This window comes from Phyllobates terribilis, unplaced genomic scaffold (assembly GCF_046119375.1).
Source record: "Phyllobates terribilis strain yellow unplaced genomic scaffold, ASM4611937v1 Scaffold_1__5_contigs__length_1240528914, whole genome shotgun sequence".
Taxonomy (NCBI): Eukaryota; Metazoa; Chordata; class Amphibia; order Anura; family Dendrobatidae; genus Phyllobates; species Phyllobates terribilis.
The window spans coordinates 314,845,344-314,917,432 of record NW_027362761.1 but is presented as its reverse complement, the minus strand read 5'-3'; the positions used below and the strand labels follow the sequence as shown (position 1 = coordinate 314,917,432).

The 72,089-nt window shown below is 40.7% G+C and overlaps 1 protein-coding gene across 3 annotated transcripts; it reads left to right on the top strand.

Moving 5' to 3' along the window:
• Window positions 1-24,254: 24,254 nt before the first annotated feature.
• HIC2 (HIC ZBTB transcriptional repressor 2) lies at window positions 24,255-65,101 on the top strand. Of its 3 annotated transcripts, none has more exons than XM_073675027.1 (2): window positions 24,255-24,466; window positions 56,237-65,101. In XM_073675027.1, the coding sequence occupies exons 1-2, from the start codon at window positions 24,462-24,464 to the stop codon at window positions 57,888-57,890; spliced, it is 1,659 nt and encodes a 552-aa protein (XP_073531128.1). In that variant the 5' UTR covers window positions 24,255-24,461; the 3' UTR covers window positions 57,891-65,101. The 3 variants fall into 3 exon arrangements, with proteins under 3 accessions (XP_073531128.1, XP_073531139.1, XP_073531148.1); XM_073675038.1 differs by having other exon boundaries at window positions 24,256-24,471; XM_073675047.1 differs by lacking the exon at window positions 24,255-24,466 and adding an exon at window positions 24,907-25,017.
• The last annotated feature ends 6,988 nt before the right edge of the window (window positions 65,102-72,089 follow it).

Genomic DNA, 72,089 nt, shown 5'->3' with positions numbered 1-72,089 from the left:
TGGTCTTTGCCCTCCCGCTGGTCAGCACACATCGCTGTGTGTGACCAGCGGGACCAGCGATCAGGCTGGTAACCATGATAAACAGCGGGTTACTAGGGGCGCACACGCACTTAGTAACCCGCTGTTTATCATGGTTACCACTCTGCTACGTGAGCGGTAACCTCCCGCTCACCGTAGCAGAGTGGTAACCATGATAAACAGCGGGTTACTAGGTGCGCGTGTGCCCCTAGTAACCCGATGTTTATCATGGTTACCAGCCTGCTCCTGCTTCAGCAGGCTGGTAACCAGGAGCAGGACATCGTGGAAAGATTCTTTCCACGATGTCGCTACTCCCCTGATCGCTGGTGAGCCTGCCTGTTTGACAGCTCACCAGCGATCACATAGCGACGCAGCAACGATCCCTGACAGGTCGTATCGTTGTCGGGATCGCTGTAGCGTCGCTAAGTGTGACGGGGCCTTTAGTGGTTTCCAAACTTCTGCTACACTGATATCAAAATGTACTCATTTGGAGTACAGATGATGGCAGTGAATGGATCAGCTTAGCACCTGTGTTTCATTATCTCTGGGGATAAGTTGCTGCAGGAAATTGATCTGATACAGTGGCTTGCGAAAGTATTCACTGCCCCTCAGCTTTTTACCTATTTTGTTACATAACACCCTGTGTTCAAAGGGAACCTGTCACCAGTTTTGTCATACAACAACTAAAACTATGACCTTATTCAGCTCAAGTGCTGCCTTCCTTAAATGCTTATATAACCCCCTGACTCCCCCCGTATATTCCCAAAAAAACTTTTTAAGTTCTCCCACACTGTATGGAAATTGGATCAGACCTCTCCAACCATCCCCCGACTGCAGCTCGCCATCCTCCTTCTTAATTGACATCTCGCATCATCCACATTGCCAGCCGAAATATTACGCATGCGCACATCAATCATGGCTCGCACCTGCGCATTATGTTTTGCCCTACTGGGAGCAGAGACAAAAGCATAAATCATGCGCTTGCAGTTATGTATACTCCTTAATGGTGGCCTTTAGGGAAAAGGGAATAGAAAAAAGGCTTTACTTACGCAAAAATTGTAAGGCTCGTTCTGAGTTTGCCAAAATACATGTGGGAGACTCCTCAAATGTATGGAGGAAAGTGCTGTGGTCAGATGAGACCAAAATATAACCTTTTGGCCACCAAGGTAAATGCTATGTGTGGCGCAAAACTAATAGAGCTCACCACCCCAAGAACACAATCCCCACAGTGATACGTGGTGGCAGCATCATGCTGTGAGGATGTTTTTCAGCAGTAGGAACAGGGAAAATGGTCAAAGTTGAGGGGACCATGGATGATACAGGGACACTCTTGAGCAAAACCCGTCAGTGATTTCAGACTGGGACGGAGATTCACCTTCCAACAAGACAATAACGCAAAGTATACTGCTAAAGCAACACTCGAGTAGTTTAATGGGAAACATGTAAATGTTTTGGAGTGGCCTAGTCAAAGCCCAGACCTTAATGCAATTGAGAATCTCTGGTCAGACTTGAAGATTGCTGTTCACCAGAGGAAACCATCTAGCTTGAAGGAGCTAGTGAAGTTTCGCCTTAAGGAATGGGCAAAAATCCCAGTGGCAAGATGTGGAAAGCTCATAAAGACTTATCCAAAGTGACTTGCAGCTGTAATTGCCTCTGCATTAGCCCCCTATCTATATAAATTGTCCTACATTAGCTCCCAAACTGTATAATTGCCTTGCATTAGCCCCCAAACTGTATAATGGCCCCCACATTGACTCGCACACTATATAATGTTATGAAATAAACAAAACTAATTATGCATTTTACAAATGTTTAAAAACAGTGAAGGAGCCTGAAAATGGGTCGTCTTGGGACACCGATCACAAACCTTGTGCCCTATAGCAGACCATTCTATAAATGCAGCTCCTGTTCAGGCAATTCAGAGCATCCTTGTATTAGATGACTGCACATTCATTTAATTAACATTGCTACATACCGTTGCGAATTAAAGAATATTTGTGATCTGGAGGCTACTGTCCATGATAAATGAGTTAAAGGTCCGTTTACATGGACTGGCTGCTGAATAGTAAAGCATTACCAATTGGCAGTCATTTAATAGCATGTTTATACAGGCAGACCGAAGTAAAAGATGCACCTTGAGCAATCCGTAAGGCTGCCATGGTTCAATGCAATGCACTGTCGAGAATGATGAACTTTTGAGCTGCACAAAATTTAATTTTACCCAGTGAACGATCGTTTTGCTTGTTTATTGGGTGATCGTCAGCCTAGGAAGCCTGTTCCTAGGAACACTTGCTTAGGATAATCTTGTAGTGTAAATGCAGTAGTGTAAGATTTAGATTTCTCAGGAATGCTACTAAAAGTTGGTGTCTTGCTATGCAGCACACTTGCAACACGTCATAATAGTCAAAGGTGCTCTACTAAGTACTAAACACACTTGTCATGAAGGGGTTGAATAATTCTGAGACTGCAGTAGTCAGTAACAGTGACATATTGTGTTGGATTAGTTGTGCTGAGCTGTTTACATTGTTTGATAGGTTTATTGCAAACAGTAGAAAGTTTGTACCTTTCGTAAATAAATCTCATTTTTAATGAGGGATGAACAATTTTGATTATAACTGCATAAGACTACACCCAGCATTTCTCTTACCATAATTGTGATTGTTAGGGTTCCAGTCAAGATTTTTTGCAAAACTTTGGTTGGAAAAATAATATGGTTTTATGAGAATCAAAGCAAAAAAATAAAAACATTTTAACTGTCACATATGAACTCAAGTTGGCCCATCACTTTTACATCATCTTCATAAAACAGTTAAATATGAGTATGTTAGCAGCTTCCTTTAGGCTACATTCCCACAATGAGTTTTTGGTGAGTTGGTGACGCTGCATATTCTTGCTGTGTCAAGTACGCATCATCTTACAGTTCCAGAAAAGTAGATGTAATTTCTAGAAATCTCATGTCCTCTGTGCTTCTTTTTCACTCAGTGTAAACTGACCTGCGGTGCATGTTTCAATTCCGCAGCGTGTCAATTTCTCTTGTGAGTACGCTGAGTTTTATGTGCGGATTTTCCCTATAGACTTACGTTAGATGTGGAAAATCTGCAGGTAAAAAACGCACATTTTGTTTAATGCGTTTCCGTAGCAGAAATGCATAAAAACCGCATGTAATCCACACGACTGTATCAATAAAGTTTTGTCCAAGCCAAAAACAAGGAAGTATCAAAAACAAAGCAGCTTTATTTAAAACATGCAAACCAACAAGAGACAAAAAAAAACCAGAGCGTCAAAAACGCAATAAACACGCGTGTAAAAAATGCATTAAAAAACCCACTGGAAAAAGCAAATGATCTAATTTACTTAATAGGTGCAGAAAATCTGCAACATTAAAAACTCACCAAACGCTCATCGTTGGAACATAGCCTGTAGGCTGCGTACCCACGATGCGTTTTTCATGCGTTTCCGCTGCGGAGTTTCCGCAGCGGAAATGCATCAAAACCGCTTGGTAATCCGCACCCCATGGTCCCCAATGGCATTAAGCAATGTCAATGCACATGCTGCGGATTTTTCCGCAGCGTTTCTGCAGCGCTCATAAATCCGCAGCATGTTCATTAATTTTGCGGAAGCGCCGCCATTGACTTGCATTGAGACGCATAGAATCCGTGTCTGTACATTTGTACAAGCGGATTCTATGCGTCTCTATGTGCGGATGGTACCCAGTTCTGGAGGAGAGAAGACTCTCATCCAGACCTGGGTACCATTGTACCTGTAAAAAAAGAATAAAATAATAAATAAAGTTATATTCACCTGTCTGGCGGCTTCTCTCTGCATGCCGGCAGCGCTGAAGGACCTTCGGTGACGTCACAGTCATGTGACCGCAGGCCCTTCACCGCTGTGTCTCGCGATATGCCGGCAGCCGGGAATCAGACAGGAACGAGCGCTGCAGCACACGCCGGGGCATCGGGGGTGAGTATAGCTTTATTTTAAACATTGTTTTACGGTCACACTATATAAATCCATGCTGTTTGCATGGATTTAAATAGTGTGACCTAGTTGTCAAGCACTTTCCAAGTGATGCTATCGCCTGGAAAGCGCTTGTCAATCTGCATGCGGAAACGCATGTGAATCCGCATGTGAATCCACATGTATTCCGCATGTATTCTACAGGAAAAACGCATGCACAATCTGCATGCATTTTTTCTGCCAGGGAGATGCAGAAATGCTGCAGAAATTTTCTGCTTCATTTCTGCATCGTGGGCACACAGCCTTAGGCTACGTTCACACGTTGCATTTTTGCAGTGTTTTTTTTGCTGCTTTTTTATGCAAATGAAAAGTTGCTTTTAACAGTACCAACAAAAGCTATGAGATTTCATCCACACGCTGGGTTTTATTTTTTCCTGACTGAATTGGAAAACAACAGCATTTTTTCAAACTGCAGCATGTCAATTCATTCAGTGTTTTTGTAGCATTTTTTCACCGATAGAAAGAAATGAGTAAATGCAAAAATGCAGCAAAAATTCAACTATCAGGTTTTTTTAGCGTTTTTTTGGTGAAAAAAAACCCCCACAGAAACAGCAGGATGTGAAAACTATTTATTTCTGTGACTTGCCCAAGTACAGTAGAAACCATAATGTCCTGGAGGTCCTCACCATGAGCACGGCTGTTAGTATTTATTGTAATGTAATTTGCACTTAATGTGTATTTATTTAAGAACTCGTATAACCTTAGCTCACAGCTGCTCTTCATACATGAATCCAGCTTTTTTGTTCAGAATAGTCACTATTTTTTCCGAGACATAAACAACTTATTCCCCGAAATAATTTGATTAAATTACCCTTTTTGCCAAAAATGGTTTCACATACGTCTTGTGTTGATGGGATAACACCTCGTATTGTGTATGCTTGCAAGGTGGAAGCAAGGCTGAACTTTGGAATCCTGAAAAACGCAGTAAGAGAAGCAGCAAAAATCGCAGCAAAATTACATTTTGGCTGAAGCTTTTTAACTGCCAAGAGAACAGGTTTTTGCTGCAGAAAAAAAACAACATTGAACATAGTCTAAGGTTGTGCGCCCAAAATCAGTTTTGGTGAGTTTTTGATGCTGCGTATTTTTGCTGTCTCAAAAACGCAGCATCTTACAGTTACAGCAAAGTGGATGGGATTTATAGAGATCTCATGCCCTCTGTGCTGTGTTTTTAGACTGAGTAAACTGGCCTGCGGTGCGTGTTTCAAATCTGCAACTTGTGGGTAAGCTGAGCTTAAGGGCTCGCTCACACGTGCGTATAAATCGGACGAGTGCAATGCGAGAAAACATCGCATTCCACTCTGACTAATATTATCGGACTGAGGAAAAAAACGCAGCATGCTACGAGTGGATGCGAGAAAAAAATGGCAATCAATGGGTGCGAGAAAAAAATCGGACAGCACACGGACCATGTGTGTGCCATTCGACTTTTACGCACACATCTCAAAGGAAACTTGAAATGTCATCATCCAAGTCCAGAAAATTTAAAACCCGAACCCTCAGAATAGAAAGATACATAGATAAACTAGGACTCTTTAGTGCCTTTCATGTGGCACTAAAGGGTTTTTAGCCTTATTTGTCCTATTAAATAAATAAATAATTTAAAAAAATTGATATGGGGTCCCCTCTATATTTGATAACCAGCCAAGGTAAAGCAGACAGCTGTGGGCTTATATTACTTATATTACCAAGATGGGAAGGTCCCTGGTTATTAGGCCCAGCCTAAAAATACAAGCCCGCAGCCGCCCAAGAATTGGCACATCACAGATGCGCCAATTCTGGGACTTTGGCCCAGCTCTTCTCGACTTCCCTGTTGCGATGGCAATCGGGGTACTAGTTTATGGGGTTGATGTCAGCTTTATAATGTCAGCTGGCATCAAGCCCTGGTGTTAGTAATAGAGAGCTGTCTATCAGACACCCTCATTATTAACCCAGTAATCAAAAATAAAAAGTAATGTCATCGCTAGTGAGACATGACCGGGAGTGACCTATGGTTGCAGTACAGAATCCAAGTTGCCGACTCCCGCGAGACACGGCAGCTCTGAACAGCGGTGACATCAGTAACTACACAGCTCATCAGAGTCGCCAAGTCTCATTGAGGCCGGGGCAAAGTTACTGATGTCATCAGTTGTGAGACATGACCGGGAGTGACCTATGGTTGCAGTACAGAATCCAAGTTGTCGACTCCCGCGAGACACGGCAACTCTGAACAGTGGTGACATCAGTAACTACACAGCTCATCAGAGTCGCCGAGTCTCATAGAAACCGGGGCAAAGTTACTGATGGTATCGCTTGTGAGACATGACCGGGAGTGACCTATGAAGCGCCGTTCTCAGAATTATTATTATTATAGCGCCATTTATTCCATGGCGCTTTACATGTGATAGGGATATACATAGCAAAAACATTTACATAATCTTAACAAAACAAGTCAGCGACTGGTACAGGAGGAGCGAGGACCCTGCCCGCGAGGGCTCACAGTCTACAAGGGATGGGTGAGGATACAGTAGGTGAGGGTAGAGGAGGTCATGTAGTAATGTGGTGGAGCGGTGGTTACTGCAGGTTGTAGGCTTGACAGAAGAGGTAGGTCTTCAGGTTTCTTTTGAAGGCTGCCATGGTAGGCGAGAGTCTGATGTGTTGGGGTACAGAGTTCCAGAGTAGGGGCGATGCACGGGAGAAATTTTGTATGCGATTGTGGGAAGAGGAGATAAGAGGGGAGTAGAGAAGGAGTTCTTGTGAGGATCGGAGGTTGCGTGCAGGTAAGTACCGGGAGACTAGGTCACAGATGTATGGAGGAGACAGGTTGTGGATGGCTTTGTATGCCGTGGTTAGGGTTTTGAACTGGATTCTCTGGCCAATGGGGAGCCAGTGAAGGGATTGACAGAGGGGGGAGGCTGGGGAATAGCGGGGGGACAGGTGGATTAGTCGAGCAGCAGAGTTTAGGATAGATTGGAGGGGTGCAAGAGTGTTGGAAGGGAGGCCACAGAGCAGGAGGTTGCAGTAGTCGAGGCGGGAGATGATGAGGGCATGCACTAGTGTTTTTGCAGAGTCTTTGCTGAGGAATGCACGGATCCGGGAGATATTTTTTAGTTGGAGTCGGCAGGAAGTGGAAAGGGCTTGGATATGTGGTTTGAAGGAGAGATCAGAGTCCAGGGTTACCCCAAGGCAGCGAGCTTGTGGGACTGGGGAGAGTGAACAGCCATTGACGTTGATGGATAGGTCAGATGGGGGATATGAATGAGATGGTGGAAAGATGATGAACTCTGTTTTATCCATGTTGAGTTTTAGAAATCTGTCAGAGAAGAAGGATGAGATGGCGGCCATACATTGTGGGATTTTGGTTAGTAGGGAGGAGATATCGGGTCCAGAGAGGTAGATCTGTGTGTCATCAGCATAGAGGTGATACTGAAAGCCGTGAGACTCTATGAGCTGTCCCAGGCCAAAGGTGTAGATAGAGAAGAGCAGAGGTCCTAGAACTGAACCTTGGGGGACACCGACAGATAGGGGGCAAGATGAGGAGGTGGTGCGTGAGTGGGAGACGCTGAATGTCCTGTCTGTTAAGTCTGAGGAGATCCAAGATAGGGCCAAGTCCGTGATGCCAAGAGATGAGAGAATCTGTAGTAAGAGGGAATGGTCCACTGTGTCGAAGGCAGATGACAGGTCCAGAAGGAGGAGGATGGAGTAGTGTCGCTTGGATTTGGCAGTTAGTAGGTCGTTGGTGACTTTGGTCAGGGGAGTTTCAGTCGAGTGATGCGGTCGGAAGCCAGATTGCAGGCGATCGAAGAGGGAACAGGAGGAGAGGTGGGAGGACAGTTCAAGGTGGACATGTTGTTCCAGTAGTTTTGAGGCAAAGGGGAGAAGTGATATGGGGTGGTAGCTAGTCGGAGAGGATGGGTCAAGGGAGGGCTTTTTGAGGATGGGTGTGATTGAGGCTTGTTTGAAACATGAGGGGAAGACACCGGTTGTTAGTGACAGGTTGAAGAGGGTTGGGATGAAGACTGTGATAAGGTTAGGGATGAGGTGGGATGGGATTGGATCAAGTTCGCAGGTGGTGAGGTGTGATTTGGAGAGTAAAGAGGAGACTTGACCTTCTGTAATGGTGGAAAAGTGGGGTTTGGAGGAGGAAGGTTGAGTAGATATGAGGAGGGGTTGTGCAGGCTTTAGGCAAAAGCTTTGTCTGATGGTGTCAATCTTCTGCTTGAAGAATGAGGCAAAGTCTTCGGCTGAGATGAGAGAAGAGGGAGGAGGTGCTGGGGGACGAAGGAGAGAATTGAAAGTGTTAAATAGCTGTTTAGGGTTGTGAGACAGGGAGGATATGAGAGATGAGAAGTAGGTTTGTTTTGCTGTAGTGAGCGTGGACTTGAAGATAGTGAGGGATTGTTTGAATGCGATGAAGTGCTTGATGGAGTGAGACCTTTTCCATCTCCTCTCCGCAACCCTGGAGGTCCGTCGCAGTTCTTTAGTAAGTTTGGTGTGCCAGGGTTGCCTGTTGATTGTGCGAGATTTGGTATGTGTGAGAGGGGCGATTGAGTCGAGAGCTGCAGCTATTGTGGTGTTATATGAAGCGGCAGCAACATCTGCATTGTGTAAGGAATTTATGTCTGTAAGAGGGAGAAGGGATTCAAAGAGTGAGTGTAGGTCAAGGTGTTTGAGGTTTCTGCGAGCGTGTGTAAGTTTGTGGAGTGGGGATTGTGCACTTGAAGAGGAGAGGGTAGAGAATGTGAGGAGGTTATGGTCAGAGAGAGGAAGGGGTGAGTTAGAGAGGTTAGATAGGGAACAGAGGCGGGTGAAGATGAGGTCCAGTATGTGGCCATCTTTATGAGTAGCTGCTGAAGACCATTGAGCAAGGGCGAAGGAGGAAGTGAGGGATAGGAGCTTAGAGACAGACGAGTGGGAAGTGTCAATGGGGATGTTGAAGTCACCCATTATGATAGTGGGGATGTCAGTGGAAAGGAAGTGAAGCAGCCAGGTGGTGAAGTGATCTAAGAAAGTGGTGGCTAGCCCTGGGGGTCGGTAAATGACGGCCAGTTGGAGGTCAGAGGGGGAAAAGATGCGCACACAGTGCACCTCAAAAGAGGGGAGTGTAAGAGAGGGTGGCAGTGATATTTGGGTGAAAGCGCAGGTATCTGACAGGAGAAAACCTACGCCTCCGCCATGTTTGCCGTTGGGGCGGGGGGGGTGGGAAAGGAGGAATCCGCCATATGAAAGTGCAGCTGGGGAGGCTATGTCAGAGGGGGTGAGCCAGGTTTCGGTAATGGCGAGGAAGGAAAGTTTGTTAGTATTGAAAAGGTCGTGGATGTAGGAAAGTTTGTTGCAGACGGAGCGAGCGTTCCATAGAGCTCCTGTTGGAGCAACTAAGGAAGTGGGGATTAGTTGGATGGGTATGAGGTTAGAAGGGTTGCGACAGTTTGTGGAAGGTCGTGGATAGGAGGTAGAAGTAACTGTGGGGATATGGCGAGGAGGACCAGGATTTGGAGAGATATCTCCAGCAGTGAGGAGGAGTAGAGAAAGTGTTAGCCGGTGGGAACAAGAGAGAGGTGGCTGTCTGTGTTTGGAGATCCAGGATTGAATGTTGAGGAATAATTCGGAGGAGGTGTGATGAATGGGGAGGATTGAGGGAGAGATGAAGAGTTTCTTACTAGGTGTAGGGATTTGAGGGGTTATTAGAAAGTGGAGGACTATAGAGGAAAAAGTGAGAGCTAACAGAAACATAGTTAAAAGAGAATAAGTGGTCAAAGTGTTGGATACCTGACTCCTGCCCTGACTAACTGCCTCTGAAATAACTGCCACTTATCTCCGAAGGCAGTTTGCACAAGAAGACGCGTGCACAACCCAGCACGAGTGCACCCCTTAAGGAGCTTCTAAATATATAGGGCACACTAAACCATCAGGTGAGGGGCATTGTGGGAGCTGCTTGTGGCTAAATTAGCAGTTGATCATCTCACCAGGAGATGGCTGGGTGATCAAAGACAGGGCTAGGACTCTGCAGGCTCTGCAGTTTAGCACCTCTAAACATCAGATAAAGTCTACTGTGGGGAAAGGACAGACATATGTGAGTATTGAGTGGAAAGGGACAGATAAAGCAGAAATATCAAGCAGAGAATTCTACCAGTGAGTTGAATCAGGAGAGCAGAGCATTAGATGGCGGCATATACAGCAATACAGCATATACTTAATAACCATGAGTTGCAGTACAGATTCAGTGGATGCACTCTGTGTGACTGCAGACTTATGAATCCCCCCAGCGCACACATTGTCTACTGCGGGAATTTGCCGGTTTCTGAACCGGGACCGGAAGGTATGTATGAGTTATACATACCCCTTGCTGGTGGGCGTGGCCTCGCTCTACAAGGCCACACCCTCTAGTCGACCACGCCCATTAGACAACCGCGTCGCTAGACAGGACACAGCCTAGCTGCATACAAGTGTATTGAGCAAAGCCATGCCCACTGGCCGGCAGTATGTATGACTTAGAAACCGGCGAATCCCTGCAGCGCACAGTGTGAATGCAGACTTATCGGTTTGGAGTGGACAACCCCTTTAAGGAGCCAAATCATATTCCCATTGGCAATTGCTAGCATGCAGTATAGGAACAAATGCCAATTTTTTCATCCATCATATGTTTGATGCATTTCAGTAGTTGACTCGGTGCATCCACATGTGTGCATCATATGGGTCTGGATCTACGCAGCAGATCTGGTAACCCTTGGTTGGGTAGGTTTAACTATTGCAGTTTATATTTCTAAACGTATGGTAATCAGGATTATTGTAATCCTACTAATGAAGGATCCATGTAGAGATAAAGAGAAGGGATTGTTTTGCTGCAGATAATTGGACAAAAGCGTGTGTGGTGTTTTAGGAGGGGGGCTTGCCTTTTAGAGAGCATTCTGGCAGAAAATGCGCCACTGTGTTTTTAAGAAAAGACTAAGGTCATTTACAAGGCAAATGTTCTTTTTATAAAGGATCGAGAACATGAAATCCACGACATTTACTAAAGGTGCACTTTGACAGATTCCCTTTTGCACGTTCTTCATCATTTTCATGTCTCACTGTATTTTTTGAAAACAGAAAAAAAACAAAACAAAAGGTAGATGAAAAAAAGATGAATACAATTCAGTGGCGCTTTCTCTTCATGTCTTAATACTCCCGCAGGGCATTTTTATGTTGAGTCAGCCTGGGTTGGCACCTTTAATTCTTCTGCCAAAGGCCTTTCTAAGAATCACAGCCACAACACATAAGGAAGCTATTAATTTTACCATCATTTTATTTCCCCTTTGAAAGTTACCACGTTGGTTTGCATAATTATAATGATTATCTCTCTGTGTTTCCTCTGTGGCTGAACATTGCTGAAATCACTAATGATACTGATCACGAGCGACTAATAGGAATTAACCCTGTCTGTGCCAGCTGAGCTGATTAGCTCTTTGGTCAAGCAGTACCCTCCTCAAGAACCCCCTCCACGCAGTCATTTGTAGAACAGATGGCATTTCAGTTTGTTTCAGTATTAACATCTGGGACTGAGGAGCTACGGTTTTAGGGAATGCAGAGTGCCACTACTATTCTCTGGGGGTAAGAGGGGTAGACAATAGTGCGCTCTCAATGCTGATTTTTACTTTTACCTCTAATCAATGTTGTGTCAGCCCTTGTGACCCTGAAAGGGTTAATGCGATAGGCAGAGAGCTTTCCTACTTGGCAGGCATATTTACTGGTAAAGAATGAATTGCTTGGTAATGTCTTGGCAGGATCTGCAGAGCTAGTGTGTACATGTTACTGATAGATTTGCAGGCCGCCTAGCTTTCGCTATCATTTTCAGGGTGGATTCGTTTCTAGAAACCTACGTGTGTGCCAACAGAGTAACGTGGCTCAGCAAATAAAATGTTAGCTATGTTTACATGTGGCATTTCAGATGCTTTGGACTTGCACATGCTCTTTTAACCTATTCCAGATTTTTTCTTTAAAAAACAGAAAAAAATCACAACGAAAAAAACAAGAGTTATTTCACTCTCAGACAACATTTAGCATCAACGATTTGGCCTCATTCAGATGCTGTCCATGTGCAAAACAGATCACACGCGGATAAAAGTAAATAAATGGGCTAGTTTACAGGCTGCACTTTCATCCAGAAAGTTTTCACTTGTCATCTGTGTTTTTTTTTTTACAGCAGCAGCTATTAATCATTTACAGTTTCCTATGTTACAGAATTGCATCGTGTCCGTAAAAATCTGATGCTATACTATGGAATCCTATTATTATTTATATTTTCTGGCGATCATAGACTTCAATGGACGAGTCTCCTCTGTTTTCTGGAGGAAAATCGTGCATGCTGCAATTTTTATTTTTTTATGCACAGATCTGGGCAGAAAAAAAAAAATCGCTCATCTGTACTGCCCCATTGAGTAACATTGGTCTAAGTGAGATCTGTGTTTTTAAAGGATAGCACTCGGACTGAATATATGGTCGTGGATGTGCACGATCCCTTTAGATGAGACTCAGACGTAGAACTCAATGCATGCCATACTGGCACCATCTACATGGCATCCGTTTTACCAGATCCTTTCAAAGATTACACAGGCATTTTACTATTTTTTTTTTCTTTTAATTCTAGATGTTTAAAAAAAAAAAAGAGAATCCCATACAGGTGTTAAAATGTTGTAAAGAGACATACATGTATGAAAAATGGATGTACAGAGCAACGTATAGATGTAAAAGCATTTTATTTCTGGATGGCCTAACCTACATGGAAAAAATGCATAAGGCCATGTTCCCACGCAGCGTAAATGCTGTATTTTTTTGTGTGTGTGTGTTGGGGGGGGGGGATTGTGCAGAAAATCTGCTGCATGTAACAGTTCAAGCAAAGTGGATGTAGCTTTATGAAAACTCAAGCCTACTGTGCTTTTAAGGGCGCAGTCAGACGGCCATATAAATCAGACTGAGATCGGAGCGCAATGCTCGGACTGGCCGGTGGCTTTCCCGACTTGACAGCCGCATAGAAATATATGAAGCTGTCATGCTCGGGTTGGGAGAGCCGCCGGCCAGTCAGTGCATTGTGGTACGACCTCAGTCCAATTTATATGGCCGTCTGTCTGAGCCCTAAGGCTACATTTCCACAAAGAGTATTTGACACGTTTTTGATATTGCAAGCAGCATTTCTTAGGTAAATTGTTACATGCAACTCACCCCCCATTTATTGTCTTTGACGCTGCAGTTTTTGCCTCTTGTTGGTATGTCATACAGTAAAAGCTGCTTTATTTTTGATACTTCCTGGGATTTGGCTATGACAAAACTTTATTGATACAGTCATGTGTGGATTACGTGTGTTTTTAGTGTTTCCACAGCAGAAACGCACAAAAAAACGCATTTGCGTTTTTTACCTGTGGATTTTCTGTAAATAATGCAAATCTATGAGGAAAATCTGCACATAAAACTAAGTGAACTCACAAGAGAAACTGGCATGTTTCAGATTTCAAAAATGCACCGCAGATCAGTTTACGCAGTGCAAAAAAAAAAGCACAGTGGACATGAGATTTCTATATGTCACATTCATTTTGCTGGAACAGTAAGCCGCAACAGCAAAAATATGCAGCATCAAAAACTCATTATGGAAACTTAACCTAAACCTAATGCATTTTTGGTGCATTTTTTTCCCCTTAGACTTCAATGGGAAGCCTCAAAAATGCATGTAAAAAAACTCAATTCCTTTAACTGCAGAATCTCAACATTTCTGGACTGTTTCATTAAAAAAAGAAACACCAAAAATTAATAAAAATGTGGAAAATATATCAAATGCAGCAAAAGAAATAACCAGAGCATATTGCTATTGCATATTTTGGTGCAGACATCTGCAGAAAAAAATGCAACGTTTTCACATATGGGAACATGGCCTTAGTGAGCATTTACATGATCGTTTTTTGACCACGCCGCAAAGGAAATTATTATAAAACTTTATATACAGGTGCATCTCACTAAATTAGAATATCATCAAAAAGTTAATTTATTTCAGTTCTTCAATCCAAAAAGTGAAACTCATATATTATATAGAGTCACTACAGAGTGATCTGTTTCAAGTGTTTATTTCTGTTAATGTTGATGATTATGGCTTACAGCCAATGAAAACACAAAAGTCATTATCTCAGTAAATTAAAATAAATAACAAAAAACACCTGCAAAGGCTTCTTAAGAGTTTAAAAATGCCCCTTAGTCTGTTCCAGTAGGCTCCACAATCATGGGGAAGATTGCTGACTTGACAGATGTCCAGAAGGCAATCATTGACACCAAATAAATGCAAAGAAAATTTTGCATTTCATTTGGAAATCAAGGTCCCAGATTCTGGAGGAAGAGTGGAGAGGCACACAATCCAAACCGCTTGAGGTCTAGTGTGAAGTTTCCATAATCAGTGATGGTTTGGGGAGCCATGTCATCTGCTGGTGTAGGTCCACTGTGTTTTATGAAGACCAAAGTCAGCGCAGCCGTCTACCAGGAAATTTTAGAGCACTTCATGCTTCCCTCTGCCGACAAGGTTTTTGGAGATGGAAATTTCATTCTCCAGCAGGACTTAGCACCTGTCCATACTGCCAAAAGTACCAATACCTGGTTTAAAAACAACAGTATCACTGTGCTTGATTGGCAAGCAAACTCGCCTGACCTTAACCCCATAGAGAATCTATGGGGTATTGTCAAGAGGAAGATGAGAGACACCAGACCCATCAATGCAGACGAGCTGAAGGCTGCTATCAAAGCAACCTGGGCTTCCATAACACCTCAGCAGTGCCACAGGCTGATCGCCTCCATGCCACGCCGCATTGATGCAGTAATTGATGCAAAAGGAGCCCCGACCAAGTACTGAGTGCATTTACTGAACATACATTTCAGCAGGCCAACATCTCGAATTTTAAAAACATTTTTCAAGCTGGTGTTATAAAGTATTCTAATTTACTGAGATAATGACTTTTGTGTTTTCATTGGCTGTAAGCCATAATCATCATCATTCAGGCTTAGGCTGTGTGCCCACTATGCATTTTTAAGTGTTTCCGCAGCGGCAATTCCGCAGCAGAAACGCTTAAAAAACGCTTGGTAGAAGGTCTGCCATGTTCCCCAATGATAATCCGCATGTGCTTTGCACATGCTGCGGAAATTTCCACTGCGGAAAAATCCGCAGCACTACCAATTATTTTGCGGAATCGCGGCGTTTTCGCCGCCATTGACTTGCATTGAATCGCATAATATCCGCATCACTACATGTGCACATGTGGATATCATGCGGTTCAATGTGCGGATGGTACCCGGGTTTGGAGAAGAGGAGACTCTCTTCCAGACCCGGGTACCATGATACCTGTAAAAAAAAAAAAAAGAATAAAATAAAAAATATACATTATACTCACCTTCTGATGGCCTGCGGTCTTCATAGCGATCCGTCCTGGCTTCCCGGCAGCTCGCGGTGGTCTAAAAGGACCAGCCACGACGTCATTTAGTCATGTGACGGGTCATGCGACCGCTGACGTCGGCGGTCGCGTCACATGACTAAATGATGTCATGGACATAGACCACCGCGAGACACCGGGTACACACGCAAAAAAAAAGACAGCAAACTGAGGCATAACCAAAATGACAAGCAGCATGCTGTTTTACCAAGGTTTTGTGTTGCAGTTTTTAGCCATGCAGTTTACACAAGTAAGGCTATGTGCCCACGATGCAGAAATGCTCAGGATTTTTCCTAAGCGTTTCTGCATCTCCCTGGCAGAAAAAAACGCATGCGGATTGTACATGCGGATTGTACATGCGTTTTTCCTGCCAGGGACAAGCGGATGTGAAGCGTTCTTCACATGCATTTCCGCATGCGGGTTGACAAGCGCTTTACAAGTGATTTTAGCATCACTTTGAAAGTGCTTGACAACTTGGTCACACTATATAAATCCATGTAAATGGCATGGATTTATATAATGTGACCGAAAGAATGGTAAAAAATAAAAAATAAATCCTATACTTACCTTCTGATGGCCCCCAGAGTCTCGCTTCGCTCCGTCCTGGCTGCCGGCAGCTTGCGGTGCACTACACTGAAGGACATGCCGTCACATGACTATGACGTCAGCGCAGGTCCTTCCGTCCACCGCGATCTGCCGGCATGGGAGGACGAGCACACCGGGGGCCATCAGAAGGTAAATATAACATTTATTTTTTATTTTATTCTTTTTTTCACATGGTAGCCGGGTCTGGAGGAGAGTCTCCTGTCCTCCACACCCGGGTACCATCCGCACATTGGAACGCTTGGATTCCGCATCTACATATGCAGTGACGCGTAATCCATGCGTTTCAATGCAAGTCAATGGCGGCGAAAACGCAGCGCTTCCACAAAATAATTGGTAGCGCTGCGTTTTTTCCCGCAATGATAATCAGCAGCGGAAATTTCCACAGCATGTTCACAGCACATGCGGATTATCATTGGGGAACATGGCAGGCCTTCTACCATGCGTTTTTTGAGCGTTTCTGCAGCGTTTTTGCCGCTGCGGAAACGCTTAAAAAACGCATCGTGGGCACACAGCCTAAAGCATGTAAAAAAAATGTGTCTCCACTGTAAAAACCGCGCAGCTCTAAATCACGTAGCAAAAATGTAGCAATTCACAGAAAAACCTAATTATCTTTTTAGGCCATGCTCCCATATGCAAAACTGGTGCGTTTTTTCTGCTGCGTTTTTTTCTCCAGGTGTCTGCACCAAATTACACATAAGCAATCTACTTTGATTATTGTCCCCGAAGATACATTTTCTCTTTTTTTATGCGTCTTTATGCATTTTTACTACTATTGAAAATAGGCCAATGTATTTTTATGATGAAAATAAGTATCTTTGTAAATACCTTGCGCTGGTGTTACTGCCTGTGAGCGGCCAGCGATAGCGGCACTATCGCTGGCCGCTCACAGGCATCACGGGATGTCACGTCAAGTGAGGCGTGACATCAGTGACGCACTCCCCGCGTTGGATGCTGGGTTGTGTGTGTGTGGGGGGGGTGTTACCCTGCGCGTCACATCCATCATCCGCCCACAGCCCAGCATCCACCGTGGAACGTGTCACTGAGTCACACCCTGCTGCATCCGGAACATGTGACATCAGCAGATGTCAGAGCCGGCTGCAGCCAGGGGTCACCTGATGCCTGTGAGCGGCCAGTGATAGCGCCACTCACAGGCAGTAACACCAGCGCAAGGTATTTACAAATAAACTTATTTTCATCATAATGCATTGGACTATTTTCAAAGTAGTAGTGGACAACCCCTTTAAAGGGGTATTACCATCTCCAAGATCCTATCCCAATATGTAGTAGGTGTAATAATAATAATATTAGCCAATACCTCAAATTAGAAATGTAGTATAGTTTTTCTGATTCACTATGTCTCTTTCCTCATGTGCAGGCATTGCAGGACCTTAGGTATCCATGGTTACGACCACTGATATAGTGACAGTTATCTAGTTGCTAGTGGTCGTAACCATGGATACCTAAGGTCCTGCGATGCCTGCACATGAGGAAAGAGACATAGTGAATCAGAAAAACTATACTACATTTCTAATTGGAGGTACTTGCTAATATTATTATTATTACACCTACTACATATTTTGATAGGATCTTGGAGATGGGAATATCCCTTTAATGCAGAAATGCTGGGATTCTGCAAATACAAAAATAATTGTGTGTTTTACATGCATTTCTTCTGGCTCGCCATAGAAGCCTATAGGGAAAAGAAGCAACAAAAAATGCACAGTTCAAAAGTGTCTTTAACCCCTTAGTGACCAAGCCAGTTTTTTCAAATTTCATGTGTCACTTTATTGTAGCAATAACTCTGAAATGTTTCAACATATTCCAGCGATTTTGATACTGTTTTTTCGTGACACATTATATTTTATGGTAAAGGTAAATTTAGGTCGATATGCTTTGCATTTATTTATAAAAATATCAGAAATGTGCAAAAATTTCTAAAACATAGCAATTTTCCAACTTTGATTATCCCTTTAATCCAGATCGTCATACCACACAAAGCAATCAATAAATAACATTTACCACATGTCTGCCATCAGCACCATCTGTAAAATATTCTTTTATTTTGTTAGGATGTTAGAAGCTTTAAATTTGTAGTAGCAATGTTTCTTTTTTTTTTTTCCAAGGACATTTACAAAACTTTTTTTTTTAGGGACCTATTCAGTTTTGAAGTGGCTTTGGTGGACCTAACAGCTATAGCGTACACCTGATAGCGGCTGCATTTTGTACGGTGGGGGATGCTATTCACTTATATCTATATTATAGCGGAATAAGTTTTCATGAAGTTGCATTAGATCACTTCACTTGGGTTCTGATTCCAATACCGCACAGCTCAGACATGATCGTGATCTAATATCTACCTGGATTCCCTGGGATATCATCTCTGCCTTGTTGCAGTGGGTGGACGTGTGACCCTGGTGTTCAGAGAGCGGATGTCGCTTCCATTAGATTTGCGTTGGGCTAATAACGAGATGACTAAATTTATTGTGGACTGACAGAATCATCCAATGCATCTTAGACTGCCAGGATTACCCAAAGGGCTCATTCAGGCGTCCGATTTTTCCACATACGAGAAAAACAGACTGTTTTTTATTTAATTTTTTGGATCAATCAGAGTGTGATCTGAGTGTCATCAGTTTCTCTCATACGTGGGGAAAAAAAATGTTTTTCACCTTCTCCAGTCTGACGGTCCTTGAAAAATTGTACCACATTCGGATGTAACCGGGGAAAGGTCCGATTGTTCCACGCTCTCAAAGACTTGTGTTGCTGATTTTGATCCAACTCTTGAATCAAAATTGGACATATCTCCGATTTTCCTCAAGCCTCTTGATCCATGAAAAATCACGGACATGTGAATGGGCCCATAGACTATCTGTGGAAACCACGGAGATATGTCCTTTTTTTGTCCGGTAGGACAGATGACAAGGGGCGATACAAATCTATGGTGCTATACGTGTGCTGTATGTGTTCAACATTGCAAAATATAGGAGAAGTTTGGAATTTAATTTTCTTTAACCATACCGAAAGAAGACTAATGACACGCTAATGGTAAATACAGACAAACTGATAGAAAATACTGCCGGCACCAGTAATGATTTTTCATCTACATGGTGAAGCATGGACGTGTGATGAATGCCTATGGCACGGTGAGAGACGCCCAAATTTACACCATTGTGGTGCCGCTGCTATTCCATATTTCTTCCACTTTACGCTACCTTCAGCTGAATTTGGCTTCGCCAAATAGACAGCACAAAGACTTGTAGTGGAGTGTGGTTATTATATCCAATGCTGTATATTCTCCTAAGTCCTGGATCACACGGCCGTATTAGCAAAATATTCTATTTGTGCAATCAGTGGTTTTATTCCTATGCTAATTAGCTGTTATCCAGATATTTTGTTTTGCACATTTTGTTATGTTTCTAGTATAATTTATTAGTTGTGTCTATTTTATTTACTGCCATTAGCATTTTTTCTTCTAGTTTATTTTATATTTACATCTGTTTACCATTTTTCCTCCACGAGGGCCCCGTGGTAATATTTTATACAAATATTCATTTGTGATTATATTTGCGATTATTGTATTTCTTGGAAAATACTAAATTTATTAGATGGATTTATATGTGCCAGTTATTATTTTATACTGTCTAAATGCCTCGTGAATATAATCCTATTATTCTCATTTAATAATTTTACCCCTCTATTTGTCAAATAAAAGAATTACAACAAACACAGCAAAATAAATAAACACATATCAACTAGTTTTGGGGATAGTAGAGAACATGAAACAAAAATTCATCAGTCGGGATTGTTGCCAAATACATAATAATAGTTCATGTGTTGCGCAATGTTAGATAAAATGTTTTCTTTAGTAATTAGATAATGATAGCTTTAACAAAAGTAGTGAAAGGTAAAAATTAGAAAACTAGTATACACTTGCATATGTTTCCAGCTTCGTCCACAGTTGTACATCTTGTTAATCTAGTCTGAGTTCTGCCAACACTTGTGTATGGCACACGTATGAATGTGTCGAATTCCACAGGACGGAGCATATTGGTATAAACATGCTGGATTTATGCAAGAACATAAAATTCACTACAATATGGTGCCTGTTGCCTATTTGGGGTACATTCAGTAACTCAATCTCAATCAAAGGGTAACAGATTGTTTGAGAATCCAGAAATAAAATCATGTTGTACTAATAAGGCCAAGTTCACATGAACATATTTCATGGTCCGTGTCGATGACCGGCCTTACCACGGGTCTCCTGACCCTAATTTATAGCTTTATTGAGACATACAGGTGCATCTCACGAAATTAGAATATCATCAAAAAGTTAATTTATTTCAGTTCTTCAATACAAAAAGTGAAACTCATATTATATAGAGTCACTACAGAGTGATCTATTTCAAGTGTTTATTTCTGCTAATGTTGATGATTATGGCTTACAGCCAATGAAAACACAAAAGTCATTATGTCAGTAAATTAGAATAATTAACAAAAAACACTTGCAGTAGGCTGCACAATCATGGGGAAGACTGCTGACTTGACAGATGACTAGAAGGCAGTAATTGACACACTCCACAAGGAGAGTAAGCCACATAATGTCATTGCTAAAGAAGCTGGCTGTTCACGGAGTGCTGTATCCAAGCATATTAATGGAAATTTGTGTGGAAGGAAAAAGTGTGGTAGAAAAAGGTGCACAAGCAACCGGAATAATCGCAGCCTTGAAAGGATTGTTAAGAAAAGGCCATTAAAAATTTTGGGGGAGATTCACAAGGAGTGGACTGCTGCTGGAGTCATTGCTTCAAGAGCCACCACACACAGACGTATCCAGGACATGGGCTACAAGTGTCACATTCCTTGTGTCAAGCCACTCATGACCAATAGACAACACCAGAAGCGTCTTACCTGGGCCAAGGAGAAAAAGACCAACACTGTTGCTCAGTGGTCCAAGGTGTTGTTTTCAGATGAAAGTAAATTTTGCATTTCATTTGGAAATCAAGGTCCCAGAGTCTGGAGGAAGAGTGGAGAGGCCACAATCCAAGCTGCTTGAGGTCTAGTGTGAAGTTTCCACAATCAGTGATGGTTGGGGAGCCATGTCATCTGCTGGTGTAGGTCCACTGTGTTTTATGAAGACCAAAGTCAGCGCAGCCGTCTACCAGGAAATTTTAGAGCACTTCATGCTTCTCTCCGCCGACAAGGTTTTTGGAGATGGAAATTTCATTCTTCAGCAGAACTTGGCACCTGTCCACACTGCGAAAAGTACCAATACCTGGTTTAAAAACAACAGTATCACTGTGCTTGATTGGCCAGCAAACTCGCCTAACCTTAACCCCATAGAGAATCTATGGGGTATTGTCAAGAGGAAGATGAGAGATACCAGACCCATGAATGCAGATGAGCTGAAGGCTGCTATCAAAGCAACCTGGGCTTCCATAACACCTCAGCAGTGCCACAGGCTGATCGCCTCCATGCCACGCCACATTGATGCAGTAATTGATGCAAAAGGAGCCCTGACAAAGTATTAAGTGCATTTATGAACATACATTTCAGTAGGCCAACATTTCGGATTTTAAAAACATTTTTCAAGCTGTTGTTATAAAGTATTCTAATTTACTGAGATAATGACTTTTGTGTTTTCATTGGCTGTAAGCCATAATCATCAACATTAACAGAAATAAACACTTGAAATAGATCACTCTGTTTGTAATGACTCTATATAATAAATGAGTTTCACTTTTTGTATTGAAGAACTGAAATAAATTAACTTTTTGATGATATTCTAATTTAGTGAGATGCACTTGTATGAGGCTGTAAATTTGGCTCTGGAGACCCGCAGTCAGTCCGGGCATTGTGGTCAATGTGTGGACCGTAGAATTTGCTTATGTGAACTCGGCCAAAAAGGGGGAATACAGAATGCGTCACGTAGTTACCATACAGCAGCACACGGGGGCCTATAGGTTGGCAATTTGTATCCATTTGCTGCTATATAAGCTATGTTGGTATTTTTATGTGGCCCCCTTGCAGTACTGTATTATGTAGCAGAACTCCTCCGGAATACAACATTGAATGAAAGAAGTCAAGTTTTATTATTTTTTTCATTAAATTCCAACAGAAGAAAACCAATATATGAAACCGAGGATACACCTACACCTTCAACCCCTGTCCACGGAGTGTTTTTTTCCCAACACTCACCATACACATGCATGATCAGTTTGGCCGAGCATACCTGTGTTTTCAGTAGGAAGGGGGTTCAGACAACAGTGCTTCGATTTGTATGGGACCCTTAAAGCTCCAAAGACATCTATGGGTTGCCTATTGATGTGTATAACTTGGAGATTGTATAGCGCTGTAATACGGTTGGGTGCCTTATTGAAAGACATGAATAGATGGCTGCATGTAATCTAATGTATTTATTACACCAAATAATGGCGCTTCACTTACAGAGTAGTATGACAATGAACATGTCAGTTTTACATCACGGACGGTACTGACTCATGTCCCTGCTGGCATTGTATAGATAATATATGCTGATAATCTACAGCCTTTTGCTGTTCCACACAGCATTACAATGAACACCTATTTGAATTGAAAGCATCATTAATGTATATATTCTATGCCTGAGCTTCAGAACCTATTTTACCCATGCAAAATAGGTATTTTGGTTATCTATTTTAGTATGTACACAGCACAATTTACCTTTTTTTTTCTTACACTGTTTTTTTTGCATCATCTGTAGGGTGTATGTGTTCAGCCCTCAAAGCAGGGTATACGGCTGACATTTGATATGCAATGCAGGAGACGCTCGGGCTTGCCCATATGGGGGGTGGGTGAATTGTTTGCAGTGGCCCATCATTCCTGTACCTTATTATGCACCAATGCTAGACCATCCCTGCTCACAAGGACGCACAGCCCCCACTCTGCCACAGTGTCAGAAAATGTATGTATCCCATATGCAAATAACAGTAAGATGGGGGCTCAGCTGCTTCATGCAAAGAGAATCTATAGGTCTCAGTATACAATCAGGCGATGAAGATGATGCATTACAGCCAAGACGCCCATGGGATGACATGACTTACACTATATATGAATTGTGCAATTGTTTATATTTTAAGTTTTGATGCAATATTTTCCCAGAATGGTGATATAGCAGGTCGTTTTCTATGGCATGAAGGTGCACTTTTCAGTCTTGTTCTATTTTTTTTTATTAATAATTGCAGTTGTGTGTAGCACTAAACGCTTTTTGCGTTATGACGGTCAGTAAATGTAAGTGTGCCTTTATAAAACACATTTTAGGGTATATAGGGTATATTTTGGGCATAGTACAGAAGTGCATGTGACATAATTTACCCAGGGTGTACATGTAGATTCACATTTGTATGGCTGAAGATGTAGGGTGTATGTGTAGGACGTAGACGTTAAAAATCTATGCGAAAGTGTGACATACATATTTTGACGTATATGTTTAATGTATGTGATATGTCCATATGCTACTATATACATTTTACATTAAAAAAAAGAAGTAAGCTTTATTTTTTCAACTAGTTTTTACTGGTTATAGGCAGGAAACACTTGGGGTGTGGTGAAGCCTTCTCCTTTGTTCACCCGAGACAGTCTAAACCTTTTTTTTCCCCCCTACGAAATACCAAATTCATTAAAACCGTATACGTTAGACACATTGCACTGATTTTCAGAGCGTCCATTGAGAATAACGGAGACAAAATACATATACGACTTATGTTTTTTTAGGAGAGACAACTGGGTCCAAAAACCCCACAACCTGACAAAACAGTCAAAAGAACATTTTTTATTCCGTTTGCCCATTGGAGTCTATGGGTACGCCGCCATATATACATCCGAATACAGTTGTTTTTTTTAAAAAATTTGGGGCGTATACGTCCAGCAGAAAGCGTTGTATACGTGTAAACCTGGCCAAGGGTGGTACAACAAAATGGCATCTTGTACACCTTCTACAGATATGGGGAATACAATGCAAATATATGGGCATGGACAGAGGTGAGTGCCCTGCCTTTACCAGCCATAATCTAGAAAAGACCACCCAATGGCGACATGTGTATGGTTCGCACAGAAAGCTGAATGGGGGTCTCGGTTGTGTGCAGCATTCTCAGTGATGGTACACGGTGCCACTCCTGTGCCCGCGCCCCCTCCTCAGCTTCCTCACTCCATTCTCCTCCTTTCTGGTGCCATTCCCCACTCGTGCCGCCCTCTCCTCTGTGTCCTGTGCCCTCCTCTCCCTGCTCCCTCCCCCGTGCCCTCCTCCCTCGCTCTCTCCTCTCTGGCTCCTGTTCATATTGCAGGTCAGGGGTGAGTCCCCACGTCACGCTTGAAGATGGCGGCCGGGTGGCTGTGAGATGAGGAGCTCGGGGCTTCACTGACAGAGCCGCTCACATGCAGTAAGGTAACCGGGAGACACGGGTGGGAGTGGGGCTTCAGGGGAAAGCTGTTGGCAGGGTGAGCACGGAGGGCAGTACGGGTGAATTCAAGGGGGGCTGTGAGGACTGGTGCTGGCATAGGGGCACAGTGTATAAAGGATGGTGCCTGGTATAGGCGATGTGTGGCAGAGCCCCTCTGCACGGAGTAATGGGGGCACGTGCCATGTCTGCTTCTAGCAATGCTCCGTGTGTAGATGGATTTGCACTTTATCTTTGTGGGTGCAGACGGGCATAATAGTGCACGGGTGGGGGTGGGTATACACAGGGCACGTCCATAGGAAGAGTGGATGTATGGGTGCAATACTGGTGTCTATGGGGGAGGGGAGCTGGTATGTTGTGTGGATGGTAGGTGTGTGGGGTGGGCGTGGAGCTAATCTTATCTTAATCAGTACTGTGCTGCCAGCTGGCCACAGCCACCCCACATCACTGGCATAGAGTGGGCTTCCTTGGGGCGGAGGAGGGGTGCCTTCGACTTTACTTGCCTTAGAGGACTGGGTCCATAGAAGCTATAAGTAAGCGAGTGCTTCTTCCTGGTACTGGGGGGTGGTGCACATGTGTGCCAGGGTGAGCATTGGTACAAGGGGCTGTTATTCTTATTTCTAGGTTTCTGTAGACTTTTCTATAGTGTTTGTTTATTAGCCACAAGGAAAATATTAGTGTAACCCTAATGGATTCCCAGTATGTACACGTATAAAGCCTCTGCTGCCATAGGGCGACTGGCAGGCGATTGCAGTGGCTGTTAACTCCTTTCCTGCTGACTGCCAGCCTTTGCTCTGTGATCTGCTCACCTGAGCCTTGTACATGAAAGCCTAATTACAGTATTGTCTCCTGGCTTTGGGTAGATTTCATATATTTTTGCAGGCACCAGTCTATGCCTGTGCTTGCTGATCTGGCGTGAAATTCAAGCTTTCCTGCAGCCTTGAGAGGGTTAATGTGCGAGCGTTGCTTTGCTACGTATGCGATCTTTATGCTTCTCACGCATGTGTGTGTTGTAGGGATGGGAACCTGCTCCTCTATGGTATTAAGGTAAATAGAAGGTGAATATTTGCTTCGTCAGATGATTTCTATTTCTTGGAGGGGTGTGTGCGTTGCCCATTATACAATGCCCTTAGTAAAATCGGGGTATTTACCTGGAAGCTTCGGCCCGGTTTGTATCACTCCATGTTTATCGTGACATGTCATGGTATATTCTGTGTCACAGTAATAAGGTTAGGATGTCGGCCCCTATGGCTGGTCGCTCACGTTTTCCATGTAGTGAATTAGTTCTGGGTATCCTGAGATGTTCGATCAATTATGCTGATGTGTTACAGAATTCTCACTCCTGATCCCTGTCTCCGAGAAAGTAGGAGAATGGCTGGTGCCGATTAGAGCTTATTTCTCTGCTGGCGCAGGTACAACCTCAGCCTATTTCTCTAGACCTTTAACACTTGCATGATAACCTTTGTCAGCTCCGCTTTGTTTCTATAATTAAAAGAAAAAAAAAAAAAAAAAAAAAATGTAAATTTCTAATACATGTAAAGACGCATATTTTAGTGGTGGTTCTTCTAGGGCAGTAAATGCATGTTCACTCAATATGTTCTCCAAGTAGCCATATTGGTGCGTTCACCACTGCTACATGGTGACTCAAAGTCGCATGTAAACCATAGGGGACCACATTATGACTTTATCTGTTCCCCATTAGCAAAAAAGGTGCAAGTAACGTTTTTTGTTACATGTTTCCTATATGCCCTTTTAGTGGACCTGTAACCCCCAGGTAAGGGTTCATTCAGACATCCGTTTTTCACATAGAAGTCGTAAGTAATGCATCTGCTTTTCCTTATCTTCTTACGTTGAATGGCCTCTGCTGCTCATTTTTCTTTCTCCTTGCTACGGAGCACTGAATTCTCCTTTCCTCAAGCACTTTGGCATTAAAGAGGTGATCCCAATTTGTATATATCCAAAAACACGATGGGGAATTTAGATCGTCATCACTGTCCCTATTTGGGCTCACAATGTCTGTAAAATGCTGCAGAATGTTGGTACTGTATAATAAAACCTGTGCACAGGATACACCATACCTGTATAGTAGATGTGGTAGTTTTGGAATCCCCACTTGGCCTCCTTCACACGTCCATGTTTCCATTACATGTGGCATCCGTTTTTTCACTGATGGCACACGTCCCCTTATAACCTATGCTGCTGTACACATGTCCATGTTTTTACACAGTCCGTGTATCCATGCAAAACCCATGGAGACATGCAGTTTTTTCCGTCAGCATGGATGACCAGGGCCAATACAAGTCAATGGGTCCGTGCAAAGCACGTACAGCACACGGATGGCATCTATGTGCTGTACATGTTTAACATTGCAAGTATAGGAGAAACTTGGCATTTAATTCTTTCTTTACTATACCGGAAAAACAACGGTGACGAAAGGATGGAAATCACTGATGGCACCTGGACCGGATTTCCACATACGTGTTTACACATGTGACAGAGGCCTTCATTTGTGTGGGATTTTCGCCCATCTTTCCAATGAAAGCCGTGCATGGCAGGGCTCTGTTCACGTGATAGATACATGTCTCATTTGTGGAATGTGCATCTACTATACATTTATAGCATATCCTGTGGAAATGCCATAAATGTATGAGATCGCAATACCCCTTTAAGTTTCCAGGATTCACATACTGTAGATCCGAAATATGTGGGCAGCTGTATGCATCCCCAGTATAAGTATATGGGATGTGATGGGGGTGATACAGGGTCTGTCTCCTGGCTACGCTCTGCTATAGTCATATACAACGAAGGAATGACTACATGGTCTAAACAGTCTTATATACCTGCTGTGTTAATATGCCAAAAACATCCGGGTTCATTTTGCAGGACCTGCTAAACTCCACTTTTATTCCCTGTTTTCCTAGTGATTGGGATACTACACATTTTAGGTGAGAAGTCTTGGGAGCCATAACTGCCTACATCTGTAATAGTTGTGGATGTTGCTGGCTTAGCGGCACACCTGGAATGTAAAGCATACAGTCGTCACTCTTTCCCTCCTTGTGCCCCTGGCTCTCCTTCTAGGCAGAAGCCTGTTTGAAATTATAACCTTATGACACGGGTGGCATTCTTTTCCCTCTTACAAACATGTTTCTATCTGCTCTTTTACCAGTATCCTGGCAGAGAAGGAGCTACACACTCTGTTCACCTTAAAATTAATCCCAAAACCTAGTTTACTACCATCACTTTCCTGCTTCTTTGATGGTTTCTTAGATCTAAATCTGTTTCCTTCATTCTGTGTTAATTTGGCCACCTTTGTATGTTCAGTTCCTTACTGAATTGTATTGTACTCTGAACCATTGTGTGAGTTGTCAGAATATGTATGTGCTATATGGGAAGTATAAATGCAGTATAGGAAAAACTTAAATTTACCGGATCATGGTGAGCAGGAAATGCCTAAAGTATTCCAGCAATTTAAATGGACTTTTCACAGATTTATGTTCTTCATAATCTGACATGTAGTTAGCATTTACATAAACCATCGCCTATGGCTCCTTTTAGGATTCATTCACATGTATCCACAGGGGCAGGCAGGTATTATTACATTGTATTGACCGGTATTTTAGGGAAAAACATACATTTAAGACATTGCTTGCATTTTGGCTTCTCCAATAAGTCTTTCAAAAAACTGTCTCACAGCAAAGAATGTTATACACTTACAAATGAATTACAAATTAATTTATACTCAATTGGTACAGACTTGGTGGTTCTACTAGTCTTTGAACTGTTCTGTAGTGATGACATGCTGACCGTGCCTCTGCGGGGACAGTGATTGGCAGCAGTGGTACATGTGCACAGTTGGCATGTAGAGTTGAGCAAAAAATATTTGTGCTTCCAGCCAGAGCAGGGCAATCTGTACTTTGGTGGCTGGCATCTCAGTCACTTCTGGCATTTACTTGCCTTGTGAAGTAGGTCACAACATCATAGGGCCTAGTAAATGCCGGCCACATAAGACTACGGGCATCCGGACTCCAACACTGGTCCATCGCTGCACAAATCTTTTTGCTCAAATCTATAGGTACGTGATCCCTGCAGGACTGTTCACAAACATCGGCCGGACCACCAGAGCATCGAAGGGTTTATCAGGTGATTGTTATTTTTCTTTTACTTCTCTTTTTTCTTTTCTAAGTCTTGGACAAACAATAATAAATTTCAGATTGTTGCAATATTACATGCAGAGTGAAATCTCATGGCCACTCAGAATAGCATTAAAAGTTGGCTCCTAGTGGAGTGGTCCTCTCTGAGAAAATGGGGTAAAAAAAAAAACCTGACCCAGATAAAGAGAATCTGGGGGGGCTCTTATGGAGAGATTTCACACTCGCATACATATATAACAGATTTCTTTTGCATAGTAAGCAAACTCTGTTTATATTTGCATTTTGTTGAAAACTTTCCTTACTGAGACTTTTTAGAGGGAGGTGAAGTATACTTTAGGTTTAGAATAAAAAAAGCAATTCTGTCTTAAAATGCAAAGCAGGTCTTACAAAAAGTATAACATGTCCTGTTGTCAAAAAAAAATGTTTTTTGTTTTTTTTTTAAATTTAATATGACTTCTACTTTGGAGGTTGTTCTGGCAAACACTTCAACTTGTTGTCCTGCAGAGCCTGGGTAATTTGCGTGCTAATATGGGTACTGCTCCAAGGGTGTTTGGTTGGTAAATTATTTATTGTTTTAATTAAGTTACATGGCAGCTAGTGTGTGAGCTGGCACATATCGTTACCTGGAGACGTTTGTAGAAGATCTTTATTTTGGGAGATCTGGGCTTTGGTCTTTGTCTCTTGCCATGGGGTTAAGATCAGGAACTGCTTCTCCTGCCATCTGTGTAATTATTGCACCCCCACCCCCTTTCTTTGTTGGTCTTTAATTATAAAGTGCCACGTGCAAGCTTTGGCAATAGTTGAATGATTAGATCCAGGTAGGTTACAATGTTTAGACCACGTTGATGGTAAATCCGAACAGTTGGCTGTTTGTCTTATGTTTCCCTGAGTCACTTTGCATTGTCTATGGAGTGCAGAGTGGTTGGGGAGACCTCTTGGATGGCACATTTCCTGATGCCTCTCAGCACAAAGGAGAGAAGAAAAGAGAGATAAATTGCAACCCTGCAAGTGGCCAGCTTTTCACTAGCAATCTGATCCTGATGTCTTCAGGGCTATTATTTACAGGGGGTGGGTGACAGTTCCAGGTTTAATTATTTAAATCAGTTTGACCCCAAGGGGTCAGCACAAACTGGCCTTTTATTATGCAGAGGTAAGTCCCCTTCTGCATATGACATATAGTCACGTGATGGCTGAGCATACACCCATCTCTTCCTGGCTGCTTCTATGTAAAATGGATATTGGATGATTCATTTTCTACATGAATACCTGCTTTCCTTGCCACCACTGCATTTGCTTTTGGGTTATGCATGTTTATTTTTCTTGTGATAAAGGGCCACAGCATGCACTGTTTTTCCCATGTTTGGAGATTGAACCATAGGTCAGCGATAAATTACACCCCTAATTTTTATTAAATCCTTTTTATTTAGTCATTTCCATTTCCTGGTGAAAAATGAACTCTGTGGTTAGAAAATTGCTAATGAACATTGGGATTTTCTTTTGAGCCCCACTGAACCCAATCAATGCAGTGTTTAGTTATGTTCTGTATTGCAGGTTGTGAAAGGCCAGAGATGAACACGATGACCATATTGGAAGTTGTACTTTTGACACAATTGGACTGCAATTTTTTAAGTGCAAGTCATTTGTTATATACAGATTTTTCTACCTATTAATGTTACCCTTGTAGAGGGCTTGGATGATATTTTTGACTTTGTATGGACTAAAATGATTTATTCTTTATTATTACATATTCTCTATAACTGTGCAAAGCCACGGAGAAGATACAGGAACCGTACGTTTCTATTCCATTCCTTTTCTGTTTCCTTACTTCTCTCTCTAGAATGGGTTAATGGTTACCACAAGCGATTCCTGAAAAGTCTCTGTTCTGTAATAACTCCAAGCACAATGAAGCAAGGTTTGATCCGTCGCCAAGATAAATGCAGACACGGCACAAGATAAAAGGCCTCACGGGCTGCCCTACCTGTTCTTCTGTAAGCGTCAGGTGTGACTGCTGCTGGAACTGGTCCCAGCAAACCACCAGCCTGAGTAATCCTCCCACTTATGCTGTGTGGGGCTTTGGTGTATACCTGTTAACAAGCCGGACGAGTGCAGTGACAGATCAAGCTGTCTGTGCCGCGTGCTTTCACTGTATAAGAAATAATACCAAGGCCATTTTCACAGTAAGGACTAGATATATCTATATAGGTATCCAATAATATTGAGAGTGTAGCATAAAAGTATTTTATATTGTTTTAACAAATAGTGCTGCTGTTTTTAGTTATTTTTTCAGGTAGATTTGTAAGGAGTAGAAAAGGATAATAGAAAGCTTTGTGTTGGACCTTTTTAACATGAGCGAATAAATTGGATGAGTTCAATCCGAATAAAAAAAAAAAAATCAGATTGCGTTCGGCCCAGTGTTACACTATGGGGCAATGCACATCTGCGATTATTTTCTCATGCGATGCATGCAAAAATAATCGCAACATACTGCGAATGGCTGCGAGAATTGGATCACATGCACCTATACAAGTCTATGGGTACGTGTGAAACATTGCACTGCACTCGGATGTCACCCGAGTGCAGTGGGATTTCCCATGGACGCTGGCAATGGAGGAGGTGGAGACATTAATTTCTCCGTCTCCTCCGCACCCATGCTGAGATTCTCTCATGCGAGAGGATTGGAGCACAGAGCACTGACACTCGGCTCACACTCACAGCCGAGGGCATTAGCATATCGCATCGGATGCTATACGCTAGTGTGACTCCAGCCTTTGGGTATATACCAAGGCGAAGATGCTTCAGGAAAACTCTGTTTTTCCTGAAGTGTCTTTGGCGGGTTTTGTTTTTTTTCATTGTTTTAGCTCTGCCACCAACGTCTTCAAATAGCGAAGCTGCCTAAAGGACAAACGCTCTACTTCTTTTGACCATTTCCCAGCTTTTGAAGTCTGAAGTGGTTAAAAGATGACAAGAAATGAAACATGTGCACAGCACCACTTTTTTACATTGCTGTACACTATGTTGATTCTTTGTTGCAGCTTTTTATCCCTTTTCAGGTGGAATCCGACTGGAAAAGACGTTGTGTACACGTCCCCTTTCTGCATTTTGTATAATCGCCGTGTGTAACATGGCCTAAGGTTGTATGTCATTCACACTGTTCTGCTGCGTGCATACATGTAAAAGATAAAATCGCTCAATTGTATGTCAGGTTTATGTCTACAAAAAAAATCTATCATATCTGCATTGTACAGATTTCAATTCCACTAATTAAGTAATGCAGCAGATTTGTGAATTTTTTGTTTTCCCTGTGGCACGAGAATAGGATTTCCCTTGTGTGGTATAACATGAATAACTCATTATATATTGTTGGCCTAAAACTGGTTGATGAAAGATCAGACAAATGTCACATGAAATATGGCAATCTGATTACACAGTGTTCATGATGGGCTCATACTGGGGTTTCAGGAATTTCTACTTTCTGCGAGATTTTTCTTTAAGATAGATGCATTTGACCGTATGGAGTGAACTGGACTGATACATGGCATGTGGGTGCTGCATTAAATACGGTGTACATGCACTTCTGCTGTATTGTGAATCCATGTGTTATGGATCACGAGCCATAAGTATTGCTTAAAGGTCCCAAGGGTGTTAATAACCAGTAACATGGGTATTCAGAGTATTGATGCTGCCATTGGTGTGTATCTATGCAGACAGTGTCATTTATATACATTTTTGTTTTTCTCAATGCAGTCTGAGTACAGCTAAAAACTCTTGTAACTTTGACTTTAAGGAATTGTCCTTTGAAAACAAGTTATCACCTGTCCTTAGGATGGGTGGTAACTTTTTGATCTGTAGGGTTCTGACTGCTGTGGCCTGCACTAATCAGTAAAATGGGGAATATGTGTTCTCTACAAAGCACTTTTATCCCTATGAGGTTGCCAAGCTCTGTGCTCAGTTTTTTCCTGGAGGCCCATAAAGAACGAATCTAGCAACGGTCAGGCACGCACACTGCCACTCCATCGTAAGGCCCCTTTCACACTGTTCATCTCCACGCTCAGTGGTCCTGTCGGGGCTGACGTCTGAACTCCCCGCAAAACGGGATTTGGGCTTATGCACAGGCGGGGCCATTGACTATAATGGTGTCGACAGTCAATGTGCGCTCTGCCATGCATCATTTTTGGGCATATTGGCCTGCTGGATGTGGACACTCAGACGTAGTAGACTGGGGGATCTGAGTGTGGGCCTCCAGTAGGACTATACTCCCGAAAATTCTGCACATCAGAGCACACTTTGAGTCTGTCAGCACCATTATAGTCCATTCCCTGTTCTGCCGATTGGTGTCGGTCCCAGCAATCGAAACCTTAATGACCAATAAATTATCACTTATTTCAGGTGTAGGTGATAACTTGATTTAATTGGACAACCCCTTTTAGAGGTTATTGACATGTAGCAGATCTGGTGCAGAAATATCTGTAATTGTAGTTTCCTTCACTTGAATAGGGTTTTTGGATGCTGGAAGATGCCCCAAATTCATAAAGCGTTGCGCACCTATTAATCAATTTAGTTCATGTTGCTCCAGTGTTCTATTTATCAAGACTGCATGTGAAATGCCAGTCTTGATGAATTGGTGCCGAGATGCATAATCTTATGGCTCATGGCTTGTCCAACTGCACTTCTAGGTGGTTGTAAATGCATGTCATGGTATAAATGTCATCAGAAGCGGATAGGGAGCAAATAGAGAGGAAAAAAAAGCCGTCTATGGCAGACTTTAATCAACTACTCATCTCACAGATTGCGATGGCCAAAAAATCTGTCTTCTTCCAAAATTTAGATCCAGCTTTAGTGGTCCTTTTTTGCTATTATTTTATTTTTTCTACTCTTCCAATATTTGTTTCTTTATGTGATATTTGGTTCTAGAGATATGGACCTTTTTTATTTGGTGTTAATTTTAGGCCTCTTTACAGAATCCCTGTGAGCCGTGCCCCTTTGTAAAGACCGTAACATTTAGCACTAGATGAAAAGGCCCATAGCTCTGCAGCCATAATGGCGATTTAAAAATAAACCAAATGAACAATGGAATGATCAGGAGATCAGTGGGAATAAAATAAGTGCACAAACTGGTCATTTATGACCTGGTGACAAGTCCTCTTTAATGAGGTCATTAGTATAATATCTTGTTATGAAGCTTTTATAACAATCACTAAGTGTCCATGTGTTATCCTTGGTGACATGACATGCATGATTTCTGTCCTACACCCACATACTGAGGTGACTAGGTGTAATTTTGGGAGGAACCTGCTGAATTTATACACCACCTTCACTGTATTGTCTTTAATGAGCTAGTGACCTCATGGCAGATGATAGATTCATAGGCAATTATCCTAAATTATCACATAAAGAGAAATTGTCAGAATTTATAGACGCAAATGTTCCTTTTATCATTGTCTACGTAAAGACCTGACTGACCTATGATGTGGTGTTATGCATACTGTGAAATGATGCACCTAAAGTGGAGGACCTAAGGGTGGATTATTAGTATGAGCCTGCTTGGGGAAAAAAGCCATGGCTGAACCACACATCTGTTTAGTATGCGGCATCCTTTGCCATGTTACTGGCTCCTGTCTTGGTTATTCTCCGGGTGCACTGTGAATAATACATAAGCTCATTTCTTTCTGGCCTCTCACCCCTCCTGCATTACAGATCAAGAGCCATTCTCCATCTCCCTGAAAGCTTCTCCATTACTCGGGGGCTTTTTTCTTTATTCCAATAATGCATCAACCAACGGAAACACTCTGTGTGATAAGTGTGTCCAGCATCCTTTAGAGCTCTCCCCTGAAGGTACCCACGGGGCTTGGTTTATGGATGGATTCCGGTGTGGAGAGCAGGACCAAAATGTCCCTCAATCATGTTAAATGGTGCCCAAAGTATGTTGTATGCTGAATGATCCTGTGCTATATTTTTCTAGTTCATCCCATGTGTGGCTCTAACCTACACCAACCATTTTATATCTTCAAAGACAGCTTAAAAAAAATCCTGGATGACTCTGTTCACAGTCGTCGTTCTTCATATGTCATCTGGGCAGCGTGCGCACACTATCTGGACAGAGATGGTTGTCCTGCAGTGGTATCTGCATGACTGTTACGTGTAGGTCAGGCTTGTAAAGCATGAATTGGCCTGTGTGGAGGAAACGCATTGAAAGCATTCCAAACTGCAGAGCCTTTACTAGCGAGGCTGGCTGAAGGCCAGACCCGGGGAATCAAAGGAAGAAGCCACTTTATGAACCCGACAGCATCCCTGGAAGGATGTGAGCCAGCTCTGTTACTGAACCCGTTGGACTGATTACATAGAGCTATTGTATCTCATAAAAAAGCTCTAACTGCCCCAATCATTAATTTTGTAATTATTATAATTACCAATAGTCCATCTTAGGTTTGTGTCAAGCTCCATAACATTTTCTTTTTAAGACAAAGAGAAAAAAAACAACAACTTTTCTCTGTAGTCAAGAAGTTGTGCAGCCAAAAACCCTATCACAAATTGCTTTAATTCATGGTGAAATGGACATGGTGTAGTACTTGATCGTACAGCAAAAGTCTATGGTCTACAGCATTTCGCACCTTTTAAAACCACCATAGAGGTTGTCCAGTCTAAATAATTCATTTTCATACACCCCACTTAATACCGGGGGAGCCTATTCAGCTATAGAAAGCTTCTTACACGGTTATAGACCTGTTCTGCATTATACAGGCAACACTTAGATTTGAATGGGCACTGTGTCATTTTTAATTTCCCCCACTGGTGGCGCTGTGTATCTCCACAGAGTCCCAGCAGGAGGACACTGTTGAGACCCTTTCTATCAAGTAGGGATTGTTCAAAGTGGAGATCCCCTTTAAGTAATATACTCTTCTGTTTGGAAGATTCTAAGTATTTAGCGTAAGACAGCTTATTCAGTATATAATGAATTGTTCACGTTCTCTACCCGAGCTCTTGAATTACATGGGCAGATGCCAGCTTACATAGCGTGAATGGTAACGAGTGTCAGAAATTCCTGGAAAAGCATTTCCTTCGCTCCAGGTCATCCGCTCACTGAAAGCGAAACAGACTTATGTTGGCAAACTGGCAGCGTTCCTGATGGGTGTATTTATTTATTAGCTGCAAGCTTTCTTTTAACCCATGACTTGCATAACTCGTGGATTTACTTAGGCATCGCTGGGAAATAATATATTTTACCATGGAGTCTACAGTATCTATTGGCCTTCACCACCGAATTTTTAACATTTGTTATTGCAATTCTGCCATAGGCCCAGCTCTGCACATGACAAATCAATACACTTTTTATACTGCCTCTTCACAAACTTTAGAATAAATGGAGGTAAGAATAAATATATAATATTCCGTTTAAATATTTTTGTTTTGTCCTGGCTGTAAGGAAAGCATATGATTTTTGTCTAGTTTTATAGATTCATATTTGACAGATTATCATCCAGTACTTAACGTGGTGTTCAGGTTTTGGAAAATCCTTGTCCCCCTGCTGTAGTGTAACTTTTATTTTTATTTTATTTTTTAATTGTCCTTTACTCTCCCTCACTGGATCAAGCCGCTGCTCCTGGTGTTTGGCTGCAGCACTGTTAACAATAGCAATCGGTGACCTCAGCATCTCGTGTCGTCAACTCGGGCAGAGCCGCTGAGCTCAGAATTTGGCTGTAACGACGTTGACGTGATGTCAGCGCTGTAGACAATAACAGACACAGTAGCAGTGGCGTAAACTCAACACAGGACCTGGGGTGGGTGAGTAAAGCATAATTTCTTTTTTTTTTCTAAAATCAAACTGCACATGGAAAACTTCTTTAACACATACATACATTAGATTAGTAGGAGACATGCCTACTGATCTTTAACATGAAGCATCTAATGTGTAGGAAAGTCTACAGATGAGTTGACAGAAGGGTTTGGCATGTTGAATTTGAACACACACTATTCTTTAGTTTTCACGGAAAACGATTTTTCCCCTCGAGAGGTGTGTGGCAGCAGTTTACTTGCCCTCTACCCATTGAAAACACATGTACTGTGAGCGTCTTGTGTGTGGGTGGGTTAGAAAAATGGAGATGGCTGCTGCTTAATTCATCCGCTGGCTTTCTAATAGGTTATTGGCATCTTCAGGTTCAATAAAACAATTCCTAATCTGAAATTAAACGAGTTTTCCCTGCTTTGTTATATAATCTTTCTATTCTTCAGGCTGCAATTCCTTCTTTAAAACCAACAAATTTTGTATCTATTTGAATTGAAGTGTTTTTCTTGAGATAAAGACTCCTGTTTGGATTGACACATTTGTGATACATGGTGTAGGAAAGAGCTGGAATGGGTGTCTTTGTGTACATATGAAAGGCATTCTTTATTCGGCATGAGAGGCATCCACCTCCCCTTAGATCATGTGTGTGCCCTGTACTAAAAGATGTACCTCGGGGTGAGTAGGTTAAGGGCCTACCCAGTGACTGCAGCCATTTTAATAATTAATGCCTGATTATTTCTGGGATCTAGAAGTTGTGGTCACATGATGTATTTGGAAGACAAGATCTTATTAGTCACAATGTAATTAACTGATTTCCTGCTAGACCCCAGAGAAAAACAATGTTAGAGATTTTTGTCCTTCTTGTCAATGCAGTTTTGTTGTATTATACTTTCATGACACCTATGAAATGATAGTTACAGTAACGAATGTCCATGCAGATCTATATGCACAGTAAAATGGAAATGTTGCCAGTAATCTGCCAGCAATATCTGCACCAGGGGTGGCGTCGGCTGCTCAGAACTGGTAGGGATCACCAAGAGCGCTCCAAGCCAGTGGCCTAAAAACAGCTCTTCAAAGGCCAAGAAACAGACATTAGGTTTGATGAGTAGATTATTTTATCACTTTACCCTGCCCCCTCCTGTGAATGCCCAGTTTCTTGAGATTACCTCTTTCAAGCATCAATTACCACCCAGTTGAAAGAGACCAGGGGCTTTAGTGTCTATCTCGATTTTGCAATTGTGTCAGACTCAATGGCTTATCATTTGCTACTTTAGAAAGATCTCCTTTTAAAACTTAAAATAAATGTAAGTTATGTAGGAGCACCTGCTAATTTACATTGCCATTTTACTTTGTATGTGGGGGGAGTTATTGTCAAAATGATACTTTTAGAGGTTAGCTGATGTAAATACTTTTATGCCCAATAAAAAAAAAAGATAAAAATATTCTAAGAGTGATACTTTTATTGGGTAACCTGCTAAATATATCACTCTTAGACTTTTTTTTGTCTTTTTTTTGGCCATATAAGTATTTGCATAGATTTTTCTGGCTAACACTGTACTACAATATAAATTTTTATTGTACATCGCAATAGTAGAGGTTAGCTGAAAATGATACCAGCATAAGCTCTCAGAGCAGTATGTCATGTCCTGGGTGAGAAAAATAAGATTTTACCATTTCGATTATGTTGACAAGGAATAAAAAGAAAAGATATATATTATTGTATGTATATGTGTTTTAGATAAATAATCTTTTGCCCAGTGTGTGTGCTTATACAAGGGAGATGGCTCTTGGCTTCTTTCTGTCTTTTGACTTTTTTTGGCTGATAATGCTCATGTTCATATCAGAACATTTACATATATACAGCAGTTCTGTGAATAATTTACAAATAAATACACCAGCTCCATCAGTTCCTAGAGGTCTATTTAAATAGAACCTGAAACTGTTAGCAGGATTAATGCCGATTAAATTGTTACCTTTTTCTGAAGAAATCTGCTTACTCATTCTTCAGTAATTACCCATTGAGGTTGTATGCTAATAAAGTGCAAGTGCAGTGGGGCTGGATACTGCGCTTGGTCTTCTGCGGCCAGTCCGGGTCCCTCCGCCGTCTACGATCTTCTAACAGATCAGACACTACTTATTCAGTGACCTTCCTCCTCCCGCCAAAATCTCACACAGGTGCTCAGTAACTTCTAAATGACGTAAATGAGTTGAGAAATCAATCTGCGCGTGTACCATCCATGGCAATGACGGCACCTGCATGATATTTTGGCCAAAGGAGCCAGGTCACTGAAAAATAAGTGACCCGTCAGTCAAAGACCGGAGGCAGGCAGAGGGACTGGAGAGTACCCAGGTTGGCAGGAGAAGACCATTGGCAGTGTCCAGCCCCGCTGCACTTGCACATCATTAGCATATAACTTCAATAGGTGATTTATGGATTTCTTAAGAAAGTATCAGTTTAATTTGCATTAAAGCACCATTATACAGTATATTATGTGTTCTACCATATGATTTTACAGACCCCTAAAATGTAGGAGAAATCCAGTGAGTGTCCATGGAATAAAAGATAAAACCCCTGGCAGAGTGGAAAAGGCGAAATGCTCTGTATTGCACACAGCCCTCGTTTATAGGACATGTTCCAACAGGTCACATACACAGCACGTTTTCAGTCTTCTGGATTTTTACTGGTGGAAAACCCTTTTCATATTATAGTAGAACAATTTTGGATGAACCTTCCCTTTTTTTAATGATTTCATCCACACATTGCTGAGTAAGTGGTCTGGTGTAGCATTTGCACGATAAAATCTGCAGTTTTGTGTTGCTGGTGCATCCATGGCATCTTTAGGGTATGTGTACTACAGCGGTCACATTTATAGGAAAGCAATAGAATAGCAAAATTCTATATTTGTATTCCAAGCTTTCCAGATTAGACAAGCATAGCAAATAATATTGCGTTCTCTCAATTCTTTCATGTTGCTGTTTAAATAATTACAACTTGATGAATTTGTCCATGCATTAATGTCCCTCTGGCTAGGAATAGTGTTATGTTTACCTGTCCTTTCTATGAACACTCCCTGACCGCAGTTGCTGGGCACGATTCTGTCTGCATGGTTCCTAATGCGTACCTGGTATTTTGTGGGTGGGCAGGAGGAGGTAAAGTTTTTATCTTTCTCCTGCAGGTGGGGATTGTGCAAACAAAAGCTCTTAAAAGATTGTAGCTATGAATCCACCGCATACTAGAACTAATAAAAGATGACTGTCATGAAACTGGATTACCCGCTGTAGTGTAGTGATTTGTATCACTAATCGTGGCTGTACCAGTTCCAAACCACACATTTACCTACATGTACTTCAAGAAGAGAAGTGCTCTTCACAGCTTGACCTGGCTGTCAGACCTACAGGAATTTAAAGTTCTGGGGTTTGTGCCCAAACATACAACTTTTGTTTATATATAAAGTGTGAACTCTCTGCTCCTTTTTAAAAAATTGAACAAGGATCATGTGAAAGTTTGTAGAACAATAGAAAAAAAAAATCATGTGTTTAAATGCATTTTCATAAGAAGCGTCTGGAAATTAGTATGCTGAGATCTTATTTCTGTTTGTTCCATAGTTTTCCAATGCCAGCAGTATAACCATAAACTTAAATCTTCCCAACTAAAATTTAGCTAATGATGAGATATGGACAGGAGTAAAGAGAATCTCCCCATCTGAATGGTCATAAGCAATCTTGTCATGAAGCCAGCCCCGCGATCAGATCATTTCCACAGGTCCAGATTCTAAAGAACACCAACTCTAGTATGAATTAGTTATTGCACTTCCTATTAGGCCACGTTCACACACTCAGTATTTGGTCAGTATCTTACATCAGTATTTGTAAGCCAAAACGAGGAGTGGGTGATAAATACAGAAGTGGTGACGAGTTTCTATTATACTGTTCCTCTTCTGGTTTTGGCTTACAAATACTGAACGTGGCCTCAGACTGATGCATCCATGCAGAAATTAATATTGGCTACTTGGGGCCCATTTAGACAGGCCAGTAATTGAAAAGGAGCATTCTGTGCACTTAAAAATGGGCAATTTTGGACCAAAGGACCAGGGCTGTGGAGTCAGTCGGTGTTCATTTTGGTGGCGTTGGTATAAAATGGACCGACTCCTAAAATATATAATAAATTGGGTACAGTAATTCAATGCAGTTTGTGGGGAATAGTTTTTCATAAGAATTAGGTAAAGTTATGAAATGTCCTATAAATGTCTGTCCTATTCCTGATCTAAGTGTCTAGACTCTTAGCGGAGATGAATCTGTGCTACAGTAAATTTATCACTTAAACATGAGCCATGTATGAGGGAGTCAGACTCGTGGAGTCAGAGTTGTGGAAATTGAGGAGTTGGAGGTTTGGCTTACTGACTCCACAGCCCTGCAAAGGACACACAAGCTCTGTAGTATCTAATTCTTTGTTCCATCTTGGCTTCTCTTTAAGGCTCATGCATATTATTTTGTTATGGCTCTGTACCACCTCCAAGTTGTATGGGGCCACAATACATCACTGTGACTGTGTGCCTTGTATTTCATACTTGTTCTTTAAAATTGTGGATTACTCCGTGCGATGCCTTTAGTGAGTTTTTGTGCTTGGGATTGTTCCCTTAAAGAAGCAGTACTTTAGAAGACGCAATAAATGTGTCGATATTGTACCCTGCAAAGTATTTACTATTGACTTTGTAATATGTTTCTTTTATGTAAGATACACTTTTATACAGCGGCCTCTACTGAGCGCTACTACAGGTTTCTGTCGGAATTCTTGAAAAACATGATTCTAAGGCCACATTCACATGTTCAGTATTTGGTCAGTTTTTTATATCAGTATTTCTCAGCCAAAACCAGGAGTGAAACAATCAGAGGAAAAGTATAATAGAAACATGTCACCACTTCTGTATTTATCACCCACTCCTGGTTTTGGCTTCTAAATACTGATGTAAAATACTATATGTGTGAACGTGGCCTAACTGGAAGGCCGATGGAATCCAGACTGAGCCATTCACTTTAGGGAAGCGGACTGAGCCCCTGTGGACACGGTCTTCTCTCCGTCCTGGCAGTGTTTGCCTTTTTCAAATTTGTACAAAAACGTGGCCTGCCACGTACTTGTGCCTGTCTGAAAAAGACGAATACTGACAGGATAGAAGCAAGACAGTGATACCCACCAGCTTCATTGAAGTGAAAGGCTCTGTTGGGTTTGTTTTCAATCGGGACAATTTTTATTTTTTTTTTTTGAGACAGAAACCCCAACATAGTGTTTAGCAGACACTGTTGTATGTATGCGAGCCTGGTCTTAGCAACACACTCAGATTATAGATTAAAAAAAAAAAGTAAGTATATTAGTGTGTATGTTTTTTTGTTTAAATATATTGCACTATTCAAGATTTTTAAACAGTAAGGCATGCTTTCATTTTATCTGCTTTGCCCCTGCAGCTTCCCCTCCCCCCCAGTTCTTGGTATTCACTGTGCCTCTGTTTTAAAAGGCATACAGAGTTGGCAAACACTTTACTGGGAAGGTCCTAAGCTGGTGCCTGGGGCTGGTCTGCATTCCACAGAGCTTGAGACGCCTGCTGGGCAAGTTGGAGGGTGAGAGGTGGCGACTGTTTAGTGGTTGTAGTTGGGATGGTGGTGGGGGAGGAGGAGAAAGCGAACAATACATCTAGATACCCACCTGGACACCCTTTGTGCATACCTGCTGCGCTAGAACATCTGTGGCATGGATACATTGGAACACCATTTTTCTAGTTATTACAGTGTTACTTTGTCAAAATGGGAATACAAATGGATCCTATATTGTAATTGGTTACTTATATAAAGATTGGGGTTTTAAAAAAAAACAAACAATCCCATTTCTGGGTAGTTGCTTATTCCGTGACAGCCGACCATGATCCGCTTCTGCATGCATACAACTGCACATTGTATTGAGCTACTTCAGTTCGGATGGACTTTAGTCTTCATGCTCCTATATCTGTATAGATGAAAGCTGACCTGCTGTTGGAGTACAGGCTAAATGTGGCACGTATTTGCTGTTCCTATGCTTCTGTTTTTTTTCCCCTAGTTCCTGAAGCTGCAATACAGGTATACTATGCAGACAGCGAAACAAAACTGTTATAAAGTATAATTGAATATTTTATATAAGCCAGGCTTTCTCCTTGGCCACCCATGTGCCACTGATTCTAGATCATTTGCTAAAGAAATATCAGCCATGCCACTTATTATTTTTCTATGGTATTGCGGACAGCAGAGGTGATATGCCATGGAGACCAGAACATTAAAGTCATGACCTTGTTTTGTGACCGCTGTACTGTAAGTCACTGTAGGTTTGTCTTTTTTTCCCCCATAGGTATCAGATAGAATGGTTTATCTCGCCTGCATTCTGAACCCATATTGCTAGAATAGAGACGCACCTTGTGCCCCAGGGCAAGACTACCCCCTCCCCTCCTCTTTTCTGTGATCCTGTCCCTGCCAGGGTGTGTCTGGAATGAAGGTTAACTATTTTATTGCCAGTGTCCTTTTTCTGCCTTAAAAAAAAAAAATAGAGCTTTTTACTGAAGGAACATGCAGAATGTGAACATGGATTAACGCATGTGAAATTGCATTTCTTCAGTCTTGTGATCTGCCGTCCCTGCTTTCAAAGTAGCTTGAACTCTGCACTACCTGCAACTGATTATGTAAAGTTACTTAATGTTATCCAGATCCTCTGATTGCAGCCATAATAGTGTAAATTATACATTTGGGATATTCTCCCTAGATTAAATAAATATAATGAAAGAATACCTGCATAACTGATTTTTGGTAAATGATGGTGTACATTTGGAGTTAATAAAAAAACAAAAACAAATAAAAAAAAATAAAAATAGGCGAGCCTTCAAGAAGTTGTTCACTACTTGGATAACTCCTTGTCATACCCCACGTTTGGTCCAGATAAAATAAAAAAGCTTATACTCTCCTCCCATGCTGGCGCTGTTTCAGTGGTGTTGGCACTTGCATTCTCGGTGCTCTCATGCAGATGTTATGACAATCAGCGCTGGCGTCACTGTCTCCGCCTTAGGACAAATCGATCATCAAGAGGAAGTCCAGGATGCGGGTGATCTCTGATTTCCTCTTGATGTTCGATTTGTCTGAAGGCAGGAACAGTGACGCTGATAGGACACGTGAGCCCGGTGCCCAAACAGCACTGGAGCCCCAGAAGAGCAAGAGCCAACACTGCTGGAACTGCGCTAGCACAGGAGGTGAGTATAAGCTTTTTTTATCGGCACCAAACCTTTAGATCAAGAAGGGGTTGGCCTAGTATTGGACATCCCCTTTCAGTTAAAGCAGATCTGTCACCAGATTTTACAATAGAAACGGGACATTTTAAATAGGTTTTCTAGACCCAAGGATGCTGGTGTACTCACTTTGAAAATCCAGTCCCTAATGGTTTTAGAACACGTTTTCGGACTAATATTATTATGAACTTTTTATGACTTCAGCATAAAGTATGCCAGTTTGGGCACTACCTTGTGGCTTCCATTTTATTTTATTTTTTTCAATCCTTTTCAATGCATCCCATGGGTAGAATATAGACTATAGTAACGCCCACATTTATTTTGATAATAGATTGGCAGTGAATTTTAAAAATTCACTGCCAATGGATGTATTCTGGAACATTTTGACAGGCGATGTATTGGTGAATGAGCGTCAGTAACAATGCTTATCGACTCCTGAATACATTCCGGCAATCTGATGATAGAGCAGAAAGTTTGTTTGTCGGGTAATAGGATTGCTTATGCTGACAAAAAAATCATTGACATCATGTCGCCCCATGTAAACTGGGGATGTGCTGCCAACAACATGATGGTATATAGGGACAGAATGATAGTCCTAATGATCATTTTGTTCCCATTGATGTTAGTCGGCCAGTAAACAAGCGCTGATTGACTTTCATGTAGCCAATAGACAAGTCTATATGTACCTTAACTTTCATTGCTCTTACAGCCAGTGGCGTAACTAGAATCCGATGGGCCTCGGTGCAAAAATTTGGCCCGGGCATGTAGTACAGTAAAGGGACCCGTTGGTCTCTGTGCCGCAATACACTTCAGCTGAGTGTGCATCCTCAGACACACAGCTGAAATAGCTGCTGGCATCAGGGGCCCCACCTGCCGCACGGGCCCGGTCACTGTCGTACCCTCTGCGATCATTACGCCCCTGCTTCCAGCCAACCCTTTGTTGGCCGCTGTATTTCAGTATGTGATGCACATGACTGGTGGGGCTAGTTCTAAACACAGGCTGGTGTGGCTCACTGAAGATGCAGAGATCACTATTGGTGTTTTTTTTTTCTTTTTTTTTTTTTCTTTGTCTCTTTAAGGTTAGCGCATACCTCTAAGGCTATGTTTACACATCATGGTTTTTTCAGTGTTTATTTTCTGCAGCAAAACTGGATCTCTTGCCAGGATGTTGTTCAGGATTTTTCTTGCTTTTTTGCTTATTTTTTTGGTGCGTTTTTTCAGTGTGTTTTTTTTTCGCTGTCCTTTTGGCTCTTGTATGCATGTACATAAAGTTCAGTGAAAAAAAACAAAAAACAAAACTCATTCTGGTTTAGCAGGAAAAACCTGACACCTGCGTTTTTGGTGCTTTTTTTTCACCACCCATTACTTCCAATGGGGGAAAAACGCTGAAAGAAGTGACATGCTCTATTTTGCAAAAAAAAAACAAACATACAAAGCACAAAATCCTGAACAAAAAATACCATGATGTGCATGAGATTTCTGGAATTTCATAGACTTTGCTGGTACTGCAAAACGCAGCAGAAAATTTGCTGAAAAGAACATGTGTGACCATAGCCTTAAACTTTCCTTTTAGTGTGTGGAAGGAAAGTGAAATACTCGGGGACAACATGGAGAGAACATACAAACCTCACATGCAGTTATATGTTCATCTAACAAGAATTCACGAATACATTCTTCCATTATACTGACGTGAACCTATACTTTGGTACAATAGCTTTTCTTTGGGAAAATGTGATTTACTTCTCTTTAAAGAAAAAAAAAAATGTGCTAAAATGATTCATTTATGATGGTTTCATAAAATCAGAATACTCAGGGGGCTGCTGGAATGGACTGAGACAAAATTGTCCACTTTTGATTTGATGACCGCTGTGCTATAGTACAAGATACAACCTATAGACCTTTGGGGCACAGTGTATGGAGCCAAATGTGGGAGTGGAAAACTGCCCTACACACAAGCTGAAAAAAAGCTATCTTGTAATTGTAAAGCACTGAACTGTAATGTGTACCACTCCCTAAATGCCAGAGTGGGTTAGTCGTTAAGCAGTTGTATCTGTCCTCTGTGTTAGGCCGGTTTCATTCATCAATTTATTTATTTTTTTATGTGAAAAACAATCCGTGGTTATATTAGTTCTCATTTTTGCTGGATCCATTTTTGGTTCACGTGTCAGTTTTTACAGAGGTTAAAAGGGTGTGAACCTTTCTCCTTGAGGAGAGTGCCAATCTGGCATATGGAGACTTATAGGCCATGCAATGCTCCTCTGGGAAATTAAATATGCAAATAGCCTCTTCAGATGGGATAGGACTTGAATTCTAGCGCCACCTATTGGATATAGCAATTCTAAAAGTCAAAATTGACCCTAGATAATAACATGTGAAAAGACACATTCATTGTAATGGCTCTGTGATTTATCTGTAAGAATAGCAGACATCACATGTACCAAAAATACTGATCACCTCCGCTGTTCTGGATTTTGTTGGCACGATACGCATACTCTTGTGTAGTTGTCTTCGTTCCTCCTATTGTGGGCAGGTATAATCCTGCATTTCCAGAACGAAATTCAGTCTCCTTCTAGCAACAAATGTTTGTTCTCATAAAGCTCCTGTGTCAGATTTCCAGCGCTCCCTCCTTTCCAGTGATACATGCACCTGAACGCCTCCTGCCCGTTCATGCTTAAATGTTTTGGCACAGAGTTCACTTGCCGCAGACTCTTAATAGCCTGTTTGCACGGAGCAATTATGCTCTGATCCGAATAATTACAAGTGGCCAAAACTATTATTGGTTAGCATAAACGATCAAAAATGAGCAATGAATAGAATTTACAAAAGTGCCATGCATACATGAAAACTGGCTTGTGAAAATGTATAATTCTGCACATTATTTAATCTTTTATAGCTGCAGATGTTTTTTATGTAATCCCTTTGAGGCATGGACAAGACATTTCTTAAGGTGCCCTGTTGTATGTGGCATCAGGATGTTAGAGCAGATATGTTAAGTTCTGTAAGTCCCTAGGTTGTGCCTCCATACATCGGCATTCTACTTCCATCTGCTTCCCTCCCCACACCCATATACTTCATTGGATTGATATGTGGGGAATTAGTAGCTCAAGTCTACATGGTGAACTTCATAATTTTATGTGCAAGGTGCCACAGAAATAAGACCTGAATTCCAGGACCCAAGGTTTCCAAGTGGAACATTGCACAAAGCGTTACTCTACTGCCTTCCCTTGTTCCCATGCATACATCCTGAAGTCCTCTCTTCCCAAGTAAGGGCTCATTCACACGTCCGATTTTCACATGCAAATCCTATCCTTGGATTTCACAGATGGCACTTGTACCTGTGACAGTCAGTGGGGCTGTGCACATGTCTCCGATACTTTCTGCGGAACAATTTGGTCCGAGGACAAAAACTGGACATGTCCGACTTTGATCCGAGGGTCAGATCAAAATCGGCAGTGCAAGTCTATGGGTCCATGAAAAGATCGGACTGTGCTCAGATGACATCAGAGCGCAGTCTGGGTTTCACAGATTGTCAGTAAGAAAAAAGTGGAGAAAGATTTTTTTTTTTTTTTTTTTTTTTTTTTTTTCTTGTTCTTCGTGTGCGAGAAAAACTCATGGCACTCGGACCACACTACGATCAAAGTCTGATCAGAATAATCAGTCAGTTTTTCTCGTACGTGGAAAATACAGATGTCTGAGTGAGCCCTAAGTAATGCACATGCATGAGAAGAAAATGGGATTTCTCAGGCCAGTAAACTTTTATTCATTCTTCGTGGTCCAGTTCTGATGCTGGTGTGCCTATTGTACATTTTTACAGCTGGGGACCAGCATCGGCCCTTTTGACCATTCTGCAGTTCCATGGTCCCAATGTGCAGCAAGTAGTGATGCACTATCATAGCCCACATTAACTTTTTCAGTAATTTGTGCTATAGTAGCTGTTCTGTGATTTGACTGCAGGAGACTTGCCACTTGTCGTTTTTTTTTTTTTGTTTTTTAGTAATCCTTTTGGTATGTACTAACAATACACAGAACATCCAACAAGACTGTTTTGAAGATTTTGATCCAGTTATCTAGCTATTTGGCCTTTGTAGGGGGTCTCTCAGATCCTTACTTACCCTTGTTTCACGCTTCTAACAGACGCTATTCTCTTGTGAAAATCTGTATTTACCGGTCAGTAATTTTTAATGTTATGATTGATCGGGGTATCTGTGTGTGTGTATCCAAGATCTCTGGAGATGGACCTGTAACTTTGAGATTGATAGTGTTCAACAATTTTGGTTCTCAAGTCCTTAGACAGTTCTCGTCTCCTCTTTCTGCTCTCCACGCTTAGTGTGGTACACAGACTCGCAATGCAACGATTGAGTCAACTTCTCTTTTTATCTGGTATCAGGTGTGATTTTCATATTGCCCACACCTGTTAATTGCCACTTGTGAGTTTGAAAGAGTATAACATGCTTGAAACAAAGTTGGTTGCCCACTTTTTTGGGAAGGTGCCATAAATTGTCCTGACCAATTTTGTTTAAAATGATGTCCAATTTGCCTTTTTATTTATTTATTTATTTATTTATTTATTTTGTGTTATTCCAATACACACAAAGGAAATAAGCATGTGTAATTGCAATAATTTTCTGGGAGAAATTCTTCATTTTCTAGAACAATTGCAAGGGTGCCAACACTTTCGGCCATGACTGTATATTAGTACTTTATTGTTTACTAGTAACGAATAGCATAGTTATTTCGTCATACCTGATTCTGATGTGCACATACTGATCACAAGTTTACATTCCAGTATTGCTTTTTGGGCCCTTTATTTCCACCAGGGCTGTGGAGTCGGAGCGTGGAGTCGGTGTCCATTTTAGTGGAGTCCGTATAAAATGGACCTACCCAGACTCCTAAAATATATAATAAGTTGGATACAGTAGTGCAATGCAGGATGTGCTGCAATTGTTTTCATAAGAATTGGTAAAGTTATGATATGTCCTATAAATGTCTGTTCTGTTCCTGATCTAAGGATCTGGGCTTTTAGTTGAGATGAATCTGTGCTGCACTTTATGTACATGCTCAGTAGTGAGGCCGTGCGGAGGAGTCAGGAGTCAGGGAAATTGAGGAGTCCGAGGACTGTGGTTTGGCTTACCGACTCCACAGCCCTGATTGGCACTATATAAGTCTAAAGAAGCCATGGTATTATGACAGAAAAGCTCTGTAATCTCTCATAGATTGGAAGATGCCATAATCTTGTGCCTCAGAGGCCCACAGAATTTATATTTGGGAGTCGGTGTATCCCAAGTATGGTTGTGGTCATATGTAGACAAAATTCCACCATGGAAGCATTATGAAAACACTACATATGACCGTGCTTTTACAGAAAGATATAGTAGACATTTTCAGATTTAGCTTGAAATCTGTGTGTGTTGCTGCAGATCTCACAAGGGTGTTTAGCAGTGCCTCTTTGAAAATCGGCATTGTGCCATGACTTTCTCACTAATTTTACCTTCAAAAAGAGGAGAATTAGTTTCTGCATCATGAGAATTTTAGTCTATGCAGCAAGGTTGGCGGCTGCTGGTCGCCATTTTTTTTTTTAAACTGTAAAGCGTCATCAAAAGGTGAAAGAAAAAAAATACTTGATTTACCGCTCACCTCTGTCCCCCTCCGCCCCTTACTGTCATCCATTTGGTCTTCGTCGCATCTTCTGATCCTTCCCTGCGTGAGTGCTGAAAGACGTTTTTGCGTGTGCAACGTCACGGCACACATCCTGCTTTTGACCTTACCTGCTCTTGCGCTGAACCCTCCTGGACCTCATCAGAACTGGAGGTCCCGACTCGGCGTGTGAGGGCAGGGGATCAGAAAATGTGACAAAAACCGGACATGTGATGGGGAGTATAAGCTTGTGTTTGTGTGTATTTTTATTTGTTTAGAAATCTTAGATTTATCATGCCCTGGGGTCTCGAGAGACCCCAGAATATAATACGGGACAATCGATTCAGAGAGAAGTTTATTCTATGTGAACTTAATATCCGGGTTAAATTTTGGAGGGTGGCCCGGTGTCAAGAAGGGCAGCAAAATAACCACTTCTCTCCAAGAAAAACATTAAGGCCAGACTGACACTCTGCAGGAAGTACAGGGATTGGACTACAAAGAACTGGGGTAAAGTTATTTTCTTTAATGAAGCCCCCTTCAGACTTTTTCGGACATCTGGAAGAATGATTGTCCATAGAAGAAATTAATGTGTGGGGTTGCTTTTCATTGAGGGGAGTGGGCTCACTCACAATTTTGCCTAAGAACACTGCCATGAATAAAGAATGGTATCTAAACCTCCTCCAAGAGCATCTTCTCCCAATAATCCAGGAGCAATTTGGTGATGAGCAATGCTTTTTCCAGCATGATGGAGACCACGTCACAAGGGAAAAGTGATAACTAAGTGGCTTAATGAAGAAAACATAAAAATTTTAGGTCCACAGGAAATCACCAGATCTCAATTACATTAAGAACCTGGTAGCTCAGTGGGTAACACTATTACTTTGCAGTGCTTGGGGGTCCTGAGTTAAATTTCCACCAAGGGCAAACATGCGTAAGGAGTGTGTATGTTCTCCCTGTTTTTGCCTGGGTTTCCTTTTGGTTACTCTGGTTTCTTCTCAGTCTTGAGACATAATGATAGTGAATTTTTAGATTGCGATCTCCAATGGGGACAGTGTTTTTGTCTATAAAGCGCTATGGAATATGATCGCGCTACATAAGTAAGCATAATAAATAACCTGTGGTCAATCCTCAAAGTGATTTGACAAATAAAAACACAAAGGCTAAGTTCACACAAGTGTATAAAAGAAAAATCTGCCAGTTTCATCTCGATTTGTTTAATACATCAGCAGTCATTAAAATTTTACTAAATGAAATACATTTTCCTATGTTAAAGAATTGCAATATATGCATAAAAATCGGGGCTATATGGTTTATTCATATGTATCCGTTTTTTGGGGGATTGGAGGGTTTACACACCTATAGTATAGACTTGAATAGGTGTATCTTATCCAAAATGCAGAAGAGTCTAGTGCATGCTGCAATTTATTTTCATGTGGACATTGGGGGGAAAAAATAAAACATGTCGTCTGAACAGCCCCATTGAATAACATTGCTACGAGTGCTGTCCGTTATATAATTTTTTTTTTCTTGGACAGAGTTCAAACACTGATTAGGCAAGAATGGGCAGCCATCAGTCAGGATTTGGTCCAGAAGCTGATGTCCAGCTGCCAGGGCTAATTGCAGAAGTCTTGAAAAAAATAAGGGTCAACACTGTAAATATCGAGTCTTTGCATAAACTTGATATACATGTCAAAAGTTTAAAAACTTAAGAAAATGTTATAATTAGGGCTATTTAGATAAAACATAAAATATATTTATTGGAATACAACTTTAGAACCCCAAAAAACTTTAATAAATTGTAAATAGGCAATACACTATGCAGTAAGTGTGGGGGGGGGGTTCAACAAAAACGTACTGAATAACATTTGTGCAGTCTATGAATTTGTTCTGAGAAATGGTATCGCCTCCATCAGATCCTCCTTCATAGATGACCTCCAATCTGATCGGATTATTTTAAGGCTAGAGCACAGATTCATCTCAACAAAAAGCCTAGATCTTAGATCAGGAATAGGACAGACATTTATAGGACATTTCATAACTTTCCCAAATTCTTATGAAAAAATGTTTAGAACTACTGTACCCAATTTATTATACATTTTAGGACTCTGTCCATTTTATACCGACTCCACCAAAATGGACTCCGACTCCACGGTCCTGCTTATAATCGTACTTTTGTAACCACAGAAACTTCTGACTAAAAGTTCTAAAAACACTTAAGCAGCAAACTTTGTGAAAAATAAAAAAAAATTTTGGGGCGATCTGAACTTTTGGCCACGCCGATGTTTCATAGAGCACCTAGTAGCCATCCTTTGTCCTTTTCAGCAGCTGTTTTTGATCTTTAGTGAAATGGAGACATTGATCTAGCTAGGGTTTATGATAGGACTCTGTAGACCTGAATCTTTACTGTAGCGTATTTTCAGCAATCATTAACTTTTAGCATTTGGTTTTGTCCTCAATAAACAGTTTCTGTACTTTTTTTTAATCTCCATCTTTGAGATGTCTTTAATGGACAGTGGTACAGTACCTCCGAGTCCCCCGGCCCCTCCTGTCTTGCTATAGGATCAGTCCTCAGTCTCCTGCTGAGCCTGGCAGCCTGTACTTTTGCGTGCACACACATTTTCCAGAATCTGTGTGGTCTCCTTTGTCCGGTCTCCTTGCAATGCAGTGCCCGCCTGTGCCAGCTGCATTATGGAGGGGGTGGGGGGAGAGGGTAAGAAAAGGAGGGTAGTGGTGTGGTTTCTTTTTCCATTCTCATGTGGCAGTAGGTATCAGAATGCTTTTTTTATTTTCATCCCTTTCTTCATTTAGAGATAAGCACTCGTAATATTCTCTTCTGCTAAATCTGAACGTGGGTAAGAAGTACTAGTCGTCCACATCATAAAATCAACATGGGAGGCAGCTTGAATGGGCATATTGTAACAATTGACCATATGGCAGAGCCTGCTTTTTGGCCTTTATTTGCTGATAGGGACACAATGTGACTGCTTAAAAATGTTTTTCATACCACACTTAAAAGAATAGTTACTTGTGAGATGTGGGAACAATGAGCAGAAGTGCAGACTGTGAAGTCTACCTCCAGGTTTAGACTATAAAACTCAAGTAACACTGGAGCAATAGAATATTCCAATATGCCTCATCACCATTCTTGTGACTTGGGCAGATCTTGCAGTGGTCTCCAAGGGGACCTGCTGCACTATGTTATGTAAAGACCCTCCAAAAATCTGTAAAGAGCTGGGAGAGATTTAGCAAAATTAGTGTAACAGTTGTTTCCTGCAAGCAATGGGACTCCCATTCACATTTTTAAGAGGCTGTTTGGTTATTGTGGACAATTGTTCCACGTTTTTTCTTTTTTTTACTACTGTTCGGAAGCCGTTACAGCACTGCATCTATACGTTTGGGAAGATGACTATCTGAGAAATGATCTATCGGAGAAAATGTAGTGCTATTTTACTTTTTGTTTTGTCTTTTTTTCTTAATGTGTCCTTTTTATATTGTTCATATTGTGTAATTTGTGTATAGTTTTCCTTTGCGCTGTTTTGATATATTGCATTTATTGCCTTCCAGTGAAGGATAAAACATCGACTTATTCTACAATGACTATTTAGCAGGCAGCACATTTTTGCCATAAATCCACATAGTTGGTTCTAACTATTTTCATGCCTGAACTAGATGTACAGTAGAAAAACTGGTTCTTTCTGTCCCTTGTCGGTTTTTCTGCCTTTTGCTTGAGTTTTGTTTTCTTTGCTTTCCTTTTAGTCCTTTATCATTTATTCTCCAGTCGCTTACACAAATACGTTTTTCATCTTCTATTCCTTTTGCTTCTATTGGACTATGATACATATTGTTGTGTGTCACTTTCCTGGGCTTCCTATGTTTCCTGTTTCTTTCTCCTTCTCCTCTCTCTCCTCCTCACTTTTTTTTTGTTTTTTTCTGGCTGGGCCCCCGCAGTCGAGCCTTTGCATATGGTTTAAATTGACTGCGAACCTTGTCAGCTGAACTTTGCTTGACTCTGTGTCGTTTTTTTGCAGCACCGTGAGCACCGTTTGTGCATTCTTGGCTTGTGTGTCCTGCCTCTTCCTCTTCGTTTTGCAATACAAAGAGCAAGGTTTCTTTTACTTAGGTTTACACATTGCTCTTAATGCAGAACACATTGTAGCGTACGATCCAGTGTTCCTTTTTCAAAACACAGTACATGCAAAGAGGAAGCATTGTCATTCTGTGCTTGCATCTGATCAATGGGGCGCATATCTAGTAATGCGCCAATGATCAAAAGTCAAAAAATGTCATCCCTGATTTAGAGACGCATAGCATTATATAGCTTTAGTTAACTGGATAAGGAAAATTAACATGTCCTTCTTTGTGCTATAAATGGACAGTATGTTAAGCAGATTGTTCTTACTCTATGTAAGTTATGGTTATATGTACGATATTCCGACCTGTGTGGGTTTTTTTTATGTATTTTACAATGTAAGCAAGATCAACAGTACTTAAACTATGTAGGTTTTTTTTCAGTATTCAGAAAAAAGTGTATATAAACTGTAGTCATATTTCAAATTACCTACAGTGGGTACGGAAAGTATTCAGACCCCTTTAAATTTTTCATTCTTTGTTTCATTGCTGCCATTTGGTAAATTCTAAAAAGTTCATTTTTTTTCTCATTAAAGTGCACTCTGCACCCCATCTTGGCTGAAAAAAAACTGAATATTTTTTTTTTGCAAATTTATTAAAGGAAAACTGAAACATCACATGGTCATAAGTATTCAGACCCTTTGCTCAGTATTGAGTAGAAGCTCCCTTTTGAGCTAGTACAGCCATGAGTCTTCTTGGAAATTATGTGTTTTTCACACCTGGATTTGGAGATCCTCTGCCATTCTTCCTTGCAGATCCTCTCCAGTTCCGTCAGGTTGGATGGTGAACGTTGGTGGACAGCCATTTTCAGGTCTCTCCAGAGATACTCAATTGGGTTTAGGTCAGGGCTCTGGCTAGGCCAGTCAAGAATGGTCACAGAGTTGTTCTGAAGCCACTCCTTTGTTATTTTAGCTGTGAGCTTAGGGTCTTCGTCTTTTTGGCAGGTGAACCTTCGGCCAAGTCTGAGGTCCAGAGCACTCTGGAAGAGGGTTTTCATCCAGGATATTTGTGTACTTGGCCGCATTCATGTTTCCTTCAATTGCAACCAGTCGTCCTGTCCCTGCAGCTGAAAAACACCCCCATAGCATGATGCTGGCACCACTATGTTTCACTGTTGGGATTGTATTGGGCAGGTGATGAGCAGTGCCTGGTTTTCTCCACACATCCTGCTTAGAATTATCACCAAAAAGTTCTATCTTCGTCTCATCAGACCCGAGAATCTTATTTCTCATAGTCTGGGAGTCTATGCGGCCTTTCATATGTCTTGCACTGAGGAGATGCTTCCGTCGGGCCACTCTGCCATAAAGGCCCGACTGGTGGAGGACTGCAGTGATAGTTGACTTTGTGCATCACTGGAGCTCAGCCACAGTGATCTTGAGGTTCTTCTTTACCTCTCTCACCAAGGCTCTTCTCCCACTATTGCTCAGTTTGGCTGATTGGCCAGGTCTAGGAAGACTTCTGGTGGTCTCAAACGTCTTCCATTTAAGGATTATGGAGGCCACTGTGCTCTTAGGAACCTTGAGTAATGCAGAAATTCTTTTGTAACCTTGGCCAGATCTGTGCCTTGCCACAATTCTGTCTCTGAGCTCATTGGGCAGTTCCTTTGAGCTCATGATTCTCATTTTGTCTGACATGCACTGTGAGCTGTGAGGTCTTATATAGACAGGACTTGATTTGGAAAGGCACAAACCAATCAGTTTAATTAAACACAGCTGGACTCCAATGAAGGAGTAGAACCATCTCAAGGAAGATCACAAGGAAATGGACAGCATGTGATTTAAATATGAGTGTCTGAGCAAAGGGTCTGAATACTTATGACCATTTGATATTTCAGTTTTTCTTTTTGAATACATTTGCAAAAATTTCTACATTTTGTTTTTTTCAGTCAAGACTGGGTGCAGTGTACTTTAATGAGAAAAAAAATGAACTTTTTATAATTTACCAAATGGCTGCAATGAAGCAGAGTGAAAAATTTAAAGGGATCTGAATACTTTCCGTACCGACTGTATATGCTTGCTGTATTGTACATTACAAGTAATTCCATGTTGCGATATGCAACATTGTGCCTTTCCTTCTGGTCAATTTGCAGTAGCTAGAATTACCCTTGTGTTAATCTATAATGACTGCTTTGGGTTTCCTGTGATATCATTTGCTGCCAAATTATACCAAAACATTTAAAGTGAGCTTATCAAAGCAATTTTTTTAAAGGAGCTGCTTAATGTAATGCTTTAAAGGAGTATTCCCATCTCCAATATCCTATTCCAATATGTAGTAGGTGTAATAATAATATTAGCAAATACCTTTAATTAGAAATGTAGTATAGTTTTTCTGATGCGCTATGTCTCTTTCCTCATGTGCAGGCATTGCAGGACCTTGGGTATCCATGGTTACGACTGCAAGCAATTAGCTAACTGTCACTAGATCAGTGGTCATAACCATGGATACCTAAGGTCCTGCAATGCCTACACATGAGGAAAGAGACATAGCGCATCAGAAAAACTATACTATATTTCTAATTAAAGGTATTTGCTAATATTATTAACAATAATATATTACACCTACTACATATTGGGATAGGATCTTTGAGATGGGAATACCCCTTTAAGTTTATTAAAGTAGAAAGTGCTCACAGCCTAAAATTAACTTTATATAGGAGTTTACCAGCTGTAACATAGCTTGTATAAAGAGTATTCTTATTTTTAACTTGGTTGTATATTTTTCTGCCATGTTTTTCCTAATATATTTATTCTTTTATTTTGAACAGGCAGAGCTTACTGAATGAAGAGGGGGAAATGGATCTGCCAAACCATGCCAAACAACTGCTGCTTCAGCTGAATCAGCAACGAGCCAAAGGTTTCTTATGTGACGTCATCATCGTAGTGGAAAATGCTTTGTTCCGAGCTCACAAAAACATTCTTGCTGCCAGCAGCATGTACTTTAAATCTCTTGTCCTTCACGACAACTTGATCAATCTGGATACAGATATGGTTAACCCAGCTGTTTTCCGACAGATTTTGGACTTTATTTACACCGGTAAACTTTTGACATCCGACCAGCCAGGAGAGCAGAATTTCAGTGCTCTCCTCACCGCAGCAAGCTACCTCCAACTCCATGACTTGGCAACTCTCTGCAGGAAGAAAATTAAGCGTTCTGGAAAACCATTTGTCGGAAAGCTTGGAGTGCCGAGTATAGGCCGTGTAGGAAGAAATCACAGGCTTTCCGCTCCCCCAATTGCTCATATGCGATTCTCTGGGTCGTTGGACATTAACAAGGGTTCCAACTCAAATGAGTTGTCCAAAACAGTCCAAGAAGATGATATGTTTGTTAGCAACCCTAAACAGGAAAATAGCCACCCTTTAAGTCTAGGTACAGGGAGCAACAGCAGCCTCAATAATAGCACTAATGGGAGTGACCATGAGCTAGGCCTTGACCTTTCTAAGAAAAGCCCGTCCCTACCTGCACAAGAAGAGAATGTACAACCAGACGGTCATGTAGGCTCACCACAATCTGCCTCAGCATCTATAGCCAACTGTGCCTCTTACGATGAATCCGCCCCCCAAAAAAGAGAGAATGAACCAATGGAATTGGAAGAGAACCACTCTGAATCCGGGCCAAAGAATAGCCTTTGCCACCCAACACGTATAATGGAATGGGACAGGAAAGAGAGAGATAATTCTCCAGAAGCAGGAGAGACTATGCCCAATGGAGTTATTGTTGGGCCTATGTCAAAGGAGAGAATGTCTAGTGGAGGTTATGCTTCTGAGCAGAGTTTCCATTGTACAGACGAGGTGGAAAATGGTAAAGACATCAGTGAGGAAAGTGGGCATAGTGAGAATGAAATTGACCATCCCAGTGCCAACTATGTTTACCGACAAGATGGATTTGACAGTGTGCCATTTGGCGACAACTTGTATGTGTGTATCCCCTGTGGAAAGGGGTTTCCTAATTCTGAGCAACTAAATGCTCATGTAGAAATGCATACTGAAGAGGAGCTATATATCAAAGAAGAGGATTCCTACTGTAAAGAGGAAGCAGAGGACCTGTCCACTCCCAACCCAACATTTCCAAATGAATCACGGCCATTTAAGTGCTCAGTGTGTGAGAGGAGCTACAAGGATCCAGCCACCCTCCGACAACATGAGAAAACACACTGGCTGACCCGTCCCTTCCCCTGCAACATCTGTGGCAAGATGTTCACTCAAAGAGGAACCATGACCCGCCATATGAGGAGCCATTTGGGCCTCAAACCTTTTGCTTGTGAAGAGTGTGGAATGCGCTTTACAAGGCAATATCGACTGACCGAGCATATGCGTGTCCACTCAGGGGAAAAGCCCTATGAATGTCAGCTCTGCGGGGGAAAATTCACCCAGCAGCGCAATCTGATCAGTCACCTGCGTATGCATACCTCCCCCTCATAAACCAAAGACTCTATTGATACCCTAAGAATGTGCTTCACCTCTGCACACAAACTAACCAATTTACCTTCCTGATGACTTGCTGCTTTAAGGGTACCTGTTTTCCAGTTAGGTTGTGTCATCGTAGACGGGGATGTTGTAATGCCTCATCCGAGCTTTAAGATGTAAAGAGTGATGACAATATTTCAAAGTTATGGTACAGTGGAAGCAAGTTATGTGCTGCCTCCCCTTCTCTCCCTTTCATCCTCAGGACCTACACAAAGACTTCAGTGACCTTGCTAACAAAAAAAATAATGGCTGTCAATTGCTAGCATAAAGTTAGCAGAATTACCATGCTCTGTTTTGCAAGGTGACAACTTGGTAACACAGTCAAGCCTACATTTGGGTTTGAAGGTGTGTTTTGGGTAGGAGGCATTTGCTGAAGGCATGTTTTTAGCACTCTGAATTGTCCACACCTTTCTACATCATGGCCCTGCTTACATCTGCCCAGCCTTAAGATGTGCTGGCTTCCTAATCGTATCCATGAATGAAAACCAAGGAAACCTCACAACTCCCTCTCCTGGTTACCACTGTGGGCATCTGGATGAAAGGTTCATGCCAAGTTGCTCCTATTAAACACCATTTTAGAGATTTCATAAAGGCAGGCTGGCACTTTCTGGGGCACTTGGTATCTTTTGGCTGTGAATTCTTTGCATGTTCTTTAGTATTTTTCTTCTTTCTGAATGCCCTTTTCACCACAGACTGGAAACTAACATTTTGCCCACCAGTTGCACCTATGTAAGCCAGTGGGAGGGAGGTCCTCTGTTTACCACCACCCCCTTCCTGTCCATAAAAAGGTACTTGTCTCAGAGCAGTGGTGGGCTTTGGGAGACTTGTTCGATTTCCATTTGAATCTGTGAATTTTTGAACTGGAAGTTTAGGGATATTATTTGGGGTGGTGGGTTAGTATTCTTGTTTTTCACTATTCACTTTTTACATGATTGGGTTTCTTTATGTATTGTAAGCTCAGAAACCGAAGCATCATAACTCATTCTGTCCTTCACAGGGCTCCTAGTGCTTTGTTACAGTACATAATGTCCTGCTTACATGACTCGGTGTTGGCTGGTTGTAAGTTATGTATATCTTCACCACACATGCTGCCTCCAAAAAAATTATGGGGTAAGAAAGTCTCCTTTTATAGACAGATCAGCCCTATAGGACGGTCTGGCAGAAAGGAGTGGTCTTACCCTATTGCTGTTCTTGGTGACTTGTCACCTGTTAGGTACTCCTGTGTGTGAGCGTGTGTGTGCGGCTGTGTATGTAGAGACATGTAAGATGAAGGATGCTATGGACTGGTCACTTTTGCTACCTCTTGAACTCCTGATAAGTGAGATGCTTTTACTAAGAAGCTTTTGCATAGTTTTTTTTTTTTTCTCATGTAAGTAAATGTATAAAGTTAGGACATTTAAATTAAATGGGAAGCATTAAACATTAGCCTGTCAGGAATTTGCAACAACATTCACTGTACTAAGATAATTTCTGATCCAAAAAACGCCCAACAAAAACCCAAAGAGATCCAATATGAATTAAGCTAACCTATTTACAAAACCCTTTCTTCAACTTGAAAAACGTCTCCTTTCCACACTAGCAGATGATTAGAGGTATCCTTAGTGCCATGATTTTCAATATTGCTGCAGTTAACAATTACAGGACATCTTCTCCAGTGATTTTCATTGGGATAGAGGCGCAGGATAAGGCGTCAGAAGTAGTTTTTTTGGGGGGAAGATATGTGCTGTAATTGAGTCAATACAATTTAAAATAGAGCTGTGGAGGTGGATCTTGCTCTCTTCTGACACTCTGCTTTGAAATGTCCTTATTAGTCATGCACAGGTACTGTGTCTACATTATAAGGAAAAGTTACTTTATTCTGAAAATCCTTTATGACTTATGGTATGTCATTAAAACATGCACTGCAGCGGGTTCTGGTGCAGGATATACCACTTTATTAACCTGCCTTCTTCAGAATTTAGTCATTTTCAGTTTTTTTTTTTTAAGTTTTTGCAGGTGAAAAAAAGAAAAGAATTCTACTTTAATTGACCAAAGTGTTAAGTAATCTCAATCAATGTTGATGCAAATGAAATTTGACATTAACACGTAACAGTATGGAATTACCCAAAACCATCAATTGACCCTTCTCCCCATGGCAGTGGCAGAGTCTATAAAGTTTACATTATTTAAGACCAAAAATATTAAACTAATGAAATGTACCAGCCATAATATTTTCATTCTGCTAGTATTCGAAATACAGTCCTGTGGGTTAAACAAATGTCATGAAATTTGGCAATAGGAAAAGTATCAAAAATGCCAAAAAAGTATAGCGCTCTTTAGATGTAAATCAACCTTAGATTTATGCATTGTTTTCCCTGATTTTTCTTGCAGTAAAGTATTCCGTATGAGCGTAGGGTAGATGCCTGCTTTGTGTTAGCAATGGTCAAAATGGGATCTATTGGATATGTATCACTTTCACATCATTATCTGACTTTGGTTTCAAGCGTTATGAGTACTTACTGTTCATTGAAAATGAGCTCTGTACCTGTACCGGAGCTCAAGACATTAAAGCTCGCTTCATCTATGTAGCTATAATATTCTTCTAACTATTGATGATTATAATTAAGTTATATAAATGTTTCTAGCCATTGAGATCTGCCATGTGCTAGATCACAACCATTTCAAAAGCTGCATTTAACTTGATTTCTTCTTGTACTCATACAATAGTCTAGCAAACCTCATAGAATTTTTATCCCAAGATCCTTTAATTATACCTTTCATGTTTATTGCAGACGATCGGTGGGAGTCTGTGTCCTGAGAACTCCCATCAACCACTCAAAAAAGAAAAAAGCCTAAAAAGTAGAAGGTATAAGAGCCGGTACAACACTTTGTGTGATCACTCAGAAAATAGCTGAATGTTTGTGCCTGGTAAGCTGCACAATTCATAGTGTTGTTTGAGTGATCGTTGGGGGTCTCGAGACTTGGACCCTAACCTGCATTGGTAGAGGAAATGTATATGTAACATAAGTGATAGGATACTTTAAAGCAGTCCTTAATCATGTTGTACAATACATTTTCAGAAAGACCTCTGTGCCATAAAGACAGTCTTTATTGTATGAGAGAGTGGCTCTGATATTGGTTAAGAAGCAATAAGTTATGAGCACAAAAATTGATTGATATCCTAAGTGGTTGGTACGCATGAAGGAACGTGAACTAGTCATACATAGTATTTTACACACATTCTTCTGCAGAGCAAAGGAACACAGGACTGACCAGGAATGATCTTTCAAAAACACTTGTATTTCTAGCCGTATGGGGAGGACTCTTATATTTTACAATTTATTTTTTGCATGTGGGTCCCTAGCTTATGAACTATTATTGTATTAGCTAATTTTAGGGGCATTAATGCGTGAAATCTATCTAGATCTTCCAAATAATTCCACCAAAAACGTAACAAAGATCGCTTAATCCTAATGATCACTTCTTTATTTCTCACTGGATGTGTCACATCCTCTGATGACATAATGATGTGGTAACTAATAATATAATTTGCTTAATGAGGCTGTACAATGCAGTCTTTTAAGGCACTAGAAGAAAAACTATATAAAAAAAATAATTGCCATTTGTTCTTTTTTCATACCAAAAATATGTGCCCCTTTCATAATTTACACTACTATATTGGTGATAATAACCAATTTGTTAATTGCAACCATTTAAAGTAAATGACAACTCAAGCTTCTTCACCCCTGTGTTAATGGATATCAGGACTCTTAGAATTTTTGGCTTTTGACAAGCATTTTTATGTATATTTTTTCCTCCGCACTTAATATCGACACAAAGTCTGTGTATAGTTGAGAGTTGTACAAACTTTTTTTCTTTTCCTTTTAGCTAGCGGCGTAAGTTTGTGTTCTAGAGAATCAATTAAAAGGAAAAGGCATTTCCAAACTGTGACAACATTAATAATAACAATATTTCTGAAACTTCAGGGACTGGCTACCTCCAGGCAACAAACTTTCAGCCACATTTCTATGACATAGTATTGTATCAAACATTTTTTCTGTATTTTATGATAAAAGCAAAACACTAGTTTCATATGAAAGCAAATTTTAAGAGTTTTGGGACCTGGGTGGAGGGGTGGGAGGGATTGGGCGTTATATTCTGCATATGGGATTGTGCTGTACATGGTAAACAAAATGCAGCATTTTCACAATATAAATAGCAGGCAGTGGGGGAAAATGCTTGTTTAGTTCATGAATTGTTATAACATTTTTTTTCGGAGTAACAGGAATTGATTTTTAAGAAGTGTAAACCGTAAACAAGGATGTATTATAAAACCATTAAAAAAGAAAAGAGAAAAAAAGCTTGTACCCAAAACCGTAAACTATTTTTTAAACCAAAGCACATTTTGAAGAAACCATCTGGGCTCAGAAAATAAGAAAAAAAAAAAAAACGAAAAAAAAAAAAACAAAATAAAAAGCAAATGGACTATTTATATTTAACTCATTGTTTACATAAGTCTTTACAGTTTCAGACCTCAACTACAGACCAGTCAAAATTAATTCCACATTTTCCATGGGTTGACACTAGCCTCAATTCTTTCCTGTCTGGAATTCTTAAATGATAAGTATTTAGCTTCTAGTCTAGTAGTCTAATTTGGTAAGTAACCAGTCACAAGTGAGCAGTTTACATCTCGCTTTGCTGGTGCTTGGTTTCACCATGTGTGAATTAGCCGAACATCAGTGGCCATTTAAAACATCGGTGTACATTGTACTGACTGAAAAGATTTTTGTGGATGATCAAGTATATTTTGGAAAGTCCCACAAAAACACTTCTCCTCAAGCTTGTCTTGCACAACTGTTCTTTTTAGTGCAACTGATATGTATGTAGTCTTGTCCTAATTACCAAGTTGCCAATGCAAGTTGTACCCTTGCAACCGAATACTACTTTCTTAAATTCCAAGGTTAAGCATATTAAGACATAAGATCTGCGTAAATTTTGAACATTCTTCAAAAATCTTTGTTAAAATTTAGATTTTATTTTACTCCAGGATAATGAGCCATTAGTTTTGTCTGGTCTTCAATAAATAATCAAAGATGGTGCAGAATTTTGCAGTGTTCGTATTGTTTCACTATGTATGTGCAGTTCTGAATGTATCTATCATAAACCCCTGTGGGCAGCAGCAATGAGGCAGAGTTCCTTATCCTTGCCTTTAGCTGTTACTTTTCTCTCCGGTTTATAGTTAAGGAGAGACTGCCATTGCAGGGATAAGATCCTTTTACTGCCATGGGCTGGCATACCCTATGGCAGAGCTACAACTTAAAAGACTAAAGGATTTCCGTAAAAGAAAACCAGAAAAAAAAAAGACAATAAGCCTAAATCTCCTCAGAGACTCAACAAATAGCCATAAATTACCAAGCAGGACTTTCTGTAGCTCTTCTGTTTCGTACTGGATATCTTCTGTGATGCTTTATTTTTTTATTGTTACAATGTCACCGGCTTCATTTGATATAAAAATATGTATATTTTTTTTCTGCAAAAAATGTTCCCTCCTATTTCCCATTATGTGTTTTTTCCTGTTTTGACCGAATGTAGTAACTTCTTCAGTCCTTCAGTCGCAGAAGGTGGGATGAGATCATGAAGGCCCATATCCCTCCTATGTACAAAGCTATTGGACAACCAGGACACCCTGGCACCCCATCCACGAGTATAGAAATCTGAGAAATATGGCTGCTTAAATACAGATATGTTTGCTATTGTAGCATAAATCTTCAACTTCTAGCTCTGTCCAGCGTGTAAATTTCAGAATTGTACTTTGACTGTACAACTTGTTTCCATTAGCCCTGCTTTAAACATAGAAAATGTAACTATTATGCCAAATATACAGAAATACCAAACAACAAATATATACACTTTTTGTTTGTAATACAGCCTAGAAGTCAATGGTTGGTACAGCTGAAAATGCAAACTGTGCCCAGATAAGTGTTTTAGTAGTTTTCTATCCTTTTGCTTCCTGGCTTTAAATGAATTTAACAAGTCAGAATTGTTGATGTGTTTTATTTGTGTAGTGATGATGCATTTTTGGAAAGGGACCATTAAACAGGGTACAAATGATCTAACATGAAGTCATTATCCAAAGCTGTATTATATATGTGAATATTTTCAGACATTGACGGCTGTTTGGCTTTCTTTCCATTACATAGAGAGAGAGAGTGTGTTTTGTTCTGTTTTTGTTTGTTTTTTTATTCTTTTTTTTAAGTAGTCCAAGTAAAGGAAATGTGATTAGGATAGGTAATTATATCCTTCACTTATTAAATGTAACTTTATTTTGATCTCCTGAAACTGTTTGTTAATGTTATGGATAATGATACACAAGATCTCGTGATGACTTTGTTGCTCTCCTGTACGATGTAAACTTTTACTTTTTGGTCCTATAAATGTAAAACCTCAAGTTACTGCATTTGGCTATGGTAAGGCATTAATCACTGTCTGGGCACTAGTTTAGTATGTCAGGTTTACGTGATTCTTAGAGAGAAGCTGGTTCCACCTGTCTGACTTCCAGGAATCTTGCCAGGGAGGCACCTTTTTTATTGTGCAAGAGCTCGCCTTGTTTTTGGATGAGTCACTTGCTTCATATTAAAATAATTAGTGAGTATAATTAAGTAAAGATCTAATCGCTCTTAAATAACATCCACATTACACAATTTTCTCTCAGGGGTTGGGTTATAGACCTGTTAGCCAACTAAGTCCTATAACTTCCTGCTTTGCTTTTTCTTTTTCACCTTCCACTTCGCAACAACATTAAAGGGAGAACGCTAGAGTTTAATTTTTTAGTCTACATATCTGTATGAGCATGCCTTTTTTTAAAATATAGTTTCTGGCCCTACCTATATCCAGGAGCTGAGAGGAATTAAAAGAACTGGAAGGAGGGGTGTCTCTGTTGCCGCTGCCTTTCTCCCTTAGTCCCACCTTTTGCTTCCTTGGACTGGTACGTTTTCCTCCTGGACTTCCTATTCAGGTCAGAGCACTCTTTTTAGAGAGCTCGCATAATAGTGTCATATAGATAAAACGAAAGATAATACAGAAGATTCTGGTGATCCGAACATTCGAGAAACTTTCAGTCTTAATGTACAGTGATGAAAAAAACTGTTATTTTATGATCTTTTCATTAAAAGCTTGATTGAAAACAAGTGGATTTATGCTTTAAATGTATTTTTTTTTTGTCTTTTACTTTGGGAAGGTTTAATTGGCTCCAATAGACTTTGATAACAGAGATGAAAACAACTTGCTTCTACAGTCCTGATGTTTTTGGTACATCTTTGTAAGCCATTTCTTAGGTCTAAAAAATGCACGTAAAACTCCCAAAAATCTCTAAAGCTGACCCTAATCACAAAGATCATTGATAAAGTTAAATAAACAAACAAAAAAGCAGCCTCAGGCTATGTGCCCACAATGCAGAAATGCTCAGGATTTTTTCCTGAGCGTTTCTGCATCTCCCTGGCAGAAAAAAACGCATGCGGATTGTACATGCGTTTTCCTGCCAGGGACAAGCGGATGTGAAGCGTTCTTCACATGCATTTCCGCATGCGGGTTGACAAGCGCTTTCCAAGCGATTTTAGCATCACTTGGAAAGTGCTTGACAACTCAGTCACACTGTATAAATCCATGCAACCGGCATGGATTTATATAGTGTGACCGAAAGAATGTCAAAAAATAAAAAATAAACCTATACTTACCTTCCGATGATCCGCGCTGTCTTGCTGCGCTCCTGTGCTGGCTGCCGTCAGATCGTGGTACGCTGTACTGAAGGACCTGCCGTCACATGACTGTGACGTCACTGCAGGTCCTTCAGTCCTGCGCGATCTATCGGCAAGCACAGGGAAGGAGTCCGGGGGCCGTCGGAAGGTGAATATAATCTTTCTTTTTTTATTTTATTCTTTTTTTTTTTTTTTTTTTTTACAGCTTTTAATGGTACCTGGGTGTGGAGGAGAGTCTCCTGTCCTCCACACCCGGGTACCATCCGCACATTAGAACGCGCCAATTACGCATGTACAGATGCAGTCTTGCGGAATTGGCGCATTCTAATGCAAGTCAATGGCGGCGAAAACGCAGCACTTCAGCAAAATAATTGGTAGTGCTGCTTTTTTTTCCGCAATGATGATCCGCAGTGTAAATTTCCGCAGCATGTGCGGATTATCATTGGGGAACATGGCAGGCCTTCTACCATGCGTTTTTTTAAGCGTTTATGCAGCATTTTTACCGCTGCGGAAACGCTTAAAAAACGCATCGTGGGCACACAGCCTCACCATGTCCTATTTATATGACTCAGTCCATCTTACAATGTTGTCGGTCTCCAACCAGTAGCCGTGACTTACGGCTTCACATAAGAAAATTTTGGTGAGTCCCAAAAATAATTAAGATCCTCAATTTATTACAAAATAATTTAAAAGATCATACAGGTTGGGAATACATCTCAACGCTTTTCTGGCAAAAAGCCCTTATTCACTGAGATACAGATTATGATACGTGGTGTAAAAACAAATGGTAACCAACCGTTGATCCATAAACACATATGTTGACAATCAGTAACATTTGAGAATAATTAGCATAATCACAAGGAAAACCAGAAGGAGAGAGAAAACACACAAAAAAAAAACCTGCATTCAAATCCCTAAGATTTAATATAGGTAAGGGTATCATTAATTCCCCTTTGTCTCTCTACAAAATGCTTGCAGGCTCCTGAATAGGATGCGTTTTTATTTTTGATGTTAGTAATATGTTCTGTCATCCTTTTCTTTAATTTAAGTATTGTGCAGCCAATGTATTTTATTTTAAATTTTTTTGCAAAATATGCAACACACAACATAATTTATTTTAATAAATCTTTTAATATCATTGACTGCATCAATTTTTTGAGTTTGTAATGCATACTGGCACATCGTACATTTGGAACATGCACATTTAAAAAAACCTTTACAACTTAGCCAGGTTTTTTATCACTTTTTTGTGGCATGTATAGACTTGGGGAAAGAGTAGCACCTATTGATCTCCCTTTTCTCGGCACACATACTAAGCCATTTTTCAGGATTTTATTTAAGTCCGGATCTTGGAATAATACAGGGACATATCTGTTTATAATATTTTTTATTTCCTGAAATTGGCAACTATATGGGGTACTGAAGATGGGTTGTTTTTTTTTTGTCCATATTATTTGATTTTATTTTTATTGGTTTCTGGTTGTTATTAATACCATCATCTCTGTTGTTTAAATGAGTATTTCTTACAAGAACTTTTTTTAATGCTGAATCAATGTTTTTTCTTATACCCCTTTCCATTAATCTAGATGTTGCTACCTTTGCTTGTTCATTGAATAGTGTGATATCAGAGCTATTTCTATAAATTCTATTTAATTCACCATAGGGGATTGAATTCACAGTATGGGCGGGGTGGCGGCTGTCTGCTCTAAGTGTAGTGTTCACACTAATAGGTTTTCTATAGTTGCGATATCTAACCTTTTGTTGCTTTACATCCCCCATGAGATACAAATCCAAAAAGCTGATTTTATCCTGCGGTTCAGTATAAGTAAATTTTAAATTTACATCATTAGCATTGATACAGGATAAAAAATATGGGATTTTTTCCACTTCTTCCCATATTAGTAAAATATCGTCCAAATATATAACATATAGTTCAATGTCATTTTTAAAAGGATTTTTGTCTGTGAAAATAGTACTTTCTTCCTACCATGATACAAAAAGTACAGTTAAAGATGGGGAGAAACATGAGCCCATTGGGCAACCTTTGATTTGGAAATAATATTCTTCATTGAACATAAAAAAAGTATGCTCAAGGAGATATTCAATACTACGGATAATCATTTCCTTAGTTTCGTCCGTATAGCCGCTATCTTTTTGTAAATGGTGGAACACAGCAGTTAATGCTAGATTATGTAGAATAGATGAAAACAGATTTACCACATCACATGAGAGAAATTTAGATTTTTCAGACCATTTTTACATTTTTCATATAATCAATTACTGATGACGTGTCTTTTAAGTAACCCAGTGTTCTGGGTATTAATGGCTGTAGATAAAAATCTACCCACCGACTTAAATTTTCATTCAAAGAAGAAATACTCAATATAATGGGGCGTAAAGGTGTAGGAAATTCTAGTTTGTGGGTTTAATGGAGCCCATGAAAAATTGATCAGGTATAATATTATAACTCCAGTAAACACCCCCATTTTTTCTCAATCTTCAACCAATTTACTCAAGATTTTTCTGCATGATTCTGTAGGATTAAATTGTATCCTTTTATGTCTCATTATCATCCAGGATATCATAAACACATTTTTCATAGTTTCTTATCCATAAGAACAATGCAGCCTGCTTTGTTGGATTTCTTAATCACCAGGTCATCTCTTTTGGTTAAGCTGGTGATTGCTTTTTTTCTCATCTATAGTTAGATTATTTTTTTATTTGATACACTCTGTTTAATTTTTTGAGAAAGTTCTATCAAATCTAGTCAATTAAAGACTGAAAAGTTGAAATGCATTCAACCTTAGAATCTTTTGGATAGAAAGATGGATTCAAAATACGAAAATCCTTTGTATCAACATTTATTAGATCGACCTCACCTGAATCACCTTTTAAATCCTCCATATCCTATATCAATGCTAATGATATAAATTTAAAATTTACTTCTACTGAACCGCAGGATAAAATCAGCTTTTTGGATTTGTATCTCATGGGGGATGTAAAACAACAAAAGGTTAGATATCGCAACTATAGAAAACCTATTAGTGTGAACACTACACTTGGAGCAGACAGCTGCCACCCCGCCCATACTGTGAATTCAATCCCCTATGGTGAATTAAATAGAATTTATAGAAATAGCTCTGATATTCCACTATTCAATGAACAAGCAAAGGTAGCAACATCTAGATTAATGGAAAGGGGGTATAAGAAAAAAACATTGATTCAGCATTAAAAAAGTTCTTGTAAGAAATACTCATTTAAACAACAGAGATGATGGTATTAATAATAATAACAACAAGAAACCAATAACAATAAAATCAAATAATATGGACAAAAAAAACCCATCTTCAGTACCCCATATAGTTGCCAGGAAATAAAAAATATTATAAACAGATATGTCCTTGTATTATTCCAAGATCGGGACTTAAATAAAATCCTGAAAAATGGATTAGTATGTGTGACGAGAAAAGGGAGATCATTAGGTGCTACTCTTTCCCTAAGGCTATGTGCCCACGTTGCATTTATGAAGCAGAAAATTTCTGCTGCATAAATGCAAGTCCTCTCCCGGAAAAACGCATGCGGAATTCCGCACGCGTTTATCGCGCATTTTTCGCGCGTTTATCACGCGTTTTCCACATGCGGAATTGCCTTGCGTTTTTTATGCATTGGACAAAGGCAATTCCGCTTGCGGAAACGCAAAATTAAATGACATGCTGCGGATTTTTGAACGCGGCATAAACGCTGCGGAAAAATCCGCAGCATGTGCATAGAACTTGCGGAATCCCATTGGGGAACATGGGGTGCGGACATACATGCGTTTTTCAAGCGTTTACGCTGCGGAAATTCCGCAGCATATACGCTTGAAAAATGCTACGTGGGCACACAGCCTAAGTCTATACATGCCACAAAAAAGTGATAAAAAACCTGGCTAAGTAGTAAAGGTTTTTTTAAATGTGCATGTTCCAAATGTACGATGTGCCAGTATGCATTACAAACTCAAAAAATTGATGCAGTCAATGATATTAATTTTGTATTGCAATTAATAAATCTTTTATGTTGTGTATTGCATACTTTGCAAAGAATGTAAAATAAAATACATTGGCTGCACAATACGTAAATTAAAGAAAAGGATGGCAGAACATGTTACCAACATCAAAAATAAAAACGCATCCTATTCAGGAGCATGCAAGCATTTTGTAGAGAGACATAAAGGGGAATTAAACAATTTTTCATTCTATGGGCTAGAAAAAGTGGATATTCCTATTAGAGGAGGGGATTAAAGGAAAAAACTCCTAAGAGAATTATTTTGGATCATTAAACTTGATACAAAATACTCCAACGACATGAACCATAGGAATGATACCCTTACCTATTAAATCTTAGGGATTTGAATGCAGGTTTTTTTGTGTGTTTTCTCCCTCCTTCTGGTTTTCCTTGTGATTTAGCCTTGTGATTATGCTAATTATTCTCAAACGTGATTGATTGTCAACATGTGTGTTTATGGATCAACGGTTGGTTACCATTTGTTTTTATACCAAAGGGCTTTTTGTCAGAAACGCGTTGAGATGTATTCCCAACCTGTATAATCTTTTAAATTATTTTGTAATAAATTGAGGATGTTAGTTATTTTTAGGACTCGCCAAAATTATTTTCTTACATTGATAAAGTTAGTTGGTTTTTTAGTTGTTTAAAGAGTTGCCCTTACTATTTTGTAAGGCTGCTGTGTATTCTCCCTCATCCTAGAACAAGCATTTTCTTAGAAATCCTGCAAGAACAACAAGGCTAGTTTACCGTGGTCAATTCCAGTTTTGGCAGGTGACTGACCAAAAACCTACCCTCTTAACCAAGGAGGAATGACAGGGTTATCTTTTATCCTATTTCAATTTGTTCCTACCAAGAAGGCTGTTGCTTCAGCCAGTTGTCTTACAGCCATACATTGGACAGTGAGAAGGACGGACCTGGCAGAGTTCCTGAAATACACACAGGTTTCATTACATATTTACTAATTTTAATTGTAATATAAGACCAATATGATTTCCAAAGAGTTGGATCTCTAATTAGTCAGTGGTACTAAACTCTTACCTGCTCAGACTAAACACCCATAATTCATGCTTTCAAATTTTCTTGGCAAAAGATCTGAAACTGTTGCAAAGAAAGTGTAACTATTTACCATAGCAACCAACCAGTATTTTATACAAGTTATTTTTCTCAGGATATAATGAGAAGCATTTCCCCTTTTCTGCTTATGAGATAAGGAGTTAATTAAAATTATTATTATATAGTGACAACATAGTCCGCAGCACTTTACAATTTTAGGGGGGACTTATACAGATGTTACAGAATAAGCATAACTCAGATATTAAAAGGAGTGAGGGCCCTGCTCGCAAGCAAGGAGTTATTGCTTAAATCAGTTGGCAGTGGCATAGGTTTATTATGTACAACTTTTAAAGGGGGTTGTCTACTACTCTGCCAACCCTTTCTCAATTGCTATATTCCCTCGTGGAAAATAAGAGCCTATACTTATAATTTCATAAAAAGGAAGTGAGAGTAAAGCGGCCGCTGATTAGCTGCAGGGCCCATGACATCGCGGGTGACCAGGCTCTGACATCACTGGAACTGCGCCGACACTAGAGGTGAGTATAGGCTGTTATTTTACACGGGGGAATATAGCAATTGAGAAGGGATTGTTCAAGTACTGGACAATCCCTTTAATCCAGAATAGACCTAGTACTGATAGTTTTGCTTTAATTGTAACGAATGTAGACCACTTTCTGCAAGCTAAACAACCTGAACTCCAAAGAGATAAATTTGACCTACACTAGCACATTGTTAAACAGAAATGTGCTCTACCTATTTAGCTATTAGACAATAGTTAAATTAATTCGCACTGTACAAACTTTAGTCACTAGGTATATGTAAAGGAAAAAAAAAAAACCTATTTGCTCAGAGCAAACAAATCCTGAAAGCGTGGAGGGTCTAAAAAACAAAATATCTATTTTAATAAAGTTACTGAACTTAGGCCATGAAAATCAAAGCGTGAACTACATTTTTTTTCTTTTATACATGGCATGGTAATGTTTTCCTATACCAGCTGAACATCACGTGCCATGAAAAATCCCACTTTGGCAAGGTGAAGGGGTTAATCCCATCTGTTTTTGTGAGCACACTGCTTTTGAGTTCCTGATTGTTGGGGAAGGGGGGGATGACTTCTGATTGACGGTTCAGGCCAGCAGTATCATTGCGCTGCTGGCCTGAACTATGTCCATTCCAAAGCTGCTATGAGGCAGCTGTGCCTCTGTAGCATCGGAAGCCCAGTGGAACTGAAGCTGGCTGGAATCTGGAGCGTAGTATGACAGAGCTTGGAAGCACTGCAGATTTTCAATGGAAACAAGCAGAAAAAGATTGCTGGAGAATGACAACA